The 72,089-nt window shown below is 32.6% G+C and overlaps 4 protein-coding genes and 1 long non-coding RNA gene across 6 annotated transcripts in view; 1 reads left to right on the top strand and 4 right to left on the bottom strand.

Moving 5' to 3' along the window:
• Positions 1 to 7,816: 7,816 nt before the first annotated feature.
• LOC129903949 (uncharacterized) lies at positions 7,817 to 10,008 on the bottom strand. The gene is made up of 3 exons (XR_008770322.1): positions 9,836 to 10,008; positions 8,930 to 8,971; positions 7,817 to 8,090 (listed from the first exon to the last, which is right to left on the bottom strand). It is a non-coding gene; the product is annotated as an uncharacterized LOC129903949 (long non-coding RNA).
• Positions 10,009 to 26,113: 16,105 nt separating this feature from the next.
• Positions 26,114 to 29,704, bottom strand: LOC129904095 (protein TIC 20-I, chloroplastic-like). The gene is made up of 3 exons (XM_055979625.1): positions 29,597 to 29,704; positions 27,918 to 28,116; positions 26,114 to 26,965 (listed from the first exon to the last, which is right to left on the bottom strand). Exons 2-3 carry the CDS (start codon positions 28,093 to 28,095, stop codon positions 26,328 to 26,330), a joined length of 816 nt encoding a protein of 271 aa, XP_055835600.1. The 5' UTR covers positions 28,096 to 28,116; positions 29,597 to 29,704; the 3' UTR covers positions 26,114 to 26,327.
• Positions 29,705 to 39,089: 9,385 nt separating this feature from the next.
• On the bottom strand, positions 39,090 to 42,030 carry LOC129903268 (peroxidase 9-like). The gene is made up of 4 exons (XM_055978777.1): positions 41,753 to 42,030; positions 40,897 to 41,088; positions 40,155 to 40,320; positions 39,090 to 39,584 (listed from the first exon to the last, which is right to left on the bottom strand). The coding sequence occupies exons 1-4, from the start codon at positions 41,975 to 41,977 to the stop codon at positions 39,172 to 39,174; spliced, it is 996 nt and encodes a 331-aa protein (XP_055834752.1). The 5' UTR covers positions 41,978 to 42,030; the 3' UTR covers positions 39,090 to 39,171.
• A 2,510-nt stretch (positions 42,031 to 44,540) lies between these two features.
• LOC129902746 (oligopeptide transporter 4-like) lies at positions 44,541 to 49,690 on the bottom strand. The gene is made up of 6 exons (XM_055978130.1): positions 49,061 to 49,690; positions 48,117 to 48,214; positions 46,560 to 47,162; positions 46,172 to 46,424; positions 45,890 to 46,072; positions 44,541 to 45,437 (listed from the first exon to the last, which is right to left on the bottom strand). Exons 1-6 carry the CDS (start codon positions 49,574 to 49,576, stop codon positions 44,823 to 44,825), a joined length of 2,268 nt encoding a protein of 755 aa, XP_055834105.1. The 5' UTR covers positions 49,577 to 49,690; the 3' UTR covers positions 44,541 to 44,822.
• Positions 49,691 to 67,621: 17,931 nt separating this feature from the next.
• Positions 67,622 to 72,089, top strand: part of LOC129903162 (serine hydroxymethyltransferase, mitochondrial-like) — a 5,807-nt gene continuing 1,339 nt past the window's right edge. For both annotated transcript variants that reach the window (XM_055978666.1, XM_055978665.1), the window contains exons 1-12: positions 67,622 to 67,844; positions 67,926 to 67,970; positions 68,100 to 68,186; positions 68,894 to 69,015; positions 69,248 to 69,324; positions 69,458 to 69,582; positions 69,674 to 69,766; positions 70,436 to 70,528; positions 70,616 to 70,813; positions 71,223 to 71,327; positions 71,420 to 71,485; positions 71,606 to 71,683. In XM_055978666.1, the coding sequence (XP_055834641.1) occupies positions 67,758 to 67,844; positions 67,926 to 67,970; positions 68,100 to 68,186; positions 68,894 to 69,015; positions 69,248 to 69,324; positions 69,458 to 69,582; positions 69,674 to 69,766; positions 70,436 to 70,528; positions 70,616 to 70,813; positions 71,223 to 71,327; positions 71,420 to 71,485; positions 71,606 to 71,683 (1,176 nt within the window). In that variant the 5' untranslated portion in view covers positions 67,622 to 67,757. The remainder of the gene's footprint in view (positions 67,845 to 67,925; positions 67,971 to 68,099; positions 68,187 to 68,893; positions 69,016 to 69,247; positions 69,325 to 69,457; positions 69,583 to 69,673; positions 69,767 to 70,435; positions 70,529 to 70,615; positions 70,814 to 71,222; positions 71,328 to 71,419; positions 71,486 to 71,605; positions 71,684 to 72,089) is intronic.

Genomic DNA, 72,089 nt, shown 5'->3' with positions numbered 1-72,089 from the left:
ATAAGGTGCGAGTCTTAAAAAATTTCACTATATAAGAGAGAAGATGGGATAAGTCTTTTATGAGATTGTGTTTGCAATAGTCAAAAGTTAGAATTATATGGAGAATAAATTGACTACAATGGTGAAGGCGTACATAATGAGAATGTTGAAATTGTCAAGAAAGATCGAAGAATCTAAAGACATTTAAGTTTAAAGGGGAATGTTGAAAATAGTAAACTTTAAATGTTTAAGTGTCTAGTTTTATATGACTATTAGAAAATCTAGATACATGCATTTAATGATTTCAATACTGCAATAGTTTGTGTGAAAGTATTTAGTACTATGACTATATGAGTCTAGAATTGTTTATGTGTGAAAGTATTTAGCACTATGACTATATGAGTCTAGAATTATTTATGGACACCTGTATAAATCTTTTATGTGATTTTGTAATGTAAGATTGGAGTTTTTCTAATGATATGATAAATCGTTGTCTCTCTGAGCGCGCGCGCTCACCCTATGATATTATCAAAGGCCATCTTTATATTTCCAACAGAGTAATATTAAAATGTTGGTACGATCTGAAAGGCGAAAATTTTGGCAATTTTCTTTGAAGGTATGTATGCAGGGTTTGAGGACTTGTTAAAAATCTAGCTATTTGTAAAGAGAAGAGTAGATTTCTTTGAGTTTGTGGAGAAAGAGCAACCTATCAAAAGGTGTGAGTCTTGGAATATTTCAAAACATAAGAAAGAAGAGAAAAGTCTTTCAAGAGATTGTATTAGCAATAGCCAAAAGCTAAAAAGACATGGGAATGAATTGCCTATAGTTGTGAAGGCAGATACAAAGAGGATATTGAAAATGAAATTGAAATTGTCAAGAAAGATCAAAGAACATAAAATGACATCTAAGTTTAAGATGGAATATTGAAAATAGTAAAGTTAAAATGTTTAAATGTCTAGTTTTATATGACTATTAGAAAATCTAGGTGCATGCATTTGATGATTTCAATATGGCAATAGTTCATGTGTGAAATTAAGCATTTAATAGAATGAATTTGGAATTATCTATTGGCATCTATAAAAACCTCTTTTGTAATTTTGTAATGTAAGAAAAAAAAAATCTAATGATCTTGAGCTTTATGTCGCTCTCTTCCATCCTCTTTGTGTCATGTGATTTTATCAAGAGTCCGCCTTATATTTTCGATAGTATATCAGATTAAATCCTTAAGAACTATAATTTGTATATCAAACAAGGTATGTTTTGATTTATCTCTAACATTCACAGACAGTTACTGAAGAAGCGATAAGTTACTATAGATTAAGAGCCTGTTTGGATTAATTTTTTGCTTATAATTTATAAGCCAAAAGTCATAAGTTAGAAATTTAACTAATGATTTTAGGTCTATTTTTATAGTTTTTGGCTTAAAAACAAGTATTTTTAAGCACTTTTTTATTTTAGTCAGACACTACATAACTTTAAAGCACCTAAAACAAATCAAATAGCCTTAATATTGATTTCTCTATGTCTCAACAATACAAGCACAAAAAAACCATATCACAGCATTACAAGGTTGTAGGATGTATTAGAGAAAATAATATATGTATTAGTCTTTGTATTATATATTTAATATCTTATTTGGTAGTATATTCAACGTATGTATAATTAATAGTCTAATACATAGCAATACATGGTATTAGTAATATCATAATCATTAATACATGAATAAGCATGATTAAAAATAAAATTACACTTCAATATATAAAGCCAAGCCAAACAGTAAAGAAGAAACAATTGTATCTTTACTAATACATCCTATTTAATATCATTTTTTACACAATCTACCAAACGATCCCTCAAAATTTAACCATACAGACACTCGAAGCTTGTTTTTATTAAACTCATGATATTAAAATACACTACATATGCATTATTGGGTTGGTCCTATAAGAAAATATGGAGCCACCACAGATCCGACTAAGCAAAAAATAATTAACAAATTAAATGCTACTTAAAAGTTTAATATAAGAAGCTTCTAGTGTTCATCAGTATAGCGTACCTGAGAAAATAAGCGACGGCTTTTCCACAATGCTGAGTCGTGATTGCAAAAACTTTTGATCTGAAAATTCCAGTAGAAAAACAAAACAAAACAAAAAAGAAGCAATTAAAATATGATTACGATAAACAAGTTGTACTAGATTACGCGATGGAAGAAAATCAAATATGACGCAAAAGTATCGAAAACCAAAATCCGCACAGAAGAAAAGGTGAAAATTGCATTTGGCTGTCGAGTTAGACAGAGAAAAACTGAGAATCAAGCAAAAAAGGAAAAGCATATGACACAAACAGAAAATCGATGTATGAATCAACGTCATCAAAAACGCGAGAACAGACACTGAAATTTCGGAGAAGAACAACCTATAGCATCGGAAAAAACTAATCGGATACTTCGATTCGAGGAGGATCGGAAAGATGAATGAACTATCGAAGAACAGTAAGTGATTATTGTGGCATTTGATGCAAAAATGGAGATGGGAGAATTGAATACGTACCCTCAACACAAGTTCGATTGTATAGATGGAGAGGGAGAGAAGGGGGGGGGGGGGGGGGAGAGGAATGGTGTAGAGAGAGAAAGGGCATGAAAAATATCTGTGTGGTGAATTGAGGACCTTATATAGTGGGGTTGTGAAATTGGGGCTACCACCCCAACAAGATTGAGACGTATATGGGTTTGACGAGTTCTGTGATTCTCTTGGGCCTGGTGCTGTTTCAATGTTGCCAACTGGTCATTATATTACGGAAAATAACACGCAAACATATATTAGTCAACTAAAATATATAGCTTGTTATAATATAAATTATACTTACCAAATTAATAAGAAGAAATAGTAAGAAAAAAAGAAAGAGTTGAGAATTCTTTTTTGTATTTGTGTGTGCCATTTTCATTGTCAAAATATGGCAATTTATAGCCAAGAAAAGGGAAAAGATGGTGGGGAACTTGCCCAGTGGAACATCCACTTTCAGAACACTCTCTCTTGGATGTCCACGTATAATAAAAAAAATTAGAAGAAATAATAGACATAATTATCTTGAATACCCATAGATATTGTGCCTCGTTAAAATTTTATTAAGAAAAACTCAGTAGGAAAAAGTCTAGTAAAGAAAAAAGAGTACATACATCTGGTAATACGTCTTGATTGTTGCTTCATTAAAAATCTTACCAGGAAAACTCAAAGGAAAAAAACCTTGATTAAGGAAACAGAGTACAAAGCGTATTTTACTCCCCCTGATGAGAACATCACTTAATATCTCGAAGACGACGCATTCCAATTTTTATCTCATTTTCTAAAAGATTGAAGCCGCCAATGCCTTGGTAAACATATCTGCTAAATTGTCATTTAAACGAACTTATTGGACATCTATTTCACCCTTCTTTAGAAGATCATGAGTAAAAACGAATTTTGATGAAATATGTTTTATTCTATCTCTTTTGATATGTATCCTCCCTTCAATTTAGCTATACATGCAACATTATCTTCATACAATATTGTTGGACGTCTCTTTTCAAAAAGAGGTCACATGTTTCTTGAATGTGTTGAGTTATTGATTTTAACCAAATACATTCTCGACTTGCTTCATGAATGACTATTATCTCTGCATGATTTAAAGAAGTGGCAACCATAGTTTACTTTGTTGAACGTCATGATATAGTTATGTCACCACATGTAAATAAGTAGCCTGTCTGCAATTGATCTTTATGAGATTAGACAAATATCCAGTATCTACATAACCAATCAATTCTGACGTGGATTCATTTGACTAAACCAACCCCATATTGGTGGTCCCTCAGATGTATTTGAATATATATTTAATTCCGTTCCAGTGTCTTCGCGTTGGGGAAGAACTAAATCTTGCTAACAAGTTTACACAGAAAACTATATCTGATCTAGAATTATTGTCAAGATACATTAATGTACCAATTGCACTAAGATATGATATTTCAGCACCAACAAGCTCTTCATCATTATCATAAGGTCGAAATGGTCCTTAATAATATCAAGAGATCTCACAACCATTGGGGTACTCAATGGATGTGTTTTATCCATGTAAAATCTCTTTAAAATATTTTCTATATATGTTGATTGATGGATGAATATCCCATTTGTAAGATGTTCAATTTGTAGACCAAGACAAAATTATCTTTTTGAGATCTTTCATTTCAGATTCCTTTTTAAGATATTTTACTCCCTTTGAAAGTTCTTCACGAGTTCCGATAATATTCAAATCATCAATATATACAGCTATTATGAATAATTCAGATCCAGATATTTTCATAAATACACAAGGGCAAATTGGATCATTTTTATAACCTTCTTTTAGCAAATATTTGCTAAGACGATTGTATCACATTCGCTTTGATTGTTTCAGCCCATATAAAAAATTTTGAAGTTTTATTGAACAAGTTTCCTCAGATTCTTTATATGTTTCAGGTATTTTAAATTCTTTAGGAATTTTCACAAAAATATCATTATCTAGAGAGCCATATAAGTAGACTGTAATGACATCCATCAGATGCATGCCAAGTTTTTCATGAACTGCCAAATTTATTAGTTAAAAGTGATTGCATTCACCACAAGAGAATATGTTTTCATATAATCAATGCCAGATCTTTGCAAAATTCTTGTGCCACAAGTCATGTTTTATATCTTACGACTTAATTTTTCTCATTTCGTTTTCGCATAAAGACCCATTTGTACCCTACTGGTTTTATACCTTCAGGTGTTTGGACTATCGGTCTAAAAACTTTGCATTTTTCAAACTAAGCTAATTCAACTTGAATTGAATCTTTCCATTTTGGCCAATTATTCTTCTGTCTACATTTATCGACAGATTTTGGTTGAAGATCCCCATTTTGTTGCATTATTTCAACATCAACATTATAAGTAAAACTATTGTCGATAATTACATTATTTCGGTTCCATATTTTTCGTGGTGAGACATAATTTATTGAAATTTCTTCTTCATTTTCAGGTGCCTTAATCTCTCCCAAGGTCTTATCAATTGTTATATCTCCTCACTCTTCTTGAGTAGGTTCTTTTATATCATAATCACCTTGATTGTTCGCTCTTTTTTTTCAAAGGATTTTTATCTTTGGAACCGATCGGTCTACCATATTTTATGCATAATTTAGACTTATTTATATTAATTAATTGTCCTACTGGGACATCAACGCTCGAATTGGAGCATTAGCAGCTGAAATATGAGATTTAGTAATTCTTGATAGGTTAGTGAATGCATCTGACAGTTGATTTACAATATTTTGCAAATGAATTATCCTTTGAACTTCCAGTTCACATTTATTTGTACGAGGATCTAAATGAGATAGTGATAATGCATTCCAATCTATTTTCTTTTTCAGCTTCTTATTTCGTCCCCGTAATGTTGGGTATACTGATTCATTAAAATGACAATCAATAAATTTTGAAATAAATAAATCTTCAGTCATAGATTCCAAATATTTTATGATAGAAGGAAATTCATACCCAACATATATCCCAACCTTCTTTGGGGAATTATGAGAAAGTTACAGAAATGTAATGACCTGTTAGGTAATTTTGAGAACGAATCCTCCTCATTTCATAGAAGATCATTTTCGTAAATTTAAGTTGAAAATTTTGGACCTTTCGTTGACTTCGGTTAATTAGCTAAGGGATAATTTTAGAGAATTAATTTAATTATTGGCTACAGTGTTAATTTATTTAATACTCTATACTACTTTTCTTATATTTATTAGAATAGGTTAGTAGGGTTTGTAAATTTTAATACATAATTAGTTTGAGAAAGAAAAAAAATAGTGAGAAAGCGCAACAACAGAAATTAGATAAAAAAATACAGAGGAACAAGAAAAGAAAGGGGAAAAGAAAAATAAAAAAGAAGAGAAAAATAGGGATTTTCATTCCAAAACGTCAACATAATTATTCTCATACTTTCTATTAAATTTTTATGTGATTATGAACATATTTTTAAGGTATATTGGTGAAGAAATAACGCTGAAATAAGAAAATATGACTCTAGGGTTCATAAAATCTTAATATGAGGATCGAATAACGATCCATTTTAGCTGAAATTTGACATATGAGTTTACTTTATCATGAGTGAACATAATTGAAAAGAAAATTTCAGATTTGACTTCATTGACTCGAGATGACTTTTGACTCAATTTTTTATCTAAAAATAAATATAGCAATATGGGTGTCATTGAATTCATATTCTTATGAAAATTATGTATTTGAACAGATTTTAATTGTTTGAAAGCATTACGAAAGGCTCAAGTTTTAAAGTGATTATTCAATTTAACTGAGGCAAGTAAATTTCTAAAACTCAGTTTAAGCTTGTAGATGTCTATATTTCCGTGTTATGTGTACTGGGAGTAATGAGAATTAGACTGAGTTATTGACTATATGATTGTCCTTAAAATGGAGATGAAGGGTATAACATGGTGATCTAATGACATGTATTGGTGGAATTGATATGTTGTGATTATGGGTTTATTTTGGATATGTTATTATCGTGAATTATATGAACATAAATTGATTGCATTGGTTCTAACATACTGTGCTGAGACTAAAAATGATATAAAACAAAGGGGTCGGTCCACACGCTTCATGGCAAGTATTATGAAATAAAAGGGTCAAGCCACACGCTTCATGGCAGGATATGTATATTGAGAGGACGATCCATACGCTCTGTGATAGGTAACATGGACAGAAATGTCCCCCATGGATTCCGTACTGTAACTCAGCGGATGTGTACCGATAAGACAGACATGCATCATTTTATTGCATTGCATCGCATTTTGTTGATATTTGTGAATTCGTGTTTACCATATATTGCTCTGTATATGTTGAATTTGACTTGATATGATTTATTTGATAAGACTATCGATGAATATTTATGGACTGTATTGTTATTATTGTATAGAGTGTAGTGTAAGGCTGGTTCTATTCAGGTTGTAGTTAAGGAGGTTCGGTTGGGATGACAGGAGTACTTGTATCTATCGAGCTTTGCTTAGTTTTAGTTATCCACTTGCTGAGTACCGTGTTGTTTGTTACTTACCCCCTTGCTTCTACACTTGTGTAGGTTGTGAGCTCGGACCTGCTTGATCTCTTAGTGTTCTCTACCACGTCTGAGGCTATCATTTCGAGTGTTGAGGTAGCAGTTACATCCATTTAGCGGACATATCTTACTATTTAATATGTTTTAGCTCTATTCTAGAGACAAAGACATTATGACTTTATTTTCTTTCGTACTTTGATATTGTATTAGTGTCTTGTATACTTGACAATCAATCTTGGGGATTTTGAGTTTATTTTATGTATTTTTGGTTAAATTAAATTTTGATTCCTTTCTTTTTTTTCCGCATCTACTTTTCGTTGGATATTAGGCTGACTTATCTCGGTGGCTTAAGATGAGTGTCATCACATTCGGATTTGAATCGCGACAAGAAAACTGGCATAAGAAGGTGACCACGAAAGCCTTCACGGATCGTGATAAGCACCACAGACCATGGTGTGCCACTGTGGTAGAGATTCAAAGACTCAGTCTACGAAGGACGAACCACGATAGAGGATCATGAACTGTCACGACCTAGCCCCGTGACTAGTGTCCAAATTGGACCCTCGTATACACACATATTATCTATAGTCAATCGACAATTAAGCATGATAAAGGATTTATATGGGTAGCACGTTGTCTCAAACTGTTACTTATATATATACTAAAATCACCTATTTCTTGGGGAGTCTTAATTGTCAAAAATAAGATAACATAATATGTAAGCCGACAAGGCTTCCATTCTGAATGTAAACTTCCAAAAACATAAGTCATACTAGTACACCGGACAACATCTATATACAACCCACTCATATGTCTACAGACCTCTAAGAGAATTAACAATAGCATATGACGGGACAAGGCCCCGTCGTACCCCTAAATACACAAATATATACATTATAAGGATTAGTACCCAAAGTTTGGGCTCCGAGACAATGGAGCACTTCAAACCCGTTGAGTAGAATCCTAAGTTGGCGGCTCTCCAAAATGAGTATTTGTACCTGCAGGCATGAAATGCAGCCCCCCGAACAAAAGGGGGTCAGTACGAACTATGTACTGAGTATATAAAGCATAAAATACCGTAAAGGAGATCACATCTGAAATAAAGATTCAGGAGTCAAGTATTATAATCAATAAATCACTGTACCTATGTCTTATAAAATGAAGACATGCATATCATCATCATATATCGTACCTGGCCCGTTATGAGACTCGGTGTCACAATTATATCAATATATCGTCATATGTATATATATACCATACCCGGCCCTCTAGCAAGGGACTCGGTGAATAGAGTAGTGTACACTGATACCGTACCCGGCCCATTATGGGACTCGGTGCCATAATCATATCGTCATATCATCATAATATCATATTATCATATCACGTACCCGGCCCTCTAGTAAGGGACTCGGTGAATAATGTAGTGGAATCCATACATGATAACATACCCGGCCTATCGTAGGACTCGGTGAATAATACCATAACAATATGCACGAATAAGGTATCATTAGCAACCTTGCGAAATTTGATCATTATCGGAGACTTAATAGAATAAGCAAAATAGTCCATCATTTGAAAACCAAGACAATAGTCATTATGAATCACACCAATTATGGATTATACTAAAATATGAATTATACCACAACATGAGTTATACCAACTAGGATGGCTGGAATCATACACATGAGTCAAGACATAACAATATAAATTTTGAAAATCAAGAACGGTAGCCATCCGAGTATATCTACGAATACGAGTTTCTTTGGAATTTAAGCATACGTCATTCGTTCGTTTCATATGGATCATGCCAAAAGAAGAAAAAGTTAACTTTACATACCTTTAGCGTTTATACGTATATGTTGTCCAATATTGTCTCAACCTATATTAAAACGTTAAGCACTATGATTAAGCTATGGACAAAAATAAAACGTAGTCTATCGTTAGTAGGTTATTTCTAAAAAAAATTGGACAGCACCTTCCCTATACCGCTCACTTTTCCCACTTTCAAACCAGCCATATAATCATCAACCAACATCAACAATCCAAAATATTGACACAAAATAAGATTTATTATTCATGTTACCAAAGCAGTAAATTCGGAAAGTCAAGTACCTCACGTTGTATCTAAATTTTGAAAATGAAAACGGCAAAACTGGACTTTATAACCTTCATGAAACATTTGTATCTCTGTCTTAAGTTTCCAATGCAAAAGAAATCAACTCAAAATTCATTTTCTACAAAGAGATATCATCAAAATACGAACAGCTATACATGAAGGAATTTTCAATCCAGAATCTGGACAGAATTTGTCTTATGATTCATGCTCAGTTTTCGACATAATAACAGCAGATATAGACTAAGACATAAACATAAGAGTTGTAGGTACGTGTATTAGCTTTCCAAAACATGTTTAATATCTAAAATCTAAGGTCTACACAATGAGATATTCCAGAATTACTACCAGCTACTCAATTCCAAAAACGGGTTTGAACATTCACAATCTTCATACACCTTTTTCCTCCAAATTCAAGAACAACAACTCATCAACAACATCAAAACAATATCAACCATTATTATACATCATCACTAAGATAATTCCATCCATTTAATCTACCTAAAACAACCCTTTAACCCATAAATCTCAACAATTCACCAAACTAGTTTATAACACTATTTTCTCCGTTCTAATCCGTTAAAACTCTAACTAAACTTGTTAACAATGAAAAGGAGACTTTAATATTACCTTAAATTTGCAGCACCACATAAAATCTTCTCCTTATTGGCTGATTTCTAGCTCAAATTGAAGCCAACGCGACGTACAACAATTTTCTCTTCATGAGCTTCGGATTTTGGGACTCGAATTTTGGTCGGATTTGGTTTTTCTCTCAAGAACTTCTCCTCTCTCTCTCTCTAGAAATTTTCTGGATATTTTCTTAGTCTAAACTATGAAGGAAGACATAGAAATTGGATTAATTTCGTGGGTATTGGGCCTGACCCGAATTAGAATTGGGTTGGGCCGAATTCACTATTTAGTTTGGCCTGTCAGACTTAAAACGTTTATATCTTATTACTCCGATATCACATTTCGTCCCACGACCTATGGTTGGAAAGATATTTCAATTATCTACAACTTTCATGTTGAGAGTTTTCCCAAATTTTCAAATTATAAAGAGGTTATGGCCTCCCGAAGTCAGCTTACCCGAAACGTGACTTTAAGAAAAACATATTTGATGGCTTCTATTTTGATTTGGCTTAAGGGTCCTTCTTGAGATGTATTTTACTACACATAAATTATTCATATAACTTGACATCTACAACGAATCATGTCATTTTAAAATTCAAAATTAAAAGTCCTTGAATTTATAATCGTTAGCTTACGAATAATCCAAAATGCAAAAATACGGAATGTAACATGAACTGTGGTGAGAACCATGAGCCGTGAAGCCCTCCGTGGTGAGCCCTCAGGAATTCTTTCAAGGCAGAGTCCACGGACGACCACAGTCTCCACGAACCGTGGAGTGATCCGTAATGACCACTTCTGCAAGTCTCCTGCAGGACCTGCACCATGGCCACCCTTCACGGGTCGTGATGCATTTCACGGACCGTCAAGGTGTCCGCGAAGAAACTTCAGTACCCTACAAGTCTTTTTTCTGTTTTTCTCTAAGTCCCTTATCACGGGACCCCAACATGGACCGTGAAGGATCTCCATGAAGTCTCTTTCGGCCAAATTTTTAAAGGGGCATTCTATTCCTTTCTAACATTTTAATTCAAAATGATGTCGTTTTGGAGGCTGAAACCCTCTGTCTAAAGTCCCTAAACCCTTCCAAGGACACATTCAATACACTTAGACTTAATATACTAGATTTTCTTTTCTCTCAAACCCTCTTAAAAGCTTCAAGACAGAGTTAGGGTTTCCAGATTCAAGGCATTCTAGTCACCATTCTTTCTCAAGTTTTGTCTCCTACATGGTATGTGAGCTTTTTATTCACGGGTCCTTTCATCCATGAAATTAAAATGAATTTTCAATTTATTATTCCAACTTTCTTATGATGAATTCTTATGAGCTTTTACATAATGAGTTTAAATGCATAGACTATGATATATATTTGGAGTTTATATACCTATATTGATGTGCTTTGGCTCTCAATTGCATGAGTTGAAGGATTTAATAAAGTGCCTATACGAAAGCTGAAAAAGAGTTCTAATACATATATGGTGGGTTGCTTTAAGAATGTGTATTTTATGTATTTCCATCACTCTCATGCATGAAAGAAGTCTTTAAAGGCATTGAAAGGTTTTTATGAAATGAACCCATCTAATTTATTATGATAAAGCAAAGTTGAAATGAAGTCTGACTCCAAATGAATATTATGAAGTAAATGTTTATGAAAGGGAGTCTTTATGAAATAATTGATTGATAAAAGGGTTTCTTAGCCATAGTAAGGTTTCAATGTGAATGGACAATCCTCACATTGAATCAAACAAAATGTTTAAGATTATGATATGACATCTCTATACGCCGTCAATGCATTTTTTCAAAAGGTAGGTCCGATTAGCATGGTACCTGGAATACCATTACTAATTGTAGACATAATCTTCCTAAAAATTAAGGTTCATTAGTAGGATAGTAAATAGGGCATAACAGTCATGATGATATTATAAACCAAAGCTTTTAATGAGTTATTCCACCGATTGATATTTTAATGTTAAAGTTATATAGTGCTTACGCTATATTGATGTTCAAATGTTATTCCGTGGGATTTGACCTAGGACCGAATTTAGCATGTAGATGGAGACTCGATCGAAGGTGTTCTTAAGTAAAGTTTCATGTTGCATTAACTACGTGCCACCATAGGAGCCCTTGTTGGTTGGGCCTTTGTAGCCATCCAATATTAAAGTTAAAGTTAAAGAATATTTAAAGTTGATCAAAGTTCTATCCCGGCAAGATAGTCTCTCTTGTCTCGATGCAGGAGTCATCAGCCTACGCCGATGCAGGAGTTATTAGATTCCATATAATAGCTCGCATGGTCTCAAATGTCGGTTATGGTCATTTTCCCCTAATGTATACTTAAGGTTTCATATGATGATTTCTTAGGCATGCATCCACTTACGCGTATTGCCTATATATGTCTCTCTTATGCTCTTCATTTCATAGCATACTCACATACTTAATACATTTAAAGTACTAACGCATACTTTTGCCTACATAATATCACCATGTAAGGATCGGCGTCGCTCCACACTCTCCTCCCCATGGCTAAGTTGATCGTTGAAGGCTACTACTTTGGTGAGTTTCCATGTTCCGGGAACAACATTCCTATCTTATCTAGCTTATGTTATGTTTAGACATTTGAATTAAGTGTTTGGTATTTTTGACTTAATCTTGAGGATGAGTTAGGAACATGTCTTATCCCCCGTCAACTTTTAAGGTAGTAGGTATTATTGGACATAGAAAAGGATGTTATGTTGTCTTTGACTCTTATTAATGTGAAGCCCCTTATTCCCTATATCCCTTGTGTTTCTGCTTGTTTTTTTATCATTATCAATGAAATGCTTAATGAATGCTAAGAGGCTTAGGTGAGGTATCTCCGGGTGTCTCATTCACCGTGTCACGTCTAGGCCCTACGCTTGGATCGTGACAAACACCAAGAACACATGAAAAACACCCAAAATTCAAATTTTCAACTTATTCAATTTTTTACGAAATCACCTCAAATTTCAATAGTAACATCCCTCCGAGATAGATATCAAAACTCAATATCTTTTAAGTTCGAATTCAACCTAACTCAACAAGGCATACTTAAAATTTCTTGAAAGTTTTTAAAATTTTATCATCTATTAATGATAGAATTTTCTCCACAACTCCAAATTACTTGAAATTTTGAACATAGACATAGTGAACTTTAAAATAGTATTTTTTGGGTCTACATTCAAAATTTCAAATAATTTGGAATTGTGGCAAAAATTTCACCATTAAAGGAGATTAAAGTTTTGAAACTTTGAAGAAATTTTAAGAGTGTTTTTTGGATTAAGGTTGAATTCAAACTTAAAAGATATTGAATTTTGATATCTAGCTCGAAGGGGTGCTACTATTGAAATTTGAGGTGATTTCGTGAAAGATTGAAGAAGTTAGAAAAATGGATTTTTGGTGTTCTTCATGTATTCTTGGTGTTCTTAGAGAAAAAGAAGCAAAAAAATACATTTGATTCAAAACTCTATTAGAAAAGTGTAAAAGTTATTTAGGTAGTTTTGTAAAATCGGAGTTAAAAAGTAATGGCATAGATGAGCTTTTTCTCACACGACAATGACATAAATGAGCCAAAATTTTTAACGAATAACATAATAAATCTTTTCTTAAAGTTCAATGGCATATTTGAGTCTTTTTCCTTTCTTTTTTTAATATTTAAGTTATATAAAGTTTGATCAACATTTCAAAGTATGGTTTTTTATTCATATTGACATGAGAGAAACACACTTAATTATAATGCCTTTCGTATAAATTTTAATTATTTATTTTTAATTTTTAAATGTTGAATTATTTTAATTTGTTTCTTCTTTAAATTTGTTAAATTAACTCTCAAAAAATCAAAAAAAATATATAAATTGAAATGAAGAAAATAAAAAACACTCACTTGTCTTAATATCTATTTTGGATAACCAAAGTTAATGCGTGGCTTGAACCTGTTACATCTATATGTATAGTTTTAAATATACTGAACATACAAACATATGAACAGCGAATTCAGAATTTAAATTCTATTTAACTGGTTAGATTCTTAATATTGAACATACATAGACACATTAAGTTTTTACATATAAATTTATGCTTCGCAATGAAAATACTGAATTCAAATTAATGAACTTGATGTCAAACATTGCTTCCGCTTCTATGTATTCTTTGCTGTAATTTCACCCGCAATAATATTTAAATATCTTAAAATTAAATCTATTATATTTGAAAAATATGAATTTGTATTCTATTTATTGGAAGTCTAATAGATTTATAGAGTATACATAAATTTACACGGTGGTAAATTATTATGGTCAAATGAATGCGGTAACGAAAGGGGCTACATTCGTTTTGGACTGCCTTGGGAAATGAGCCAAACCGTTTAACACAGTCGCGCCATACTGATACGTCATACATGTAATTTTTCCTTCTAGAAGTCAAATTCTTAATTAAGAACTCCACGTGTAAATACAAGAAAGAACCACGCAGTTTCCTCTATATTCTACAAAAACCAAGCAGAAACATTGCATTTGAAACAAAAACACAAAGGTTTAAAAGGAAAGGGGGTCGCCAGCTAGTAGTAGTAATTATTAATTTATAATAATTATGCAAAAGTAGAGGTTCCCTGCCTACCTGTCATATGCGACGTGTCAATTTCATGGCCTTCCAACTAAATTTAAAAATGTACAAAGCAAGAAGATATTTTTTTCTCTTTCGTGTCGGTCTAGCGACAACAGAAAGTGAACTTTGAATCCCATTTGGTCTAAAGATTTATTTATTGGTATGAGGAAAATTAGAATCTGTACGATTAGTACATAATTAATACTATTTTTTATTGTGGTATAAGATCTTTGGTCACTTTATTTCTAGGAGACCAATAATAAAAACTAAAAAGTACTAAAGTTATAAGATGGTGAGGGGTATATTTAGATTATCAGAACGCAAAGTACCTACGAAGTCACTAATTCTACCTATCACAACTAGGCAGGTGAAGAAAGTAAACCAATGAGAAAAGGGTCACATGGATTTATTTGTTGACTGATAGAGAGTTTCATATTGACTAGTAATAAGTACGTATATAGATTAATTATAGGAATGGACTCGTGGAGATTAAGCCGAGATCGAGGCCAAAAGTGGGGAAATTGGTAAGTTGTTGCCAATGGATAATTGAAACGTATTAGTTTAAAGGAAGATTTGATTACGCTACGTGTTAAGGGAATAGGGCATTGTAAAGTGGATATGGAAACATTACGTGTAAGACAAAGATGCTTTTGCATGGGATGGAATAGAGTATGGTTGTGTGTGGGAGTAGCGGATCGAAAAGTAGTCGCGTTTGCTAATCTCTTTATATATATATATATATATATATATATAAATATTTGATAATAAATTCGATTTTTATTGTAATATTATTTTGAGAATTGTATAAACTTTAAATTATGAATCTACTTCTGCTATATGGGTGTATTTGGAATGGAGAAAAATATTTTTTAGAAAATATTTTTCAATTTTCCTATGTTTGGTTTGTTAGAATGTCTCAATGAAAACAACAACATGAACAAAAAAAAAATTTAGTATAATCTCAAAAATGGGGTCTGGAGAAAATATAATATACACATATCTTATATTTACCTTGAGAAAATAGAAAGGTCATTTTCGATTGAAACCTCGACTCAAAATAAAAAAAAATGACTTTTCTTATGAAATTAGATAAACAAGTTGCATAAGTAAGATTTCAAATTCATTGTCTCCTCCTCGGTCATCCAATGCCTCCTATTGACTATCTCCACCACTTGACCATCCCAATTCCCACCCCAACCCCCACCAACCCTGAACCCCCACACTCTCACCCTATGCCACTCCGATAATATTTTGTAATATTACCTAATATAAATATTTTAGGAATAATATTTATTTTTGTTTACTTATCAATTACACCAACAAAAACTCAAATGTTTCAAAAAAATAAAAGTAAATAAACTCTCGTACCAAATTTAAACTTTTGTGTTTATGTTTTTATTTCTTCTATTATTTTCTTTTCCTTATCTTATTTTATTAAATTTCTTTGGGTGAAAATGGGACCTAAACAGTGGCATTTGATAAACTGTAGTCCGTTTAAAAAATATGTAAGAAGATGGGGCAATTGAGAAGAAATACAAAATTGATCTGGCATACAAAAATTAAGGCACGATTAAAAATAAACTTGGGTGGTAGATATTACCACTAATTATCAGAAATCAATATTCTGAATTTGGACAAAAAAAATCAAACAGTGTTACTTTTTTTTTTACAGTATTAAAAGTTCAAACTTGCGTATTCTATCACATGTTTCTGATTTTATTGTTTTGAAAACGAAAGTTGGTATAATTAACTCATGCAGAAATTTTGAAATATCTAAATAAAAGATAAATAAGCTTTTAACTGAACCTAAAAATTAAAATTACCACCCCCTCCACTAGCAGCTGCTTCGTTGTCTGCGACCGAGCAGCAGCATACTCATACGTCATACGTGTAATCTTCTCTTCCATAAGCAAAAAATTTAATTAATAATTCCATGTATAACTATAAAAAAGAACCACGCATTCTCCTGTATATTCTACAAACAAGACTACAATAATGGGAGCTCCCAAAAGTCACAATTCAACACGTGTGACGTGTTATTATTCTCCTCTGCACCAACATATCTATGGACCATTTTAATTGTCACATTTTTTTACATGTCCCTTAATTAGGAAATTATGTGGTTTAACTATCATATTCTTGTTCTTCGCGATGACTCAGTTTATTTATAGATGATCATCCACATGAATAACTTGGAATCGATTTCTTTTCAATATCTTTTGAGTCGAATCTGTCACACAAGGCTTGCCTAATATTGTTCACATTCTTTGAGTGGTTTGCAGCCTGCAGGCTATTACACAGTTGTTGGTTGTGCGGGGGGGGGGGGGGGGGGGGGGTTACATAATGAACACAAAATATTCATGTGAATGGCAGAGGCAGTGACAAAAATTGTAGCGATCGTGGGTTATTCTTGAGTTTCCAAAAAAGAAAAACTATCAATACTCTTATTTATTGTCTTTGATCATTTGAAGTGCTATTCTATCTTCAATAAATATTTTGTCTTCAATAAATAAGAAGATAGTTAATTTAAACAATCACAATATTGAGATATGTTATATATGTTCTTCCGTTAGATTTTCTATACTGTTATAAAACAGATTAACTTAGCAAATTAAGAATAAAAAGAGAGACAGTAAAAGAAATAGTAAGAGAAACGGAGAGGGTTGTGACAATTGCGTGTATATTTGCATTACAAACGGTGCCTTTTTATAGGCAAATTAGAAAGGGGGAAAATGGCAAGCTATAGTGTAGAACGCGCAAGTCTGCAGTGAAAAGTGGGTCCCATAGACATTCACTTTTGACTTTTTTTTCAATAGTCCCCCTTGGATGTTCATGTACAAAAGAAAAAATATGTACACAATTATTTGTGATACACATTGCTTGCTCCCTCATCACTTTCATAACGAAGACCATAATTTCATCCTCTCTGCCTGATACTAGCAAAATGTCTTCTTGATTAGAGTCCATCAAAAGACAATGTGTCTCGTTAAAATCTTATTAGGAAAAACTCAATGGGAAAAAGCCTAATAAAGGAAAAAGAGTACACACATCTAATAATACGTCTTGAATGTTGCCTTATTAAAAATCTTACCAGGAAAATCTAGTGGGACAAAACCTTGGTTAAAGGAAAAGGAGTGCAGCGCGTATTTTACTCCCCCTGATGAAAACTTTATTTGATATTTAAGAGACGACGCATTCCAATCTTATATCTTAACTTCTCAAAAATTGATGTTGGTAATACCTTTGTGAATAAATCTGCAAGATTATCACTCGGATGAACTTGTTGTACATCAATATCACCATTCTTCTAGAGATCATGTGTGAAGAATAATTTTGGGGAAAGATGTTTCTTTCTGTCTCTTTTTATGAAGTCACCTTTCAATTGAGCTATGCACGCGACATTATTTTCGAATATAACTGTGGGTACATCATTTTCTAGGTCACATCTTTCTTTAATAAATTGTATCATCGATCTCAACCACACACATTCTCTACTTGCTTTATGAACTACTATTATTTTAGCATGATTTGAAGAAGTAGCAACAATAAACTGTTTTGTAGATCGTTATGATATTGCAGTTCCTCCGTGTGTAAATAGATAGCTTGTTTGAGATCGAGCTTTTTATGAGTTTGATAAATAATCTGCATAACCAATAAGGTCTGTACAACCTTTGTTAGTATAAAAGAAACTCATATCAATGGTATCAATGGTACCATTTAAGTACCACAAAATATATTTTATACTGTTTCAATGTCTTTGCATCGGGGATGAACTATACCTTGCCAGCAAATTAACAGAAAATGTTATATCAGGACTGGTTGCATTATCAATATACATAAGTACACCAATAGCACTGAGATATGGTAATTTAGAACCAAGAAATTCTTCATTCTCTTCTAGAGGTCTAAATTGATCTTTTTCCACTCAAGTGATCGAACAATCATTAGAGTACTTAATGGATGTGCTTAATCCATGTAAAATCATTTTGAGATTTTCTCAGTGTAGCCATATTGGTGGACAAACACCCCGTCTTCTAAATGTTCAATTTGCAGATCCATACAAAGTTTTGTCTTTCCAAGGTCTTTCATCTAAACTTTTCTTTAAATATTCAATTGCCTGTTAAACCTCTTCAGGGGTTCCAATGAGGTTTATGTCATCAACATAAATGGCGAGTATAACAAATTTTGATTCTATTTTCTTAATAAAAACACATGGACAAATGACATCATTTATATAACCTTCATTTATCAAGCACTCAATAAGGCGATTATACCACATACGCCCTGATTGTTTCAGACTATATAATGATCTTTGAAAGTTGATTGAGTACATCTCCTGAGACTTAGTACATGCTTTGGACAATTTTAATCCTTCTGAAATTTTCATTTAATTTCATTATCAAGTGAACCATAAAGGTAAGCTGTAACTACATCTATTAGATGTATTTCAAGATTTTTATGTACAGCTAAACTGATGAGCTAATCCATAACAGGTGAATAGGTTTCTTCGTAGTTGACTCCGATCTTTGAGAGAATCCTTTATAATAAGGCGTGTCTTGTATCTTACAATTTCATTTCTCTTATTTTATTTCCGCATAAAAACTCATTTATAGCCAACTAATTTTACACCTTCAGTGGTTTAGACTATAGATCCAAAAATCTCACATTTAGCAAGTGAGTCTAATTTTGATTGAATTGTCATTTGCCATTCTGGACAATCACATCTACGTCGACATTCATCAACGGATTTAGGCTCAAAACTTTCACTATCTTTCATGAGGTTAAGTGTAATATTATATGCAAAAACATTATCAATCGTGATTTTTGATCGATCTAAATTTATCTCATCACCAGTAGAACTTATTGAAAGTTCTTCATTCACTTGAGTCTCGGTTCACTGATTTCTTCTGAAATATCAGGAATACTCAAATTTTGACCTTCTTTAGGAAGTTCTTTTGTAGTATAATCTTTATTATTTCTCACACTTCTATTTCTAGAATTTTTATCCTTTGAACCCAATGACCTACTAAGCCAAACGACAAAATTGGTATTTTTTTCAAAATATATTTCTAGCTTGAGACACTCTTGGTTATACCAAGGTATTCAATATTCATTTCATTTAGTGTCTCAACATGATATTCATTTCTGCGGATATCTTTAAAACTTAACAAGTTTTTTGAGAATTTAGAAGATAATAGTGCATCTTCTATAACAATCTTTATCCCCTTAGGTAGAAATATAGTAGTTCTTCCGAAGCTTTCAACCATTTTTGATGCATATTCATATTTTTCTTCAAAAAGAAATAAGGTAAACATTATAATTAAAACATGTTTCATTATACAAATTTTATTTATTTACATTAATTAGAAAAATATAAATATATTATTTTGTACATAATAATATAAAAAAATTATTTAAATATTATCAGGTTTATCGATATTCATATTTCTTTTTGGAAAATTGAAGAAAATAGCTACATCCAGATGCATAGGCTCAATATTATCTTCAGAGATAAAGTGTGTCTCTCGATTATTTTTTGCCCTCTTTAAGGATGTCTAATATAGCTGAATCAGACGTTTTGATGACCGGTAGCTCCGTGACCAGTGCCCCATATCTCTACATCTATGACATATACTTTCTGAATTTTTCTTTGCTATAGCTTCTTGCTTTTCACCTTTTTTTTGTATTGCTGATCATTTCTCGGTGCCAGTCGAGCATCATGATTATAATTTTTTTTCTGACCACGACCACGACTAGGGCCATGGCCTTTTTCTCGTTGGTTATAGTTTGCTTGATTCACTCCAGAGAGTGACAAAGAACCAACGGGTCGACTATCGTGATATTTCATTAACAGTTTGTTATGGCGTTCAGCAATAAGAAGGTGAGAAAGTAATTGAGAATATTTTTTAAACCCTTTTCGTGATATTGCTGCAGGAGCATATTTGCGGGTGAAAATATGGAGTATGTTTTTTCAAGTTTGTCTTGCTCAGTGATTTCTTCTCTACATAAATTTAACTGTACTATAATTCTAAATAAGGCAGAATTATATTCAGTAATATTTTTAAAATCCATTATTTTCAAATTTAGCTAATCATGATGTGCTTGTGGAAGAATGATTAACTTCAGGTGGTTATATCTTTCTTTTAGATTCTTTCACAGTTTAAGGGAGTCTTTTAATATGAGGTATTGTAATTTTAACTCCTCGTTAAGATGGTGGCGGGGAAATATCAAGGCTTTGGCACGGTCTTGACTAGATGTCATATTGTCATCTTTGATGGTATCTGCTAGATCCATCGATTTTAGGTGTATTTCGACATTTAGTACCTATGATGATTAGCCTTTTTCAGATATATCAAGAGCAAAAATTCAAGTTTAGAGATATTCTACATTTTTAAAAAATAAAATTCTGACTCTTTTGTTATCTTTTTAAAATAGCTCAAAGTAATGGAGGCTCGTGCTGATAATGTATTATAAAATATACTAACTTAGCAAATTAGGAATAAATAGAGACAATGCAACATATATTTGTATTTGCAGTCGGTGCCTTTTTATAGGCAAATTTAAAGAGAAAAAACGGTAAGCTACGGTGCAACATATATACTAATTAATCAATGTTTATTATTTTCAATAATAGTTATTAATAAAGATAAAATGTGAAAAATCTATTTAATTATATTTTAGTTTTTTAAACTATCATTATTTTATGAAATCTATTTTATAATAAGGACGAGAAATGAATTGTCTTGAGAGAGAGAGAGAGAGACCACGGGTAAAAATGAAATAAAAACCCAACGGTCACTAAACTGGCTAGTAGGAATTAAAAATAATGTAAAAGACGAGGCTCCGTGCCTACCTGTCACGAGAGACGTGTCAAGTTTGTTGCCTTCCAAATCAACTTAAAAAACACATAAAAATATGAAGATATTTTTTTCTCTCTCATGTCAAGTTGTCAACACAATTGGAAAGTGAAATTCGAATCCCATTTGGTGTAAAGATCTGTTTATCTAAATTCTGTCCAATATATTAATTTTTTATTTATATAACATCTTTAGGTCACTTTATTTTCTTCTGGGGAAACCAATAATAAGAAGTTGTAGGGTTAGTGAGGGGATATGTCAGGGTTATTAGAACAGTAAATAAATTATAAAAACCTACGAAGTCATTGTACCTAATCACTATTTTGGCAGGTGAAAAAAAAATCACCAATGGGAAAAGGGTCACATGGATTTTGATTGATACTTGTAATAAATTAGGGCACTTCCAAATTGACTCAATATAAACTATATTCGTTCTATATTAGTTGCATATATTGTTATAAATAATTATTCTAAAGTCAATATATAAAATGAGAAAATTAATTAAAGTTTTGTTCTTACAATTACTCATTTCATTTCAAAATAGTTGTTATGTTTTATTTTTTCGAGAATCAATTTAACTAATTTATAAATTTAAATTAAATTAGATTAATTCGATACTTCAAAATTAAAATTTAGATATTAAAAAATTATATAGAAAGTACTCTAAGTTTATATAATATAATAACAAAAGTATATCTTAAAATTTTGGTCAAAGTTCATATCGTTTGATTCTAAAAAATATAAATTGTGCATATCTTGAAACGTAGGGAGTAATTATTACTTTTTTTTTAAGTATAAACAACTTTGTAAAGTTAAAAAAAATTCTACCTAAAAAGTAAATTACATAAAATTACTCTTCTTCTTCTTTTATATATATATATATATATATATATATATATTTATAAGGCGTCTAAATAGAAAAGTAGATAATTAATATGAAACGTACTTTATTCTATGAGAGAGGGAGAGGTATCTAGAAATGGACTCGTGGATATTAAGCCCGAAATCGAGGCCCAAGGTGAGGAATTTTGATTTTTTAAACCTATTATTCTTTCTTCTTCTATTTAAAAATAAATAAATTGAAACGTGTTGATTAAAAGGAGGATTTGACAACATTACGTGTTAAGGAAATAGGATTTCGTAAAGTGGATATGGGAACATTACGTGTGTTAGGGTTGCAAAGATTTGATGAGAATGTTTGGTATGGGATTAGAATAGAGTATGGACATGAACTTTTTTGTTTATATGTTTTTATTTACTCTATTTTATTTAAATTTCCTTATCTTATTTCATTAAATTCATTTGGACAAAAATGGCCCGATAAATATTTATTTGTATCAGATATTTACAGATTATACCAAATCAAGTCATATGTAGAATGCGTATAACTCAATCAAAATTAATTATGGATGATACCATTGATAAATGAGTTATGAAACACAATTCTTCATTTATTGATTGATACAAATCGTTCATAAAAACATGTAAAAGATGTGTCATTGACAAAAACAGTTTAAAATCGACATGGCATTAAACTATTAAGGCACGAATAAGAATAAAATTTACTGGTATCTTAATTGGTAGTATATATGAGTCTATAACCGCATGCACTGATTAAACCTTTTCCATTCGATTATAAATAGGTTAAAATTATGGAGAACTAACTTAGGGAATAACTGAATAAGGTGTTTTTTGAATAAGTTTTGCAAGATATGCAATCATAAGTTTAAACTATGGAGAATCAATTTATAGAATAATGGTTTATAATTTGAATTTTAAGGCAAGATATATGTATGCAAAACTTTGCCTGCATTTTAATTAATAAGAAGAATAAGGAAGTGTTTGGCCCAAGTAGTTTTTGAGAAAAAAATGAAAAATATTTGGAAATTTGTATTTGTCCATACAATTTGCCATTACTTGCAAATATTTTTGGCAAAATCCTCAAGTTCTCAAATTCTAAAAAAAAGTTTAAAAATTTAAAAATAACCTCAAACTTTTATATTTTATAAAAACATCAATCATTTATTAATTCCAACTAAATATTTATCTACTAATTTACTCCATTATTATGATCAACCAAGATTTTATAAAAGAATAGTTAAGATAATCTATTATTTTCGCCTTCAAATAAGTGACAAGATTTGAAAAAAAAATAATATTTTTTTAATTCGATTAATGTATTGGTCTTGCCTATAATGCTATTTTGTTGTTGTTGATTGTTATCAATTATGTTATAAGCTTTTTTTTAACGGAACATGTTCATTATAAAATGATAACACAAACTTATGGGTATTTTTAATAATTCTTAAAAATTACGGTATAAAATAATATTTTTTGAAATTTCACCAAAACTTGAAAAAACTTGGGGTCAAATGCATGGTGCAATTTCACCAAAATTTCTCCCAAGAATAACTTGCCAAGAATATTTTGGAATTTGGGGCCAAAAGGGACCTAAATTTGAAGTGAGATTGTACGGAGTTCTTTCTTTTTTAATACGTACAATGAAAAAAAAAACACTAAAAATCATAAGATCGCTCATGAGCAACACTGCTTAAATCCACTAAGAGAAGAAACTTCATGCCCTTAGATGCTTGACTCCAGACTCCAGAGTATCTATGGCTCTTCATGATTGTGGTCTTCATCTGTAAGAAATTGATCACTTTGATTTGTCTCTATCCAGATATATCTAATCGTGGCTTTGTTGGCCTACGCCCTACAACAAGTATCTGCAATCTTCAATAATAAATCTAAATGGATGATGTTACGTTGTACCTCCTCTTACATGAGCTTGATAATCATGAGTAATCGATTTCCACTTCTACAATTTCATAATTCATTTAGTTTGCGATATTTAGCCCTTGATTGATGCTCCAAGTTTGTAGTAAGGGTTTTTGAATAAATAAGACAAGATATATGTATGCGACGTTTTGCCTCAACAAGAAATAACAAAGTTTAGAATGCATATAATTCAAACATTTAAGTTTATTCCTTTTTAAATGATGGCGTGATGCATAAATATATAACATGATTTAGAATGATAACAATTGAATTGAAGATGAAAATGTTACAAAGATACTACAAGATGGGAAGATAACTAATACTGTAATAAAATTAGATTGAAAGACATTATTTATAAAAGAAACTAGTGACCACGATAGGCAGGTGACAAATGCACCAAGGGGAAAAGGGACACAATAGGTGTTTATTCATTTTCTTTTTACCTCTTTCCTTTTCTCCTTCCAGACCCCCAATTAATTAATTGTAGAAAAGTATTTAATTTCTTTTGAAAAAAAATCCTTTCCTATGTTTTGTAATATATTTACACAATTGCGTAATTTATTATAGGTAAGTGATATATTAAGATAAAAATATTAAACTTAATTAACTATAATTAATGACATACGTTTTTGTCCTAAAGGGCCAACTCGGTGCACTAAAACTCCCGCTATGCGTAGGATCCCAAAACAGCTAGTTGGAACCATACTTGGTGGTACAATCAATATGGGCGTCGCGTGGTGGCTACTTAATAGCATTGAACACATATGCCAACCTAACTTGCTTCCTCCCAACAGTCCATGGACCTGTCAGAGTGATAAGAGTCTTTTTTGATGCATCAGTTATCTGGGGATTAGTAGGACCTAGAAGAATAATTCTAGGCCTTGGAGAATATAGTGCCCTCAATTGGTGCTTTCTTGGAGGTCTTGTGGCACTATTTTTGGTGTGGTTGCTACACAAATCATTCCCAAGACAAAGTTGGATTAAATTGACCAACGTTCCGGTACTTCTTGCAGCTACAGCCAGTATGCCTCCAGCAACATCATTGAATTTCAACAGCTGGATTATCGTTGGAACAGTGTTCAATTTCTTCATTTTCAGATACAGAAAGAAATGGTGGCAGAGGTACAATTACGTCCTATCGGCAGCACTAAATGCTGGAGTGGCTGTAATGGGTGTGGTTCTGTTTTTCTGCATTACTCTTTGGAACGTTAACTTCTCTTGGTGGGGAACTGGTGGAGAGTATTGTGATTTGGCTTCTTGTCCCACAGGCAAAGGCATTTTTGTTGATGGATGTCCTTTGACTTGATTCTATTAAGTTTTTATTTTCATTAGTATAGTTAGTCTCCATACTGACATGTCCTTTTTTGTATGTTTAGTTTTAGTTAGCAATTAGCTGATAGTTTTTTTGTAAATACAAACATTCTAAAAGTAATACTAGTAGTTTTTCACAAGCACAAAAAAATGATCTTGTGCAATCCACGTACTTTACTTTCTTCTACTATTGAATTGATTTAATCGAAGTACTCATAAATCAACTGAAATAAATCGAATCTATAGGCCTTTACAAAATTTTGTTTCGAACTATGTAGTTTGAAATAATTAGTTATGAATTATGGTGTATGTTCGCACTCTTTTTCGCTTTCTGGAAGAAAAATATATTATAATTATATGGGCGTTTGTAAAAGTTCCAATTGTAGATGCACAAACCTCACACCCAATGACCTTGAAAATGAGTAGTCTTGAACTTTTGACCCGTCACTCTATGTAAATTAATAACCTACAAAATTGGATTACGAAGCCCTTTCCTCTTGTTGGTTTTGCTTTCTCAACTCTGCAATCTACATAGTGATAACAAAAGTAAAATTCTACATATCAATATAATTCTGGTCCAGAATTATAAAGATATATAAATCTGTTGCTGCCTCTAGTCAAGGGAAATGCTTTACCGGCTTGATATACTGGCAAGTTGAGTAATTAAACCGAATGAAGCGAAGTCACAGAAGCCCTAAACTGACAATTGAAACTAAGAACAAACTGAAAACCAATGAGAACTTAATCAATACCTTCGGAGAATGGGAGAGGAAAAAACAGCAATGGTATAAAGTGAGTGTTACAGACCATAAGGCAATCCCCAAGAGATTGTGATCATTGAATGTTAAAAATTCAGCACCACCCAGCCTCGATGTTCTCTACCAAAACGGCATAAGAAACGTAATTTCATCTGTTTAAACCCTATATGTTGGCTTTCATTAATCATAGGGTATTTGAATATAAGCTGCATCACACACAAATGGTATGTCAGCATACATCCCAGCAAGTGCGCATCTTATGGACTCTAAAACTGTGAACAGATAGGCAAATGCGACGGCAGCCCAAAAGTGCATGCCAACCTTGCCCCAGTATACCGCAAGTGGCATCCAACGGCTTATAGTCCCAATAACCTGTAGAGCAATCTCCAGTAGCATCCCCATCACCACATGAAACCTAAAGAAATGAGGCCATTCCTTTCTCCTCACTATACCAAGATAAGCAACAAAGAAGTATGCCATTAAAAACCAGCTCGGTAATCTCCCAATAGCTCCAAGGAAAGGGTATGTTAGGAACTCAAAATCTTCCAAGAAGGGGTGGAGATGATATGCAGTCTCAGCATACATCCAAGTCTCATGAAGAGGCATCAAGTAAGGGAGGCATGCTAAGGTTCTCCACCACCACCTTGGCTTTTTGGTCATCGGAGGGAATCTGTAACTATAGGGTACATCCTTCGATGCTCTAGGGGAAAAGGAATATTGGCTTCGCCTTGGTAACCGGGGTATAGCATTCGAAAGACCACCATATCCACCGCTTAAAAGAAGTGATGATGCAGAAGAAAGATCAAGGAAGCTGAATCCTGCACTGACAATTCAACTTCAATAGGGAAACTAGCTTTAAATCTTTCAACTAATAGAGCCACATAAAACAATTATGCCATAAGCTTGTAGAGATGAGCTATATTAGCTTAATGATCAGTTGACCACTTTGTTCCCTCTATCATCCTTCTTATAATACCGAATCATCTAAAAGAACCACATATGACTTACTGTACTCCCTTAAACCTCTATTTTTGCAGTAGCTGCCTTTGCACATTTATCTATTTGAAGTGTGTGAGAAAGTAGCAACAAAAGGAATGGAACAACTCCAATCAACAACATCCACCAGATATGGGTGCATAAGGAATTCGATCCATTTCAGTTTGTAGTTTAAGTTTTTGAGAAAAGAAGAAATATATTTCTCCTTAAAGACAAGGAAAAGACCTATAAGTTAATCCACTCACTAACTTCCTTACAAGCATTATTAGAACTTCATGAAGAGCTCAAATGATGATTAGGTCCCCCAACCAACAATCACAAAGATGCATATTTGTGATAAAATGTCATCTTCACAGGAATCTTAATTGAACAGCAGTTTAATGATTTCAAAACTATGTAGAAGATCAAAATGAATAAGACCTATTAAGACCAAATAAGCTTTTATAAAAGAAAAAAAAAGCAATTATACACTTAGTGGACTGAAACCTGAAATTTTCAAAATCAAACCTGCATTAGCTGAAAACAAACGGGGCTAAGCAGAACTAACATAAGAATCAGATCTATACTCCGGTAAAAATCAGCTTTCTCAAGCTAAAGAACAATAGCTTGCTGACCTCATTAAGAAATCAAATACTGTATCAATCTATTTAAGTTGCAGTCATGCATATGATGCAACAACAAACACCATTTCAATAATGCATTTATTTTTAACTCAGAAGTGCAAAATGAAAATAATGACATGCATAAAGATCACCATCAAGAATTCACACACACCTTTGGAGCAGGATGTTGGATACTGATGAGGTGCCAGTGAATGTCTAACACATGTGACAATAACCTTGGAAGGTAGCAGAGGGGGGCATGAAGATGCAGATCGATAGGACTTGGAGCTACATGCCTTGTAAGGTTTACAAATAACCCCAGAACTCAAGGAGCATCCATTTAGGATCATATTCAAGCCCTTCGAGAAGATCTACAAAGAAAAAAAGCACATAGCACCGTAAATGCACCGGAATGCGGGTTAAAGACCAAGCGAATGAAAATAGAAGGATCTCCATAAACTCTGCAAAGAACTATCTTCAATGTAAATTTTAAACGAAGAAAATACATATAAACATGATCGACTATCAAATCCAAAAGCTGGAATTATTACCATCAATAATTACATAATATGGAGAGTTCCTAATACAATAAGAAGTTTGTTGTTATTCATAAGACGAAATTTATGTATCAGGTTAGCGAGGCAGAATTCTTTTTCTCTTTCATAGCGCCACACAATGGAGACATTGTAGTGCCAGACCAGATTTACCAGCGCACAGTTGAAAAACAATACGACCCAGGACCAATCCTGGTTCTTCTTTCTATCAAAACAAATCGAATTCGAAAGCACACCACCCTTCTTTACTTTACAACCAGCCTCCGATCCAAGGTGCTTTTAGAAAAGGTTAGAGGGGCAATCAAAAAGACTTGCTTTTGACGCCCCGCTGTGCCGATCAACACCCAGTAGTACAACTTTATGAACTGATGACCAAGACAAGCCTTTCATAATGTTTTCACTAACAGAAGCCTCGGGGTTTTCAAAATGTATAAACTACAGTCATTTGCAAGTTTGAATAAACATACTAGTATTGTTCCAATTATTGTACCAATGCTACTTATTTTCGAGATGGTTTTACATTCAAACTTGTCCCTATGATCTCATAAAAAAAAAGTGAAATTGTCCTAGGCCTTTGGGCCAGAAGCAAGAAGTGGTGCACGCTCTTCATCAAAGTTAAGGAAAGAATCATTTTAAGAAACGCAGGATTTGACAATAATGTCCTAATAATTGATCCATATCACGTATGGTCTAAAAGGGGACAACTAATGTTTGCTTTGAGCTGTGATGGGAATAAATGTTTATGTTAATGTCGCTGAGGTAGTATTGTTTCTACAGCATTGGTGGAAGAATTGAAGAATGGCGCAAGAAACACTCAGTTTATTTGTCAAATGTAGAAAAAAAAGGTACTTGAATAACTGTATGGTTTGGACACTACTACAGAAGAAAAAGACATTAAATTAGGGTGCACAATATCAACAACCAGATCCAATTGAATCAAAATAGCCATTTATAATCAACTGTGAAATCAAAATGTGAACTTTTCTTATTCAAATCAAGAAGAAACTTAAATTTGACCCCATAAATGTTCAAATGACAGATTCAACTAAACATTACTTTACAACTATCAGTTTTTTCTAAAACCCCTATATACAAAAGTTACAAGATAGTACCTAAATACTTTCTGGGAGCCGACAAATAATTGTAAAGGCGAAAACTATAAAATCAGCACAGAATTCAACAATAACCTAGTGTTGATAATGCACCAATTTATGCTTCAAAAAAGCCTTATTTCCACAAAAGCAAACAAATGCAAAATTTTACTTAAAAAAGGAAGGAAAAGATGACATTTAGATACCTAATTGAAGGGCATATCGAATGTAAAAAATGTGGAGTGAGTACTGAGGTTTGAGTAGAGAAGTTCTTATCTGCTCGGCTAAGGATTTGACGAGGCCTCCAAGGCGTAAAGGTTCAACAAGAGCAAAACGAGCGTCATGGGCCGTCCCTTATCGTGTATGGGCTTGTGGGCTTGTAAAAAATTGAAAAAACAAACATCAATATATATTTTTTATAAATGACTATAGTTTATTTTTTTTTATATATATATATATATATATATTATAAGGATACAATTATATATTTAATACCAAAGTTAAATATATATAATATAATCAATTTATTTTTAATTTTATATATTAATAATCAAATATTAAAAGCTAAATAATTTTTACACGCATACTAAATTTGTCAGACGATATTTACGACATGTGTTTCATTCAATGCTCTCTCTTTTAATATCTTTTTGCTGAACCTTTCTCTTCTTTTTTAAAAATAAAATAAAATTTGGGCCTCTTTCTCTTTCAATATCACTATAGAAATCATCTATATTTTTTCAATCTCCATCTCAAATGCGATTCTATTGCACAATTTCAAGAGTGATTTAGGTGATTCATCTTTAATAGGTATATCTCAATTGTATTTTTTTTTATTTTATGAAGATTAATTTTGTATACATATATATGTCTCATCCTTTCAGGTTTTTTGATTGAAGAATTGTTGTATCCATTATAATGGCGAAAATCAATTATTCTAAGAGGGTTATAAGAGGTGTACAATTATTTGATGAGTTATTGGATAAAATTTCTTTCTTTGATTTGTGTAAAACTCAAGAGCTCGCCAAAATTTCAAGCTCTCTTACTGCAATGGAAAAGGAGAGAGGACGAAGAAGGCTAATGATCATATACCTCTGAATCTAGTTAATAGAGTATTAGTTTAAATGGCAATCCGGTGCACTAAAGCTCCTGCTATGCGCAGGGTCCGGGGAAGGGCCTGACCACAAGGATCTATTGTACGCAGTCTTACCTTGCATTTCTGCCAGAGACTATTTTCAAGGCTTGAACCCGTGACCTCCTGATCACATCGCAGTAACTTTACGATTACCAGTTAATAGAGTATTAGTTTATGTATTCATAAGGTTCATAAATTGTCGTGTTCATATTTCCAAACTGATATACATATACTTTACATGTTTAATATATTAATACATTAATTTTTATAATTGTTTGTGTTGGTGAAATTATAAGATTACAAATTACAATTGAAAAATAAAAAGAAGAAATTAAATTCTCTTCTTGGCTGAGTCGCGGATATCTCGCTCTCTTTAAGGAGATTCAAGTCCACTGCAGCATATCTTTTCACCGGTCCAGCAGTAGTCCTCTTGATTTGTCTCCTCCAGGATACAACAGCCTTATCACAAAATGTAACTCAACAAATTCTGGACAAGAGTTGAGTTTAAAGCTTCACAAAAAGAACACCTCCCTTCAACTAATAAGAACTCTCTTTTTAGACAAACTTAACTCACTCAATGTTTTCTTACATTTCAAGACAAAGAAGACCTCTCTATTTATAGGAGAGGAAATCATTCAAAGATGAAAAAATAATGGAATGCCATCATTATCATCATTATCATTTAGTGCACCATTATGATTTAGTGCACCACTTATTAGTGATAATTAGGTTTAAAAATACATAATGAAATGAATAATCTTGCTCTAACTAAAGATGATAATGAAAGGCATTTTTATGCACTAATGAAAAAATAGAATAAAGATGACATTAAATGCCATCAATGGACAATTATTAAAATTACAATTTAATAAAATGTTAAAATGTACACTAACAATTTGTATCCTTGATGAATACATTGAGATATATAAATACTTATGTTCATTTTGAAATCAAAGTATTCATATGAGAATACACTTAGATACTATACTATATTGTGTTATGTTTCCATATGAGAGTATATTTGAATCCACTTAGATACATTAAGTCATATATAAATACTTGTATACTTTTGAAACCAAAGTTTCCACATGATAAATTATATACTTCACACTGTTTGATATATTAATACACTAAGGGGCCATTTGGTAGAGTGTGTTATCAAGAATAATGCATGCATTAATTAGGTGTATTAGTAGTATCTTGTTTGATACACTTTTTCATGGCATGCATTAATTATACACTCTATTGTGTATTAAGGTTTGCATTACTAATATCATTGATTTCTAGGTATTAGTAATGCAAAGGGATTTAGTGCTTGCATTATTATGGTTAAAGACCCAATTACCCCTCAAAACTCCTTTTACATCTTCTCCATCATAATTGTTGAGGATATTTTTGTAAATAAATATTTTTATGCAATGCATGTTATTTTTTAATACACTAAACCAAACAGTGCATAAGAAATATTATATGTATAATTAATGTAAGAATAACTAATACAAACATTATTAATACAATCATTACTAATACACTCTATTTAGCATTATATTAATACAATCTACTAAACGATGCCTAACTTTTATATATATACTTCACACTGCTTGATAGTTTAATACATTATGTTTTTATATACTGCACACTGGTGCAGGACATACCTCAGCAGCGTTCTGGCACAATGTTCGTAATACTGTCATACTCTCTCAACTTTTTAAATAGATACACGAATTATATTATTCCAACAAATTATAGATACATGGATTGTAATTGTATTTGCTTGTTTTTGCGGAGTACTTGAGCGATAACAAAGGTATTTTAGTTGAAACTATTGATGCGGAGTTACTACGTATTAGATATCGCGCACTACTATAAAAATATGCTGCCAAAAAAATTGACATGAACTTGTTAGCGACAACGAGGCACCGCAAAAATGAGCAGGAGGGCATGCATTGGAACTGACGGTAGTGAACTTGTCATAATAATCAACTAGTAGCATGTCTAAGTTGTTTTTGAAACCAATATTTTGTTTTGGATAATACTTTGAGCCGTTTTTGGTTTAAGGCGTGGAAGCCATCTTACTTTATCTTTTTGTTGAAATACTTATCAATAAAATTTTCAATTGCATAAAAGTTTGATAATAAAATTTTAGGTGACTTTAAAAAAGAGATGATACAGGATTTTCTGATTTTTTTAGACAGAAACATATTAATGTATATTAGTATGCACACGAAATAATGTGTGCTAATATATGTTAGTAAATTGTATTGGAAAATATTAAACAGTAATAATAACTTCTGAAAGTAATAAAAGACAGAATCTGGAATGAATCAGAAAATAATAACAGTATATGAAAAATTATTGTAAGAAAAAAAAATCGAGCCGACTGAATACACAGTGTGTCCTTAAGGAAATTATTCTCCTCAAAGTATCCGAGGTTTTGGAATCTTTTCTACCAGGATAGAACGATTTACTCACCAAAGTAGAGGTACTGCAAATTTTGGTGACTGCGAACCACTTGAAGGCTGTATATCACACGATTTTTAGGAAGTGCAGAAAGAAGAAGAAGAAGATGTTATTTCAGAAATTTCGTATGGAACATTCTTAGGATTAACAGATATATATAGACTATTTGCATCTTTTAAGAAAATGCACTTGTTGGAAAAATGTTTGACTGTTGAGAAAAAGGTTTGCAACTTTTCGGTCAAAGTTGCAACCTTTCAAAAATCCGTTGGAAAAACGGAGGAAAATATTTTTAAATTAATCCGGGAAAGAAACGGATCGCGGGTCACGGGTCAGGATTTTTTCACTTAATTAATTAAATAAATAAATAATATTAATTAATTAAAATTTAAAGAAAATTTGGTCCAAAAAGATTATCAATCAATCATATCAATTGACCAAATCCAAATCCAAATATAAATTCGAAGCCGAAGCCGTAGCCGAAGCCGAAGCCGAGCGAGCGACGACGACGACAGCTCGAGGGGAGACCCTCTTCTTGAACCTTTAGCAACATGAAGGAGTGCTTCTACTTTTAAGTAGGAGACTTTTCTTTTCCACCACTTATGTGGACCAAAGCTTATTTCATAAACAAGAGAGAACAGATCATTTTTCCCTCCACTTCTTTTTCCCTCAATTTTCCATTCAAACTATCTATTAAACCCAACAATATATAAACTATTAATGTCTTTTAATATGTTAAAGAACTTAGTATAAAAATGAATAAAATACGACAATATTTTTTAGATACATAAACGTATTAAGGTATAGTTTTTAGTTTGGTTTTTGCTCTACAGAATGTTTGTCAAAATGAGTGACCAAGTATTAAAATTAGTAAAATTTTGATAAGAGAACTTTTGTTGAATTCAAAACGCTATCTAACTTTGCAGAGTAGTCACGAATATATTAATGTATTTTAATATCTAAGTATAATATTGATTAGTCACGTTGTATGTAAATAAAAAAACTTTAGTATTCAAGCATTAACATCGAGAATATTTGTTAGAATGAGTATCCAAGCATTAACATTGAAAATATTTGTTAGAATGAGTGTGCAGGTATTTAAATGAATAACACTTTGATTACCTATACGGATCTTGAATAACAATAATGGAGACAAAATAGAAAAATATATGTATCCCAAAATTTACCTATAGTGGTTGGAATCTAATGGGATCTGCCTTTTTAATAGATAAATTAGTGGTTGTTAATTAAATAATGGTAAGTTGAGGGTTTTATGGATATAATTAAAGGATTGGCTTTTATAGTAATTGATTTTATCTTATTTAATGGATTACAATTAAAATTGTATTAGTGTATAAATAAAGAAAAAAATACAAGCATAAAGCAAAAATTTGTTATAAAATGTAGTCATTTTTAGTAAATATCATACTTATAGCTATTCAAATTCAATAACCCTATAACTATAACTATTTAGGTAAGTTTCTTTAATTTTTTTACCTAATTTACAACTAAGCACATTGTTGACAGGAAATTACATCTAATAACCTTAGCAATGATGGGCTTGAACTTACGACTCAAGTTTGCCCATGGACAAACGCTCGACGTCAAAAATCAAAATTTATTAAATTTAAAGCCTTACACATGAGTTGAGTGAGGTCAAAAGTTCAAAACAATCCACCTCCAAATCATTTCGGTAAGTCATCATCCATTATTGAAGTGGAAAAACATAGCATGGCATGACCACTTTTTGAACCTATATATAATTGCAAGAATAGTCATTTTTATTAAGTTGTTCAAATTTCTATTTTTTGTTAATGTGAAAATTATTATGTATGGATGTCCTCTTCCATGTGGGACCCACCCATTTGGAAGATAAGTGGACAAACCACTTGAGGAGAAAAATGTTACATACTTTCCCTTATCCCTTCATTTCTTAGGCTATAAATAGCCTTTATTTACATAAACGAAAACAGAACAACAAGCAGCAAAATATACTCTCCAGTTCTCTCTTTTCTCTTACTCTATTTTCTTACATAAATTGTTAAGTTAATCTCATTTTATAACAAAAATAACATTTTTTTAAAAAGATACCTTTAGTTAAATTACGGGGTGGGGGATCATCACAAAAAAAACTCTTCTCCTTAACTTAATAAAGGAACTTAATAATTAAACTTTTTTCTTGTCTTTTATCTTCTTGTTCTGAACCTGCCATCGATCAAGCCGGACAGAGCTTTTCGCCTTAAACTCTTAATCCGTATTATCTGAAAAAAGCGTAAAAACACTATCTTGAATGATTATAGGTGAAATTTGAACTTTATAGAGTTTTGGAATTCAACATCACATTCACTTCTTGAATTTGTGTACAATTAAATTTCAACACTAGTAAATATATTTGAGCTTCATGCGATTGTGAAAAATTAGTAAATCCTTGAAAAGATAGCAATCCAATAATGAAATTGTTTAGGATAGACAACAAGACACAAAAATTAGTTCTCATATAAGGTCTTGTTTGGCGTATAAAATTCTCAGTGTTTCGTAAGGTACGAATTCAAGCTTTAATCAACATCGATTGTTTATTCTTTTCCCCCCCTTATTCTAGTAGTTACTGAGTACTCACGTCAAATACATTTTCTGATTTTTGAAAGGATATTTAGATGTTCTACATCTCTTTTATACCATTCATTAATTTAAGGTGGGTGAATTTCAACTTGGAAGAAAACATTATTAATTTATACTCCCTCCGTTTGAATTTATATGCAATTCTTTTATTTTTAGTCAATTAAAAAAATAATGATATCTTTTTATATAGTAGCAATAATTTAACGTCAAAAAATGCATTTTACTTATAGTCACAAATATCTATGACTTATTTTAAATCACAAATTCTAAATTTCTTTTCTTTATTTCGCAAAATGTGTGTCAAATCAAATACTATCACATAAATTGGCACGATGGGGGTAATAGTTTGCTCTTAAACACTCGTATAAACTTAAGCATAGCAAGAAAGTGAGGTAAACCATATAGTAAAAAGAAAAAGAATATTTTCATTTCACTAACAGTTGAATCTTACAAGAACACCGTCCATTTGATCTTTCACCAAAAAAAGAAAAAAGAACAAGAAAGATGAATTAATAAATGAGGTATATAACAATTTTTTTTTAAAAAAAGGAAATATCTTGTGTTTGCTATATCTAGTCAGAAAAGGAAAAAAAAAAAAGAGGTTATAAGCTATGCAAATCTACTACTCCTTTCAGCCATATTTAAAAACTTGTGGTTCCTTGGCTTAATGACCAGGTCCTCTAGGGCTAGGTCCTGAAGGTAGTCTCTCAAGCAAAAATGACAAATTGTTCTTCGCCTTCTCATATATCGATGGTAATGTTGCGAGATGAATTGTTTCACCAGAAATATCTTGTGACAATAGTACTCTAGCTGCCTCGACATGGTTTTGAGTACTCGTTATAGCAATAAAGATGACAAAAATCATCAATAAAGTAATTATTCTTCGACAAGTCATCCTCGAACAAATCAGAGATTAGAGCAAAACTATAGGAGAATCAAAGTAAGGTTACAACTCGAAATATTCCAACAATTTCTCTCTTCTTCTTTCGCGATTTCTTCTCTAGTTAGCTATGAGATATGTACTCTAGTTTTTGCAAATGAATGTGGATGAATAATGTTATTGATAGGGTTTGGTATTTATAGCAATTTGAATGAGGTGTCTTTTGTTTAACTTTGAATATAGAGGATAGTATTTGTTGAATTGAAATTCATGTATCTCGTGTTGAATAAGTACACAAGAAAATGTCATGCATGTAACAATGTTCGAATTCCAAAAGTGCCCCTGATGTGTATGTGCTTAATGCTTCAGAATGAGGGGTAAGATAGGGATTTGACTTTGAAGGATGATATGGGAACAAAGCAAGAAGTTCAAAAGAGTCCACAGGTTTGAAAGTCTTGTAATTTGACCAACTGGCTTTATTGACGGAGTAATTAATGAGCCTGAAATACTGGTATTACAAAAGGGGTTGGTGTTATTAAGAAAACTCAAAAAACATTACCGTGAATAGTTGAAATATGACACATGGCTTAAAAGAAAAATATTTAAAAACATATCATTAACGAAAAATTTCTTATGGTTTACCATTTCATCATTCTTCTTCATAGCTAATTGAGTAATTGTAGACTCTTGGAATAATTTAATTGGCAATTCCAACTCTTATAATTATTCATCACAAATTATATTTAATAAACACATTATATAGAAATTATATTCATGCATATGTCAGAATTTGCATATCATGATATTCATGCCTATAAAGATGTTTAATACTGAGTTCAACTAAAGATGTCAACCAATTTGAAATTATTTATCTGCCTGAACAGTTTAAATAAAGAAAAAATTATTTAAGTAAACAACCTATTTACCATATTCTCTAAAAATTCCTATTGTTTGAAAGTATTTCAAAAATTCATATTTTCTACTTTCTCTCTCCAATTTTCAGATACATAACTCTTCAATTTTCCATTTCATTTTTAACTGTCCTAAATTCACGTCTAAATTACAGCCTCCATTTTAGTCATTTTGATTTTCAACCGCCTTCTTCAAAGTTTTCATGATGAATTTCAAATTCTAAGAAAATAGGAAGAAGTTCTTCATCCTCCCTGTTGGCATTTTGTACGCCAATTTATGGGGAAAAAAATGTTTCAAATCACTGTTCTTCATCTTAACGTCCTGATACATATGGATTCTCGTCCATGTTTTAGAATTGGTCTTATCCAGTTAGTTTCTCAAAATCAAAATCAAAATCTTCCTCAAACTGAAAATGTTCCAAAAATTGACGATTTTTCTCAAAATCAAGATGCTCCTCAAACCGAAGATGCTGATACTCGTGAGTTTGATTCAGATGATGATGGTTTTCATGAAATCATGAAGAAATTGCATGAGAAAAAGCGAAGAAGATTGTAGGTTCAAGTTTGAAATCCCCAGTTGAAAAAGTTTCTAAAAAGAGGGGGGAAGGGGGAGGGGGGGAGTTGAACCTATTACTGCACACCCTTCTTTTACTAAAGGTTTTGAATTCTAATGTATCTAGTGATTTTTTACTTTTTAAATTAGGTATAATCCTTAATTATCCAAGTCAAAAAGCGTTTCAACATAATAATTAACATTTTTTTTATTGGCACTGAAAATCATACCTTAAATTAAACCAAATTAAGTTTAATTATTTTCCCTGTGAATTAATTCTGTCTACACCAAATAATTATTGTTATTATTTTTCAAAATTATAAAAGTGATGATCGTGAATATATGCATATGAAAGTGATGATCAACTAACTACAAGTACTATCAATAAGGATCGTAATTGATAGATATTCGTTCATTCTTAATTAGAGGTACGAACTCAATACTAAAAGACAATATCCATTTGACCTAAAATTGGTAGGTAAACAATGAGAATAATTGTGCTCATTCCTTCCACTTTTATTTAATGTGTTCACATTAATTGGGCATGTTTTTAAGGATCAATAAGTAGAATGACAATTTTATCATTATCTTTGAATATAATAAATTCAATGCTTTAGAAAATACATTGCGATCTAGTTAATAATAAGAATAAATTAATGTGAACTCATCATTTTAATGGTTTTCAATTTATTAGGCCAGCAGGTAAATTAGTATCTTTTCTCCAAGATTTTAAGCTTGGTCATTATATGAAGATTCCTTCGAGATCAATGTTTGTAGTTCAGGTAAATTATAGTAAAAACAAATCCAAATTTAGCGTGCTCTTGTTATGTGACATCTAATATTGCATTTTCAGCTAGTTGGAACGTTGATAGCTTCAACAATCAACATGTCAACGGTGTGGTATATGCTAACACACGTTCCGTACATTTGTCAATTGGACTCACTTCCTATAGGCAGTCCATGGACTTGTAGAGGTGAGCATGTTTTCTATGATGCATCAGTGATTTGGGATTTAGTAGGACCAAATCGATACAGAAACAAGTCGTGGCAGAGGTACAATTATGTTCTTTCTGCAGCATTGGCTTTTATGGCTGTTTTTATTTATCTGGTTTTTGGACTTACAAATCAAGATAACAACAATAAATAGTTTAACTCTGCAACAATTCTTTCTTATTTCACCCTTCAACTCATAAAATACATACTTACTAGTTGCATACTTGGTACTTTTAGTTAACTCTGCGACAATTCTTCCTAATTTCACCCTTCAACTCAGTTAGAGGACTAATATTCCCCATTTTCACCATAGACTTAGAAAATTGATGGTAAAAAATTGCCTCATTTTCAGCATAGGTCTTCACCAATTCCTTAGTCTTTTTTACATTTCCAGTAAGAAGCACTTCATCTGAGTTCAAAAGACCTTTGCCCCATAGCAATAACTTGAAATATGTGTTGTCAAATCTTACTGGTGATGCAACATCTAGAGGAGAAATATTATTATCTCCACCACTTGTTGGACAAATTGATTTTAAGCCATTGTAATAAGTTTTCTCTAGAGTTGCATCTGGTAAATTGTCACCTTTTTGATTGTATAGCCTTTGCTTAAATGACACACATCTTGCCATCCCTATGGTGTGCCCTCCTGTTTAACATATGGGGTTAAAATAAAAACTAGCAAATATGAGTGTGTTCAGTAGGAACAAAGTCATTTTTCATGTAAAATAAAAAGGGACAATTACTGGTCATTCGGTCAAAGTAATTATCAAAAAAAATGTTCATTCGCTGTATAGGCATGTATAGTCAGTGTATATTTTATGTATAGTCAAGCTATATTTCGTTTTTGAGTGTATTATAATATATATTCAGTGTATAGCTCAGGTATAAGTAATCCATATTGTATAGTCAATTTATACTTTCTATGACTTTTGACAAACTATATTGTATAGTCACCGTATATTTTATATGATTTTGGCTATTTTTTTATGTAAATAAAATATGTCTGTATTTGTTGTAAACTAATTAGTTTATTGTCTATATTTGAAATTGTCCCAAATAAAAATTCAAAAAAAATATGTTTTGAAGATTAATAATACTATTACCAATAATGAGTAAGATAAGACATAGCTCCCTTGCTTGATTAATAATATGCTTGATTAATAATACACCCTATAAGATGATCAAAGAAAGAAGTCTTTTAATTAAAGTTGCTTACCAGAAAGAGCAACAAGGTCTTCTTGGTTAAGGCCTTGTCTATTGAAGAGGCTTATGAGATTTTGGATTGTTGAGTTTGGTGCTGGAATATTTACATTTGCTTTCTTGAAATTTGCTGTCTTTGAGTCCCTTCTTCCTAGTGGCACTTCCCAATATGGTCCACCACTCTACTCCACCATATTCAGTATAACATTTTTATTAGCAAAAATTTTGAATTGACTAGTACTTTTCAATGTAATGCCAATGCATGTTACTAGTATATTACTTTAGGTTATAGCTGTCAAATTCAGTTACTTTAATGTAATGATTTTTACTTTTCATTGTTATAATGAGTAAAGTTCAGTTACAATTCGTAAGATTAGGCAGACATGAGATGGAAATTCGAATGAAAATTGAAAAAAAAAATAGTATTTGACGTTGAAGTCATGTTTGAACATGTATTTCACTAGAAAAAGTTATAGATTTTTGTGAGTAGAAAAGAATTTCATTTAGAAAAACTCATCTTCGAAAAAATTGAGAAAAAGGAGAGTAAAAAAACTCATGTCCATAAAAATCGTTGCAGTCTATGTTGCTAAAACTCTCCAAAAATGTTATTGTATCCATATAAATCTTCCAAAAAATGTACTAACTTTGAAGAATCTAACATGCGTCCGTCAACATTTTAAGAAAGTTCGATCAATATAAGTTATTGTCATTTTCATGCATCAATTTTCAAAAAGAAATATTGGGATTTAGATGCTTACTAGAACAACAGAGTCACGAGCAGCGAGGGCTAGAATGTCAGCACAAGAAACAGTGTGAGGACAAACTTGTTCTAATTTAGCTTTGATTTCATCAATCACTTCATATCCCCTTAAAGAATTCTTGTTTGGTCCAGCACCCTTTTCACTTTTGAATGCACTACTATTATCTAATAATATGGATGCATCACACCCCTATAACAAAAGAGAAAAGAAGAAATTATTGGAGTTGTTGTCAAATTAATTAAGCACCTGATTTAATTTATTGAGGGAAAAAGTCCAAAATTACCATCTTAAACATCAAGTTTTTGCACGAATTGTCCCTATTTCAAGGTGGTATTTAATTTTTTCCCATCAAAAAGATAATCTTTAATTTTGTATCGACCGCATGCTCATTTAATGAAAATATGTTATCTAAAATATTTTTAATTATGACTTAAATTTGCAAGGCAAACTTTTATAAAAAAAATTTGTGTTGTGTTAAAAGTTCAGTGTTGTCTAATTCACAAATTTTTACCCTTAATATTAAAATATAATAATTGCCAAGTATGGGTTATGCCTTATAAGGCACACGTTCATACTACTGAACGCATGCCTCAAGGCACAAGTTATGACTAAGGCATAAGTTCAATGTATGAATTTCTTAAGGTATAATATTTTGAAATTGAACTAATGTCACAAGTTATGGTTTAGCATCAAGGGCGAAGCTAGCAAGGGTCGAGAGGGGTCATCCGAATCCTCTTTGACGGAAAATTACATTGTTTGTACATGGTTAACATTATTATTTATGTATATATAATAGATCTTGAACTCCTTTTTTACGGGATATATGAAAATGTGTACAAAAGTTTATACATACCTGGACAAAACAGTCATGGAAGTGAAGTCTTAGCAAAGAAGCAGCCATTCTTGGATCTTTTGCAATGGCCTCTTCCAAAACAGACATTATAATTTCATTTGCTTGAGGACATGAGAATTGGTACAACTCTGGGAAAAGACCACCATAATTGGAACTGGAGATTGAAAAGGCTTGGAATATTGCACAAGATAAAAATAAAATTACTAGTCCAAGAGAAGAAGCCATATTAATTAATTGGTCACTTGAGAAATTAAAAATCAAATTCTTGTATGATGAATTCAATTACAAATGCATGGAAATATTTATAGAGAGTTTCTAGTACTCTTACCAAATCCTCTAATAATAGTAAATTAGATTAATTTTCATAGTAGTCAACTCAATTTTTTATATACCTTATAGGAAATTAATCTCTTTATATTAAGTGTTTTTGGTTTTTGAGTTGTAGTTCTACCTGCTCCAATTAACAAAAATAAGAAATAATAATACGTCAACCACGTTAAGAGTTTAAACAACTTTTGAACTTTTCTTGTTTTGGTTATATCTTTAAAATGTTGCAGTTGCAATATAATTGATTGCTTAATTAAACTGCCTTGTTAAATTGAAGTTTAGTTCGATCTTGTGATTAAGAGTAAACGAATTTGGATAAATTTGTAGGATCTTGCTAATCCACTCACATCACAGGATTCTTCATAAAATAAGTAATTACTCCCTCCGTTCTCTTTTACTTCTCACATTTCGCTTTACGAGAATTAATTTGATTAGACTTCAAAGGTAATTGAGTTAGATCAATTCAATATTTAAAAGAGATAGATGGTCGAAAATTATAGAAATGAAGTATAATCCTTCTTATATTACTATATTGAAAAAATATATCTTATAATATTGATCAAAGTTCATCCACTAGCTTGACTCTCGAAAGCAAAACCTGACAAGTAAAAGAGAACGGATGGAGTAGTTACTAATGCTTTTGGCCTATTTCGATTTAAGAGAATGGAGTAGTTACTACTAATGCTTTTGGTCTATTTCGAAATCTCAATTCCTAATCACAAATACATAAATTGGGTTATCACATGAAGTAACGACTTGTTCACTGTTTCGAATACTTCTCCTCAACCCTATTTGGAAGTTGATTTTGATAAAGAAAGAAATTTCATCTTCAAACGTATTCAGGGGTCGACTTGTAACTTCTAAAGTTACGATTTGATAAAATTCAATAATTTTTTCTCATTTTATATTTGTGTTAAATAAATTCATTTATGTATAAATAATTTATTCAGAAGTCAGAACCATTAAGCAAAACAAATTGTGATTTAGAACTTGTAAAAGATTATTGCAAACACATTAAAGTCAAATTACAACAATAAGATAATTGGAAGTCTTAAATAAGAATGTTATTACTCTCTAAACACTTCATATGTAAATAAAAATAAACAGGAGTAGCAAATATGCCATTAGATACTTTAGGTGGCTGTGAACATGCAAGTGGGTTTTCAAAAGGCAACTAACAGTAGAAGGAAAAAAGGAAACTAGGGGATTATGTCCGTCACAATCTCTCTCTACCGCTTTTCCTTTGGATCGAGTCTAGCTTTATATTGTCGAGGATATGACTTTAGATAGAAATGAGTGGAGGTCGCATAGTAAGATAGAGAAGGTTAGTAGGGGTAGAGTATTGTCTTGCCTTGTGAGGGTTTAGGATTGTTTGTGTATGTCATAGTATTATTCTTACCCTTGTAGTTCTGGTCATATGTTGTATATTGTGTTCCGAATATCATACTATTTTGTGGTAGTTATTGTTCTTTCTTGTAGACTTTACACTGTTTTTCTTATTAGCAGTTATGTTTCCTTCATTATTTTCTCCTTCTTTTACTTGGGTTGATGCACTTGAGCCAAGGGTCTTTCGGAAACAACATTTCTACCTCCATGATGTAATGATAAGGTCTGTTTGCATACACTCTACTTCCCCCAAACTCCACTTAGTCAGATTTCACTAGATATGTTGTTGTTGATGAGCTCTTTCGGTTCGCCGAAGCTACAGATCATCCACTATGAAAAGAGTTTACTTTGAGAGGAACTCAGGATTGTTGTGATTTTTGAACCGCAAAACAGAATATTTTTAATTCGCCTAAGCTACAGATCATCCACTACGAAAAGAGTTTACTTTGTGAGGAACTGGGGATTATTGTGATTTTTGAACCGCAGGACAAAATATTTTTTATTTTCTAGCAAGCTAGGGTCGACTATATCATTTTCATTATTATGTCTGCTTTATTAAAGCTCATTTCATCTTTGATAAAACTAGGTCAAACTGCACATTTCACGCGGAATATTTAGTCAATTTGTAGAATGGGGAGAAGGAAACAGTCTTTCAAAGTAGTTACATGTGCCCACTAGAGTACAGAAGCATTAGTTAGTGAGAACAGAAATACAAACAATGTACACTAGTCCTTTGAACAAACATGCAGCTTTTTTCTTCAGTCAATAAAATTGCTGATTTGAGGAGATAGATGACTTGTAATATTTCGTGTTTAGTTATGTTATATGAATAATTGTCAAAAACCAATCTGATACCACTTGTTAGGATCAAAATCATGCCAAAAATTATAGGTCATAGCATAAAAACAACTTTTATGTCTTAACTAAGTCACTGAGCAAGTGTCATATTTGATCATAACTCTGATACATGCTATCCCTAGCCCCTCATGGGTCTTGGTATAGGCAAGATGTTGCGTTAGCCAATATTTGGTTAATCAGTTACTAGAAGACAAAATCACATTGGAAGAAACAATCGCAGTTAAGTTATTCAATTCACTCAATTATCATCAAGAAATCAGACAACAGTCCAGCAATCAAAGAGTAGTAGCACACTATGACTTTACTTCCCAATCTGTATTACTTTAGATTGATTAATTTGCCATACAAGAATGAAAAGTTATATACAAGTTCATACGTGAGAATTCAACAATTAAGCTATATGGCTTTGCTTTTTGTCTGTTTCGATTTCACAGGGGAATTTCCCTACATGCATGGTGTAAACCAAAATAGGTAGAAGAGAGAAAAAAACATTAAGAAACTAAAAAGTTGGACAACCATCTATAGATATGCCCTTTGCTGTAGGACAAGTTGCTAAATCACAATGCTCAGGATCATTATTTCCCCACCAATTTATGCTTCTATTCTCCATCCCCACAGTAAAGTAGAGCAACACAGCCATAAAGGCAACTCCAGCATCTAAAGCTGCTGAAAGGATATAGTTGTACCTCTGCCACCATTTCTTCCTGTACCTGAAAACGAAAAAGTTGAAAATTGTCCCGACCAAAATCCAAGAATTGTAGTTAAGTGCAGTTGCTGGTGGCATGTAAGCTGTTGCTCCAAGAAGCACAGGGAGGTTAATGAGGGGTATCCACGTTTGTTTCGGAAATGACTTATGTAGTAACCACACTAAAACTGGTCCAAGCATTCCGCCAAGAAAGAACCAGTTCAGTGCTGAGTAATTTCCAAGATGGCCAAAAATCCGCCTAGGACTCACGAGACCCCAAATGACTGACGCATCAAAGAAGACGTGATCACCGGGGCAAGTCCAAGGGCTGTTAGAAAATTTATCCTGGTGACATATGTTGTCAATAGAACCCAAGAGCCACCATGCAACGCTCAGGTTAACGGTTCCTGCAATTATGGTTCCAAGGAACTGGAACAGAGAGAATGTCATGAGGTGATTCTAAGAGCAAAGAACCAAACTAGACAAAACGCATAAGTTAAAATACATCTTGATATCCAATTACATGTTCTGGTTCTGATTGTATTTTTGTTTCATCCAAAATTTTGAAGTAAAAAAAAAAAGGCAGCCCGGTGCACTAAACAACCATTATGTGTGGGGTCCGAGGAAGGGCATCAGCACAAGAGTCTATTATATGTAGTCTTATCTTGCATATTTGCAAGAGGTCGTTTCCACAGCTCGAATCCGTGACCTTTTGGTCATATGACAGCAACTTAACTAGTTATTTGAGTTTTTGCCCTCTCTATTATGGAATTATAACATTAAAACTCTTGAATTTGGATGGTCATTGTAGACTTGCTAGATAGGTTGAAGTATTTAGCATGTGTAGAACTCTGCATAACCGATTACTGATAAAAGTGTACCTGAACTAAAAACATTGAACGTGGAGGTATCTTCATATAATGACCAAGCTTGAAATCACTGAGAAAGGAGATTGCTTGAGTCATGCTCATATAGCCATAGGTCTTGAAGCACACATTAGCAATAGGTCTTCCAGGATATATCGTCCCCATAATGTACTCGGTGATTATGTTTAGTCCTGGAGTCTGATATAAACAACGAATATACACAAAACAATCAGTCGTATGGAACCTTTTGTTCTTATCAGGCATCCAAAGAGAAGGCTAGATCAGCATTACAGTTACCTGATTTGTGGTTGCAGTAATGATGCTGATGGGAAGTGTGAATATGAAAGCAAGTGCAGCTGCGAGAAGGAGTCCCCAGAAAGGCAGCTGAACTTGGTTCTTCAGGAAGATGCAAAGGGCAAGCGACACCAGAGTAGTCAAGAGGAGAAGCAAGTAAAACCACCACGAAGGTATGTCTTTGTATCTTCTCATCAGCCTCGTGTGGACATCAACCTTTCCCTCTGAGGAAGCTTGATAGCGTTGGTAAATCTCTCTTCATGAAATAAAAGTTCAGAAATACAACAAATGCATCAGTTGGATTCAAATAGGAGGCAAAATACTTTCCGATTCCAAGAAAACTACCAAGACAAGACTAATGCAATGGAAAGGAAAACGAGGAGAATATTACCTTCCATAAAATAAGGCGACGTGAGTAAGAGTAGAAGCAATGGTGGCAAATCCAAAACCATAAGTAAGAGTAAAGAAAAGGCTCAGGTTTATTCTCCCTTGCTTATCATACTCAGCTTTATCCAGCTGAAACTGGTTATTCACAATCAGTGATATGTTATACTCCTGACCCTGTGCAGTGAACAAGTCGGAGGAATATAGAGGAAAATTTTTGGCATTGTAGACATTGAACCCCCAATAGGATATAGGAATCACAACATACATTATCAAGGCATAGCCAACAAAGACATTGGCTATTGCAAAGAATGGACAGATAAGAGGACTGAACAAGAATGAAGCTACAGTAGCCCAGTCTAACGTGAACGCCCCAACTCCAAGGCCATTCAGACCTGATCCAATCTGCTGAGCTGTGACAGAGTTTGGATATGCCCAGCACACCCATGAAATACTTGATAAAGCTTGGAAGAAATAACCGGGGAATATGTACCACGAAAAGCTGCATACAAGTGCTATCACAAAGAACTTTGCACGCGACATTGGCCGTTTGTTTCCATTGCCACTTAAAATTTCATTGTCATCATCATCCTCTTTTTCATGCAATGCACTATAAAATTAATGACTTCGTCAGAGTGCTTGTTAGCTAAAGAAGAATAACTACTCCAAAAATATGATATAAATTGCACATCCTTTGATACATTGATTGACTTGCTTATTATTTTTATTTTTCAAATTTGAAACAGAGATTTTAACCATATGTTGACAGGTGATGCAAAATCAGCACGAATTTCATTTACTTATGAATAGACATGGCGGTAACATTGTAACATTTGACATAGAAACTAAATCACTATCTAGATTCTTGTACGTGTATTATTTTTATGTATATAATACATTGTTTCATTTGATATATGTAATGTGTCCTTACAATCTTTTATCGAATAAAACAACTAATACGACAACTTATTAGTTATCATAGCCCAGTTAGTGGAAATAAAAGATGAATGATTGTCACATCTTCTTCTTTTTTTTTTATTCTTTTCAAGAAATTGTCAATAACTATGTAAGGAGATGGTTTACCATAAAGACACAGACAACATTGAAGACTAAGTTTTGTATTACTATAAAATTAATGTACAAATTTATTTCATTGAAAGCTATGAAATTAAATTAATGTACAATTTTTTATTATTTTTTTGGTGGCAATTCTTAAATTAAAACAACATACTCAAGTGAAATTTCACAAATGGGATCTGGAAAGAGTAAAATATACGCACACCTTACCACTACCTCATGAGGCAATTCTTAAGTTCTGCTAAGATATTCGAGTCGAGTCCGAACCAAAGACTATTGGCTTACTTTTTTCGAATAATAATTTTAGAAAACAACGATTATAAGAACAAGGTTCGAGAACAAGATTCTCAATCCAGAGTAATTTTAAACTAAGCAGAAACAAAAGTGTGATATTATCATATTCCAATTTGCAGGTAGTAATAGTTAGAGATTGGATAAGAATAAATTATTAAAAAATTAAAAGTATGTAAAGAGAAGAAAAATGCACCGGAAAAGGGAGATCTGAACAAGTGTACTGGGCCACCACATATGTGCCGGCTCAACTACGTATTTCCTTAAAAGCCCAGCCCAACCGTATCCCAAAACCTGTCCAAATACACAATGACATGTGTACATTCCATTAGATTCGACTCATCAAATATTTAGTAAAGGAATAAGAAATCCAAGTTTATCAAATATAGAAATTCTTATTTTTTAGCCGACAAATATAGAAATAATAATTATTGCGTATATACCTTCCTCAATTCGATATGTAGAACTACACTTATTTCATCATTGACAATTTTTCCACTCAGTAATCAAGGAAATCAAAACAGAGAAAAATTAATGTTTCACGTACATATAATATGTTACATGACTGTATAAAAATCAATTACTATAATCAAAACATTAGTTAATCAAGCTTTACAAGATAAAACCAATCAAAATCCAATTAAGTTATAATCAATATATATATATATAAATATTCCTTTAAGAAAACGACGACAACTTACACATGCCAGAGTAGTGCCAGTGTCTCCAAAACAAAGTTCATGGTAGCTGTCATAAGCCAAATTACCTAATTAAATTTTCATCTTTACTACTCTTCTTCTTAGTGTAATTCCACACTTAGAGTGGTGTATACTAGCCTTATCTCCTGGAGCGGATTTAAAGGGTATTGAGAGGTTTATTCAAATTTTTTTCATAAAAAATTATATGGTATATATTCAATATTAGATATTTTTTATGAGTATATATGGATTTTGAACCTTCTAAACATAAAGTTGGTTTAGTGGTTAGGAAAATTTAATAATCAGCTTCAGATTGTAATTTTACTTTTATCTCAAGAAGAAAGATGAAAAAGTTATTTAGATAGATTCTCGATTAAAAATAGAGTGCTCGTGATTAAATAAAAATAGATGTAATACATAGAGAAAAATAAAACTATAAAACCTGTGTAGTAATGATGAGCAGCCAACTAGCACCAAAAGAAATATTCCTGCGATAGAAAGCCTTAATAATATTCACAATTCCAACAGCATAAGCAGATCCATTTCCAAAAGCAAACCCAGCATTTGCAAAAATTGTGATAAGCACATGTTCCTTCATGTTAAACGGACCCGGGTTAAGTGAGAACTCTCTCAACCCGAACCCGAGGATCCGAAATTTAGTAGTGGGTAATACAGCTGCCATGAACCGTCCAATAGGGAGAGTAGCAACTTGAACTGTAATTTGGGTAATAATGAGCGGTTCTTTTCTGTAAGAGAAAAATTGATTGAGAAAAGAGAGGAGAACGCAAGAGAGTACACCCAGGATCCACATTCGGAAGGTCCATACGGGTAGGGTCGGGTCATCGGTGTTGGGTACGGTTAATCGGACTTCTTCAATTGGAGAAAGCTCATCTTCGTTTACATCTTCTTCTTTTTGTTGTAATTTGGTTATGGGAGCTTCTATTTCCATTGTTCCCATTTTGGGGGGGGAAATGGAGAAAAATAGATGAAAAGAAAAAAGAGTGTATGGAGGGAATTGGAAGTAGGCAAGAAAGGGGGTAAATAGGGTGTTACTTTATACACAAATTTTGATATTGGTAATGTTTCAATTTGCAAAATTTGTAATATTGGTTAATGATTAAATGGTGCTAGTTGACTGATGACCTTTCAGCTCCAACTGTAACGTGTCACTTTTTTACTTCTAATTTATGTGATATTTTTTAAAATGTGAAATGTATACTTCGGCCATCTAATTTATTGATATGATTGAAATGTACATTATTAATACACTTTAATTATATGTGTTGTATATAAATATGTAAACAAGATGTCTCAAATGCATTGAGATGTAAATAAAAAATAATATAGTTTTAATATTAAAAAAAAAACAGAAAATATCATTAAAAAATGAAAGAGTACCTTGTTGGGTGCGTAATTCAAAGAAAGAAACGTATACAACTTCGCCCAATATTGTATATTTTTACATTTCTCTTGGGAGTTGGCTGAGAATATAATAGACAAAGTTATTCTATGAATTAAAATATCTTATGAAGTTAATTATCTCATAACAATAAATGATTAGATAAATAACTTTAAAATTTTAATCTGAAATTATTATCATTTATCCTTGATATCAAATGATCACTTAAGAGTTTGGGAGAAAGTTGAAATATGATTAATTTATAGGAAATTTACATAACTATACTATATTAAAAAAATAATTATCATTTATAACAATAATATTTTTTTTACTGGACACTTATAATCCAGTTTTAATACAATTTTAATATATATTAGCAAAAATAATTTATAAAACTCATATAATACAAATTTCAGTCACGAATAATATATTTATCACACATTTTAATACACTTATAATGCATTGTGTCAATTTTTTACCAAACAAATATAATATATTTTAAAATACTTATAATACATTTATATTGTATGCATAATCATTTTTAATACATGACAGATATATCATAATATTGTTATATATTGCATGCATAATTATTTTTTAATACATTAAAGATATATAAGAATAATGTGATTATTTTAAGCAGTTTATAAATTGAAAATTGTTTATAAGTTAAAAAAAAGATATTGGTGCAACCCAACTTTTTTTTTGATTTATAAATTGTTTTCAACTTATAAGCTGCTTAAAATAAGTTCATACAAACAAACTCAATTATTTATTGGGCTTACTTTAAACACAAAATAATTTTAAATTGATCAGCCAAACACTCCAAAAAAACTGAAAATAGCTTATAAGCTGCTTATAAGTTAATTCAAATGAGCTCTAAATTATATTTTTTGGAATAAAACAACACTTATTTATCCAACCATTTATATTTTATCGTGTAGAAACTGATTATAAAATTGTGCATTGAACCTTTTCATTAAAAGTAAAGGTAAAATAAGAATTTTGAATTTATAAATTTCAGCTTATAAAATAAAGTATAACTTACATAAATCACATAGTGTTAAGAGTTAACTATATCATATCCCTATTTTATTTCAAATTACAAAAATTTCTTATTTTTTGAGAAAATCAAATACATAAGTTATCTTTCCTGATACATAGTGATGCATTTAATGTTGTTGCGGTAAAAAAGTAAAATTAATGAAAGATTTGTTAATTAAATATTTTGTTACGTTTTAAAAGGAAAAAAGTAAATAAAAAAAGTATAAATTATGAAAAAACTTTTTTGGCAATGGGATTCAATCCGTGACAAATTAAAACATGCTAATACAATTCAAAATTCAAAATTTTTCTTTCAATTCTTCCAAAAAAATCTCAATTTTTGAATCAAAATTATCGACAAATTATAATGATACAATATGAACCTGTCGATCTTGTCGAAATATTCCAAAATCTAAAAAAGTAAGGTGTGCTATGAACGATACCAAAGTGATGGAATTGTTGTTGGTTAAAATACGGGAGTTGGTGGTGACTCGTGTGAGGGCTTTGAGTCAATATCCACGGATGGGTCCATTGTTGAAAGTGAAAAAAAGTTACGGTAGTTGATACAAAGCAAAGAAGAATGTGTAGAAGGATTTCGTCATCACATTTTTTTCTTTTCAACAAATCAGATTGTTGATTATTTTTTTAAGATTTTTTTTGTTCATCTTTTTGTGATACATATGGGTTCAGATTTTTAATGTATCTAGTTATTTTTCTTTCTTAAATTAATGTATCACGCCTTCGTTTCAATATTATGGTACATTACATTTTTTTCATGCACAATATATTGTGTTCAAATATTAATTTTGATACATAACATTAATTTATTAAAACACAAATTAGTATGTATCATGTTCATAGTTATTTATTTGATACATAACTGATATAAATTTTGTTATTTTTTACTACCAGATACATACATCTTAACTTATTCAACTAGAAAGTTATATATCTATAGACATTATCAAATATAATTGGTGATATATAAACACTAATGTTTTATAACAATATCAGTTTGTATCATATTCATAGTTATGTACATGACACAACATTGATAGAACAATTGGTTGATTTTTATTTTATTTTGTGTTGTTAATCTTTTTCTGATACATATGAGTTCTGGACATGATATATAAATTTGAATTTATAATAAATGTATTTGATACATAACGACTACCAGTAATGTATCTATCTCAAATATAACATCTTATGGACAATAATTACCTATTTAATGTATCTAGTAGAAATATTGTAGTTAACAATTCAAACAAGGTACACAAATAGTAATGCATCATGATAAGTCTATCCATCTCGAAAATACAATTGAAATGTAATGTATCATAATGTTGAAACAAAGGCATTATACATTAATTTAAGAAACAAAAATAATTAGATACATTAAAAAGGTGAACCTATATGTATCACAAAATGATGAACAACAAAAATCGACCTTCATCCATATGTATCAGTAATTTTTTAAGATAAAAAAGCTAAAAAAAAAAAAAAAAAAAAACTTAAGTGATGAAAAGAAATCTTTCTCTTGAATAACTTGAAATCATTAATTGAAAAGAGAAAATATTTGAAATTCAAAATAGATCAATGTATATAACTGTGGAGAGATTTGTGGAGTGAAAAAAATGAAGGAAATCATGGTATGGTATTTTGAATTGATATATCCAAAAAATGAGATGATGGGAGCAAAAGAAGAGATTTTTGAAACGGTAATTTTTTTTAGAAAATATGGTAAAAAGGGGTGTGTAGTAGGGGTGACAATTGGGCGAGTTGGGTCTAAGTTTGAATGAGTCATAATGAGTTAAGACAACAATTGGGTCAAGACCCAACCCAACCCAAATTAATTTGGGACAAAACGGATTGAGCAAAATGGGTTAGGTAATGGGTTATATAACGGGTCAAGACTCAATTCAACCCAATTTTTACGAAGCTTAATCATTTTATTTGTTCTTTTAAACTATTTTAGTACATAATAATTTTATTATTATTATGGCTATATATAACTTATCAAATTTTTAAAAAGAAGTTTTTTAAAAATATTTTAACAAGATTTATCATGAGCCAATTCGGATTACATATCAACCCAATTTTTTATAGGTTGAAATGGATTAAGCTAATGAATAATTGAGTCAATAACCAACCCAAACTTAAACGGATTAGATTGAATTGGACGGGTTGGGTTGATTTTGTCACCCCTAATGTGTAGTTAAGTAATTTTTTCCTAAAATAAAATAGTTATTATATTTTGATATATTATTTATTCATATTAAATGAATTTGTTATTATAAATATAAAATTTATGATAAAATTAGTGATTAAAGGAGGGGGGAGGGGGGGGGGGGGGAATGATGCCGATTGCTGGGCTTGTGCATTATTTTTCATGACTAGATGTCAATTGTCTTGTCATAAATCGTTATCCAACTTAGTGAACTCCGATTTGCAGCCTCCTTGTGTCGTATGATATTTCCTAGGCGAAATATTAATTACTCCTTCGACGACTAAAATTATTGATCATTTTTTTTTATATTTATCTGAATAAAAATTAATTAGAAAAAGTTATTAATTATGTTATTTTTATTTATATCTTAAGATATACTTTCCATAATTCAATATAAATGATTATTGAAACTTCTTTTATGATCCAACATAAATAAAATTTTGAACTTCAAGAATGTATTCATTTTTTTAAAAATAATTTTTTTAACTACTTTAAAATCTCAAATAGCGTAATAATTATCGCTATTTTTAAGAAGGGTGTGCGAAGAACTCAGAATGTGGTAAAATATACAGTACTAACTGTGTAACTGTTTTATATTTCAAAATCGAATGAACAGTTGGTTCAACAAAATATGTGGAATATATGCATTTTCTTATTATGATATAATATAATATAATATGTGAATGTCATTTTTCAACAAAATATGTGGAATATATATGCATCTTCTTATTATGATATAATATAATAAGTGAATTTCATTTTCATGTGGAGTCCATTCAAAGTAGTCAAGTTGTCCACTAGTTTTTCTCTTTTTTTTTTACTATAAAATACTATATTTTGGCAATGAAAAATATATACGAATTCTGATCTCTCTTTCTCGTCTTCTTTTTTCTCTCTTTCTCTTACTATCTCTTCTCTTTAATTTGCTAAATTTAGCTTGTTTTATAACACGTTATCAGCACGAGTCTCTATCGCTTTGAGCTATTTTCAGAAGATAACAAAAGGGTAAAAATTTTATTTTCTTAAAATGTCGAATATCTCTAAACTTGAATTTGTTGCTCTTGATATATCTGGAAAGGGTTACTCATCATGTGCAATAGATGCCGAAATATACCTAGAATCGATGGGTCTGACAGACACCATCAAAGATGACAATATGACATTTAATCAAAGACCGTGCCAAAGCCATGATATTCCTTCTCCACCATCTTGATAAGGGGTTAAAATTACCTCACATTAAAAGACCCCCTTAAACTGTGGAAGAATCTAAAAGAAATATATGACCACCTAAGATTAGTCATCCTTCCACAGGCACGTCATGATTGACTTAATATGAGATTAATAGATTTTAAAAATATAACTGAATACAATTCTGCTTTGTTTATAATTATAGCTCAGTTAAATTTATGCGGAGAAGAAATCACTGAGCAAGACAAACTTGAAAAAATATACTCCACATTTTCACCCACGAATATACTCTTGCAGCAGCAATATCGCGAAAAGGGGTTTAAAAAATATTCTAAATTACTTTTTTGGTAATTATTCACAAGTTCGTTCGAGTGATAATCTTGCAAATTTATTTACAAATGCATTATCAACATCAAATTTTGAGAAACTAAGATATAAAATTGAAATGCGACGTCTCCAAAATATCAAATAAAATTTTCATTAAGGGGAGTAAAATACACGATGTACTCTTTTTTCCTTAACCAAGGTTTTGTCCCACTAGATTTTTCTGGTAAGGTTTTTAATAAGGCAACAACCAAGGCGTATTACCAGATGTGTGTACTCTTTTTCCTTCAATAGGTTTTTTTTCCGAATGAATTTTTTCTATTAAGGTTTTAACGAGACACAACATCTATAAAGGGGAAGCCCGATGCACTAAAGCTCCCGCTATGCGCGGGGTTCGGGGAAGGGCCTGACCACAAGGATCTATTGTACGCAGCCTTACCTTGCATTTCTGCCAGAGGCTGCCAGAGACACAACATCTATGGATATTAAAAATAACTATATATATATATTTGTTCTTTCACTAAAAATTTTAGTTTATATAAAAGAGGGTTGGGGATGATCGACCTAAGATCAGATGGAGGAGTTTGACCACGGCTAATGCCCTGGAGATGGGAGAGAAATTGAAGGTCATGGGGGCCTGGGATAGTAGTGGGGATGCGACCAGTATGTGGGATAGAACGGCTAGTTGTATTAGGATTATAGCAAGGGAAGTATTGGGAGTCTCGACAGGTAGTCGTAGTCGGCACTGCAGAGACTGGTGGTGGAATGGATTGCAAGGAAAGATGGAAGCAAAGAGGATGGCGTATGCGAAGTTGATAGAAAGCACAGATGAGGTGGAGAAGTGAACGAATAAGGAACTTTATAAGATAGCGAGGAAGGAGACGAAGTCGGCGGTTTCAACGATAAAAACGACAACTTTTGAATACCTTTATGCTGAACTAGAAGAGAAAGGTGGAGATAAAAAATTATTCAGGCTAGCCAGGGAGCGGGAGAAAAGGGCACGCGATGTGGATCAAGTGAAGTGCATTAAGGACGAGCATGAAAAAGTATTGGTAGAGGAGACCCTCATTAAATAGAGATGGCATTCATATTTCCATAAACTCTTGAATGACGAAGGGGACAGAGAGTTTGTGTTGGGAGATTTGGAACATACAGGGAGGCATCGCGATTAAGGTCAAGGAGGTTAAGCGTGTTGTTCGTAGGATGCGTTGGGGAAAAGCAACTGGACCTGACGAGATTCTTGGGAAATTTTGGAAGAGCACGAGCTCGGTAGGTTTGGAGTGGTTTACTAGGTTATTTAATGTCATCTTTAAAACAACAACGATACCCGAAGAATGGAGGTCGAGCATAATGATTTCTCTATACAAAAACAAATGGGATATGCAGAGTTGCAACAACTATAGAGGTACCAAGCTACTAAGCCATACTATGAAAGTGTGGGAAAGAGTGGTGGAGATGAGGGTGAGGAGAGATGTATCTATTTCAGAGAACCAGTTTGGATTTATGCTGGGATGCTCAACTAGAGAAACCATCCATCTTATGAGAAGACTGGTGGAATAGCATAGGGAGAGGAAAATGGACTTGCATATGGTATTCATCGGCTTAGAAAAGGCTTACGATAAAGTTCTAAGAGAAATACTATGGAAGTGTTCTGAGGCTAAAGGTGTAACGACCCATTAGATCGTTTTGAGAATTAGAGGTTTTTACTTCATTAAAGACTCATTCCGTAAATTTTTAATGGGTATTTTGGACTATTCAATAACTATGCTTAATTAGTTGAGGGGTGAATTTAAATAACTAATTAAATTAATGGATTAAAGTGGTAATTTATTTAATACCCTATACCACATGTTCCTATTTTTATTAAAATAAATAAAGACCTAGGTTTTGAGGCATAACTCAAAAACCAGTGCAGCTCAAACCAGTGCAGCACCTGACGAGAACAAAAGAAAAAAAAAAGAAGGAACAAAGGGAATCAAATAAAGGTACCAAGCTTGTCCTTATGATTCTATATTTATAAGTGATTATGTAGTCATTAATATACTAATAATTTAAATGAGTGAGAAATTGAAAGTGCAAAGCACTGTACGTGATGTTGGTTAGATGTTGAGGTTCTGGAATGCTCGTTTCCAGCGATGGGTCTTCGTTGTTTTTTTAGATTTTCTTATTATTATCACATTATAATTCAAGTTTTGATATATTGAGATATGTAATTAAATGGAAAGTGTGTTATATGATATGAATACCATTAGAGTTATGATATTGGAGGAATCAAAATTTAACCCTAGGCTTGAGTTTTAGGGAATTGATTATAGAGTTGAGTTTATTGGGGCTAGGTTAAACATATATATATAATATTGGTGTTTACGGATTAGTTTACTTATAAATATTGTATATTTGATAGATTGAGATTGGTCTGAGGCATTGAAGAAGGGAAAAGACATTGGTGGATTAGCTTGCTTTACTTCAGTTCTTCGATTGAGGTAGGTTATGGTTTTTATTCTATATCATAGATAGACTCTTAATAGTGATTGATATTCATTGAGTAATGTGTGAAGTTTTACTACGCATTTAATTGTTGTGGTTTGGATGGTTGATATATTGTTGTGATTGGTCTGAAATCCCGAGGCCATTAAATCCATAATCTTGAACTTGCCCTATCAAAAATGGTGCCTTGAATAAAGAAGGCTTGATAAAATATTGTTAATGAAGGGGAATGTAATCATGAAGAATGATAAATTAATTTGGATCGGGTGTCACGTTCCGACACGGTATATTTGGATCGGGTGTCACGTTCCGGCACGATATATTTGGGTCGGGTGTCACGTTCCGACACGATATATTTGGATCGGGTGTCACGTTCCGATACGGTATTATTGGATCGGGTGTCACGTTCCAGCACGGTAATATAAAAGGAGAACAATTTAAAATGACTTAATGCTACCCAATCTCCAATAACTCATTTTCCAAAAGAGTGTGATGTGGAGGCATGAGTCCTCCTGTGTGATCTTGATATTGTTGATTGGTTATGAAATTGTTCATTGTGTTGTCACTTGATCTTGATCTTGTTGGTTGCCACATATTAAGTGCTACAGTTGATTTCCCGCTATTACTTATTGCATATTGATTCCTATTTTGAGTCGGCCGATGATACCTACTCAGTACATGTTGTCCTGTACTGACCCCTACTTGTATCTTTCTTTGTTTTATTTGTGGAGTGCAGCGAGTCTTCCATCAGCTTCGACTTGACTTCAGCTCTAGTCAATCTTCAGTTCATAAGATTTCAGGGTGAGCTATCCTTCTAGCTGACGATAAATTCTCTTAGTCACGACATGATGTCCTTAGTGTTCGGACACGAACTATGTAACTTATTTTATTTTAGTGTTTGACATTCTAGACTTAGTATTTTAGAAGTTAGATGTCCTTAATGTGATGACTTTCATGTTTTGGGGAAATGTATTTATTTGAGCTTCCGCGTTATGGTTATATTTATTAGTTGGGGTTTGTATCGTTGGTTCTCCCACCTAGGAGGTTAAGTGTAGGTGCCACTCACGGCCCATTTGGGTCGTGACAAAAGGTGTACCTGTGGCATACATTAGGGTGATCAAGGACATGTACGAGGGAGCAAAAATTAGGGTAAGGACAATAGGAGGGGACTCAGAGCACTTTCCAGTGGTGATGGAGTTGCATCAAGGATCAGCTCTTAGTCTGTTTTTATTTGTCTTGGTTATGGATGGATTGACGCGACAAATTCAAGGTGAGGTGCCATGGTGTATGCTTTTTGCGGATGACATAGTCCTGATCGATGAGACTCGTAGCAGAGTTAACGCTAAGTTGGAGAATTAGAGACAGACTTTGGAATCTAAAGGGTTTAAGCTGAGTAGCATCAAGACGGAGTACTTAGAGTGCAAGTTCAGTGAGACACCTCAGGAGGTTGACGCGGAAGTTAGGCTTTGTGCCCAGGCCATCCAAAAGAGAAGTAGTTGCAAGTATCTTGGGTCTCTCATGCAATGCAGCAGGGAGATTGACGATAATGTAACACATCATATTGCGGTAGGGTGGATGAAATAGAGGCTCATTTCTGGAGTGCTATGTGACAAGAAGGTGCCACCAAAACTTAAGGGCAAGTTCTACAAAGTGGTGGTTAGACCGGCTATGTTGTATGGGTCGGAGTGTTGACCGGTTAAGACTTCTCATGTTCAAAAGATGAAAGTTGCCGAGATGAGAATGTTGAGATGGATGTGTGGGCACACCAGGAGTGACAGGATTAGAAACGAGGCTATTCGAAATAATGTGGGAGTGGCCTCAGTGGAAAACAAGATGCGGAAAATGTGACTGAGATGGTTTGGGCATGTGAAGAGAAGAGACACAGATGCCCTAGTGCGGAGGTGTGAGAGGCTGACCATGGATGATTACAGAAGAGGTAGGGGTAGGCCGAAGAAGTACTGGGGAGAGGTGATTAGACAAGACATGGCGCAGTTACAGCTTACCGAGGACATGACCTTAGATAGAAGGGTGTGGAGGACCCACATTAGGGTAGAAGGATAGTACATAGTCTCATTATTCTTTCCTATTCGTAGGTGTATTAGCGCATTACAACTTCGTGTGCTCTAATTTCTATTATTTCTGTTATTTCTATTTCTGTTATTTCTGTTATTATTTATTACTTTCTGATTACTCTATTTTATGTGTGACACTTTTTTTATTTGTTTTTCGCATAACGCTTTTAATTTCTTAGCCTTATCTGACATATATATGCTTTTATTGAGTCGGGGGTCTCTAGGAAACAGCCGTCCTACCTTAGTAGGAGTAAGATTTGCGTACACTCTATCCTCTCCAAACCTACACTGTGAAATTTTACTAGGTTGTTGTTGTATAGAAATCCAAGTGTGAGTATTATGATATAATATAATAAGTGAATGTCATTTTTATGTGGAGCCCATTCAAAGTAGCAAGTTGTCTACTGGTCTTTCTCTTTCTTTTTTGGCTATAAAATGGTATACTTTGGCAATAAAAAATATGTACGAATTGTGATTTTTCTTTTTCATCTGCTTTTTTCTCTTTTTTTAATTTATTATTTTTTTCCCTTAATTTGCTAAATTTAATTTATTTTATAACATGGATCGTATTTTCCACGGTCATTTGTGCGATGCGCGGAAATCCATTTTTCTCTATGAATAAATTAATATCCCTAGCCATTTTCCATTTAATCATGACTTTTCGGTGTCCTACATTATCAAGATGTGGATATTTCTTTTTTCTAATATGTATAGATTCCAGATTGGGTGGCTTCAATTATTATAAGTACTATTTGATGAGTTTGACTTGTGTAGTTATGTTTGTGAAAGACTTTAGGAATACAGACAGCATGAAATTATTTTATTTTTAATTAAAGATTTTAAATTTGAGTTTTAAAATTCTGTTAGTTATAACCTGGGAGTGCTATTTCTAAATAGATTATGTAGTGAGTAATTCAAATTTAATCGAAATTTTATGAACTTCGAACATATTTTTAGATTGAATTAGACTATATACATTTTTTAAATTATTATAATATCAAAATCAAATTTATTTCTATGCCTTTTTTATAATATTATGCACGCTTTCACTGTCTGTCAACTTATGAACCTTCATTCAAGATTTTTTGGAGTCCCACATCAATTGAATTAATGATCTCCTTATAAAAACAATTCCCAATTGCAGAATGAATGATTGTGCCCAACTTGTCTCCTAATTATGTCAATGCTGAAAAGGGGCGACCGTCTTTTCTTTTGTTCTTTTTCACTTTTCTTGATCAATGAACCCAATATACATTCGTCCTCCCTTCTGTTTCTATTTAATTGTCGAAAATATTTTATAATTTAATTTTCCTTTTTATTTGTTATTTTTGATAATCAAGATTTTTTTTAATTATATTTTTAATTTATTAACATTAAATTAATATTTTTAAAAAATATAGTGAATAAATATGTTTAAAACTCTATCAATTAATAAAGATAAAATAGTAAACTCACTATATCAATAATTATTTTCTTAATTGATGTGTCAAATCAAAATTTGACAAGTAAAAAAGAATGAAGATAGTATATAATTCATGTGGTACTTCATTATAATTACTCTCATTGTTTTAATTTGATTCATTGATTTTGATTCAGCATGCATAGTATTTAAAAACTAAATAAGATTTTTAAATATTATAGTATAAAATTAAAAATATGTAAAATATATCAAAATTTACTTGTTTGTTTTGAACTTTACATATCCCTTAAAAAATACAAATAATTAATATAATTATTTTATCATAATATTTATATTACTTATAATTTTTAGATTTTGAAAAATTAATTTGGGTAATAACTAATTCTGATTGACCCGGCTTTCACGGGTACACATTTTGACATAGACAAGTCATGCTACTTTCTCTAAATTTACCTCAATCATCTTTGACTGTCGTGCTCTTCTTGTTATGTGTGTTTTCAGAATCCATTTGTTTGACCCATGAAACCTAACATGCATGGTGGTTTAATTTGCCCTTAAAATTAGATGTATACCTCTTATTTTCCCTCATCAAATCTTTATGTATTTATATATTATGAGATTTGAGTGTGAATAAGTTTTTTCCGCATTACCAGCAAATTGCAATTGGGTTTTCATGTTTTTACTCCCCACATAATAAAAAAAGGAAAATAAGGTCTATGTGTACGTCAAAATAAATTACATTCAAATGTGTACTATGTAGCATTTACAACTTTAATTTTGAAACTTTTGACTAATGAATCGTTTCCATTGCAATTGGTTTCACACATATGTTTGTGTCGTTATTGATCATCTTACCGTAAATTTCACTTAATTAGTTGAATAATGAATCAATGATTTGTTAATGTATTAGTACAATTGTTTTAGGACATGTTAATTCTAATTTCAACAGACAGCAAATTAAATAGTATCATATTTGTTGTAAATCGTACGTACTCGATGGAATATATTGATGTTGAAAGTTGTGAGAGTGTAAATACAGTTTTTTAGGGGGGGGGGAATTCCATACTGTCATTTAAACAAATTTGTCAAATATTTTTTCTTCGTGGACGCATGAGGGACACAATTTGATGAACAAATGAACTTTAGATCTAATTCAATTTTTAAAAGTTATCTCGTCAGGTGTATGTCCAAGAATTTATAAGGAAGACCAAATCCTTATATAGGGGTCCAAAAAGGACGATAATATCAATTCAAAGTTGTTTAGGGGGTAATAGGGCATTCGCAAAGTTCAAGTGTATTCTTCAAAAACGAGTCTTACTTCAAGGAGGTAATGATTATTTTCTCATTTATGTAATAGATACATATTTATATATCATCACTATACAATTTATATTTGTATATATTGATAAGGTTTATTTGACACATTTCATTTCTATACACATATTATACCAAATTCTATTAATAAAATATACAGTAGGAATTATAAATCATTGGAAAAAGATGGGTGAATCAAGGGATAGTTTCAAATATAAACATTAAAGCAATTAGTTTATAATAAATATAGCTATGTTTTATTTATATAAAAAATAGTCAAAAGTCATAGAAAATATAATCTGATTATACATTACAGTACACTCGAAAAGCTAAATATAGTTTACTTATATGTTATAATATACTCAAAGGCTGAATATTATTTAACTATATAAGTATATACTGACTATATATAATTTGCTTGAAATGATTCACATTTGCAATATATTAAATTTTAACGGTGAAGAAAGAGGAGGATGAAGAAGAAGATAAAGAAGGAGGAGGCCACATTAGGAGAAAGTGACAAGGAGGAAGACAGCATACAGTGAGGTCATTTTTCTAGGGAAAAATAAGGTCGAACGGCCATTTGAGGTAATTTTAATAAATTGGGATAAAAATATGATAAGTAAATTTAATGGGATGATATTTTGCATGATTTGTCCATGAATTGATAATTTTTTCGCATGATAAAAATTTCAATGGAAACTTACAGAAATATCACTAATTTAGAAGCTAAATATGTAGATACACCTTAGTTTGTAATATTACGAATTTTACCAGATTTCGGTGGGTCCAGATACGGGGTCAAAATTAGGTATAATTTGCTCTAGATACACTGTATCCAAGTGAATTCATGTGTATATGGGATACATAGAGAAATCTCACTCACTTCTTCCGCTTCTTTTCCATCTCGCTCGTCACTCTCCTATGTATATAGCATTCTAGATACATGAGAATCACACTAGATACATGTTCACATGTATATGAGATACATGATTATCTCGCTCACCTCTCTCCCTATTTTTAGTGTATCTAGATATATCTTCCTCAATATATGGTATAAACCTTTTAATTAATAGTAAGATATGTAATTATTTAATATATATATATATATATATATATATATGTGTGTGTGTATGTTTAATAAGGTAGTTTCTCTTCCCCGGTGAGATCCAAACAAACCAATTGGGCTACGATGCAAACAAATGAAATCAAGATATGGGCCTGAAATACGAGTGTTGATTGGACCCAAGTTGAATGATTTGAAGCTCACCATCACTATTCACTAGCATTTAAGTCAGAAATTTTCGCTGGTTGGTGATTGACCCTTTTTGAGATAACTATTTAATAAGGACTACTTTTTCACTTATAATTTATGAATTATAAATCTTTTAGATCATAATTTAAATATTCCTTTTCAATAAACTGAAAATTTTATGAGAAAAGTTGGATCACAACCTAAATTTTATAAATGTTAGATGACAATATAATGTTTTATACCATTTTTAAGAACTATATTTGTATAGCTTTTTAAAAACAAAAACAAAACTTGAATATAATTTTTGAAAAATATTTGCTTAAATCAGCCCATTTAAATGCTATGTAGGAGGCCTTATTACAATTTAATCCTTGAGCTTTCTTTTCTAGTTCCGCCATCTTTTCTCCCATCTTTTTATACACTCTTAGGTTGTTTTTTTCGTAGTTTTTTGTTTTTCAATATTGATTATCACAAGAGTTGTTGAAATGGGCTTGATCCGTGAGGTCGATCCAATTCAACTCTTGAATTAAGTGGATTGAGTTAAAAAAATTTAGTCCTTTTAGGAACAAGGTTTTTACCCTAGTCTCATTTGGTCCAAGTTCAATCTGCGAGCTTCAGAGGCCAATCTGTGGGTCATGAATTTTAAAAATACTTAATACATAAAATATATTTTAAGTAGTGTTTTATTTTGCCAAATTTCAGCAACTAGGCAATTGAAATTATTATAACTATGAATTTTTGACTTTTTTTTAATTTTGTATTTATGCCTAATTTTTCATTTCTCTTTTCTTGTCTAGTTTATGAAAAAAATGATCATGTAACGTATGCTATTCTGATGAATCCCATGAATGTTGATTGTATCTTGTCCATTTTGTTGTTTTGTAAGAATTTCACTAAAGTGTGCAACTCATAGACGTGTGAATTTTTGACGTATTGGGGTTGTGTTCATCAATTTTCGATAGTCTTTCTAAGAGGCCAATTGTCACGCCTTGGGAGGGTACCCTAGACGTAATCGGCACCCGAAGGCCATTTCTGACCTTCGAGCGAACCACCTGGTCCAGTCACACATTCATTCAATCACTTTCTCTTAACGGAAACTCAATTAATGAAATATTATTCGCAATATGAGGGCCGAAGGCCAAGCATTCATCAACTCAACAACAAATATAATAAGACTCCTCGAATTAACCGTTTTACCTCCCCACCCTCCAGTCTATGAAGCCTCTATCCAAGTTTAAAAGGTGCCAATGACAAGTCCATGGCTACCAACAATCAAAATAAAAGAAATGACAACAAAACTGTACAAGAAGGCTCAATATCCTCCGGAAACTAGGAGGACTCACCAACTAGCTGGAAGTGTATGTGGATCTTCAACGGAGCGCCGGTTGATGATCTCTAGTACTTGTCTCTGCATCATGAAACGATGCAAGCCAAATGGCGTCAGTACATAGAATGTACGAGTATGTAAAATGGCCGGATGAAACCACATTAAGAAAACATCAATATCAACTCAGGATCTCAACTCATTAATATATACATGACAACTCACTCAAAATGTCCTAAGTCTAACAAGAATAGTTTAGACAAGACTAACTCATAAGCCTCTTAACTCAACTGACTCGGAGCACTATCAAGGCCTAAATGGGAGTTTCTCTTAACCGACAACCATCACCTATGAGCCAGTGATGGTACAACAATCAGACGTTGTTGCCACGTCCGTCCATACCTTGCCAGGGCATGAACGCCTCCCTAATCATGGATACCATTGATTAGTAAAGTCCTATCATTTCAGGACAATAAAATGGGAAACATCCGACTTTAACGGTTTGATCCCGTGGGAAGCATCCGACTTTAACGGTTCCATCCCTACCTACGTTGGCGGCGTAGTTTCTGGGGTTCGAGTATGGACCATACTCTTACCCGCTTCGGTGCTCGATACTCCTCCCATGACTCTATGCTCATAATACTCCCTCCAATCATCTCAAACAAGCCCTCACGGCTAGTTTCATGTGGAACATTTCCCACTCATCAACTCTATCCTCATTCTTAACTCAATTTAAGTCATAATGGCAAGTCTCATTTAGGACCTTGTCCACTCGTCAATTCTATCCTCCAATTAACTCAATCAAGCCTCATTTAGGTAAGCATTTATGACATCTCCTCAAGACTCATCACAACTCTATGACTTTAGCTCAACAATTCGAGTAGAATAACACATTTAAGGAAAATGACTTAAGCAACATAATCACTTGGCTAAAGAGATCAACAAAACATAATAACAAGTCATCTCCATCAACTCATACTAACATGAAGGTTTTAGGAATTTCTTAGCTCAACAACATCAACACATATGGCATTAAATAAACAGGGGACAAAACTCATTCAAACATGAACCATACCAAGAAACTACATTTTTCATGGACATCTAACCTCAAAGCAAGAGTAGGGCACATGGGTGAACTTAGCCCATGTTTTGGATAGCCTTACATACCTTAGTGAAGACTTGAAGAAAACCTTGTGGTTGAGTCTTCAATCGAGGACTCAAATCTTGAAGCTCTTAGACTCTTTTGTTGGAAATGGAGGAGAAGAAGAAGAGAAGCTCCTAGGGCTTTTTAGAGAGAGAGAGTGAGGGCTGAACATTTGTTCCCAAAATGTTCAAGGCTTGTGTATATATAATTTGGGACAATTCCCAAATTGTCCTCCCTCCAAAATTCTGAAAATTAGGCAAAAACGCCCTTGGCGCGATAGTGGCGCGTCGCGCCCTTACAGCGCCAAGGCCAATTTCGCCTAAAAACTTGCACACCTCGCAGTAGCGCGCCGCGTCAGAGACCAAACTACTGAGGCATGTTTCTGGCGTGATAGTGGTGCGTCGCGCCCTTATAGCGCCAAGGCCAAAGTTTCTGGATATTGGAAATTTGGCCTAAAAAACCCTGCACAACTTTTAGTGGCGCGTCGCGCCAAGGACCAAACTACTGAGGCATATTTCTGGCGCGATAGTGACGCGTCGCGCCCTTACAGCGCCAAGGTCATTTCCCCAGCAGTTGTAACCCGGGCCAAAAATGGAATTCCTGCCGTGCTAGTTCACCTTAGGATCATCATATCTTTCGACTCCGAACTCCAAAACTCATATTCTTGGTGGCGTTGGAAAGAAGACTCGACAACCTTTGATTTAATAGATCGTGGGCCACCTAGATTGACGTCTTTCAAAAGATAGGGTCGTTAGAAGTCAACCCCTTGAACAATTCATCCTAAAACTTAGCCGTGATGAATCTTTTGGACTTAGCTCGGTCCTAGGGGTCCTTGGTGATCCCACATCACCTCTAACACTGCTCAATCCCTCAGAGACTCATCTGAATTCATGAACATATTTCAAAATACTCGGGTTCGACCCCACCCGAATACAAGAAGGGTCTGAATCTTAGGGAAAAAATTTGAGGGGTGTTACACCAATGTTGTCCATTGTTTGATTGAAGGGCCAACCTGTCCCACCCTGTAGCCCGCTTAGGACTGCTATTTTATAGGCCATTTAGTTAAAAGGAACAATCCGTCCTAACCTATTTAATTCGCTAGCCGTCTAGGGTTGGATTTGGTTGGGTTGGACCAACTTATTCTGACAACGCTAATTATCACTTGTATCTTTTGTACTTTAGTTATTGCATTATTTGACTATTGTTATTATTTTTACTTTTATTGTTATAATTTGCTTTTTATTTTGAATTATTTTGTTGTTATTTTTTTTCTATATTTCCTTTTTCAAATTGCTTTAAAATGCTATATTTAAGTCAATGACTTATCAAAAACAACTTTTATATCTCTCTAAAGTAAGAGTAAAATTTGCATACACTATATTTTCTTTAAATTCACTTATAAAATTATACTAAATATATTATTATTAACCTATTATATATTTTTATAGTTCATTTTTACTTGTATATAATAAACTTTACACGTCTTTTAATAAATAATAAATGCAATATATATTTGACTATAACATCCATATCAATTGATATATAATCTCAATGGATCAGTAAAATGATTAAAAACAAAAAATAGTAGCCAGGGGGAGTGGTGTGTGTGATTCCGATCTGATCAGTTCACCAACTTCCATGCACCTCGAAATTATTAACTATTGACACGTTATTCCCAGAACAATTTCTTCCATTTTTTATTTTTTTTAATTATTATTATTAATAGCAAAATTCCTAAATTTAAAAATTAATTTGCTAAGTTTTATTGTTTTACAACAACCAAAAATTGAAATGACACAAAGCAAACGCACCAAACCACTAAGCTCTGTCACCATCTTCAACCACCTCTTTCCTCCAAATCCCTTAACAGGGGCCAAATAACACCAACCCAAAAGCTCATTTCTCAATTGCCATTACACAAACAAAAATAAAATTAAAATGGCAATGGCTCTTCGTAAAATTTCTTACGCTTCCTCCATTAAGCTTCTCCGTCCTCTCTCTAATGGCTCTTCCTTCTATTACATGGTAAACAAATAATTTGTTCATAAAAAAAATATTAATTTCCAAAGCTGTTGATATTCAATTTGTTGATTTTTTTTTTGGCAGTCGTCTTTGCCTAATCAAGCAGAAAGGGAGGATCCGCGCGTTACGGTTAGTAGTAAATCGAATCAGAATACATATCGGCCTTTTCATTTTTACTTTTGGATCTTTGTTTTTTTTATGAGTTTCCTATGCTAGGATCAATAATTTTAATGTTGCTTCTGGTTATTTGGTTAATAGTGGATTAAGCAGTTGAATGCGTCACTTGAAGAAATCGATCCTGAGATTGCCGACATTATTGAGCTTGAGAAAGCTAGGCAATGGAAGGTTTGTAATTGTTTAGTGTTTACTATTCTATGATTTAATAAGAAAATGTTGTTTTGGTTTGTTGGTAAAGTATTTTCCAAAATCTGCTTTTGATATGACCTGGTAATTAAAACACCTGTTTGCTTAATAGTTAGTTCCTCACTTTCATTTTATTTGGCCCTTATACCAAAAAATATATGTCTCATTTTACTTGTTCATTTTAGCAAATCAAGAGAATTTTGTGACTTTTTTTCCGTATTATCATTAGTGTTAAATAACTACGTAAAGTAGTAGCAGTAGTAATCAAATTTAGAATTCCAAAACATCATTAATACCTTTCTTAAAGGGTGTGCCATGTCAACATAAGCCAAGTAATATGAAGCGGAGGGAGTAGTTAGTCCCACATTTTCATTTTATATCATGATATTTGATTGGAAATAGAAGATATATAGGAATATTAAGGCGACCTATATATTATCACAAATTGTATATAATGGAAGGGAAATTAGATTAATTCAACTAGTTGTTAAAAGAGTAATTTTAGGAGAGAAAACATCAAATCAAAGTTTAGAAAAAGTTATATAGTAACAGAACTGTGTTAAGATTCTAGTAACAATCCAAAACGGAAACGGTGTCTTATAAATTGGAATGAAGAGAGTACATTTTACTAGCATCTGGTATGTTACAAGATTGTTTATGTATGAACGATGAATTTGACGAATTTGTAGGGTCTTGAGCTTATCCCTTCAGAGAATTTTACATCACTGTCAGTGATGCAAGCAGTTGGATCAGTAATGACCAACAAATACAGTGAAGGGTATCCTGGTGCTCGATACTATGGAGGAAATGAGTACGTTCATTGCTTTCGTTCTCTGATTGATTTGAAGTTCATACTATCTTTCTCTGAATACTGAATTACTGATCACCAAGAGTTTGAACTAAAAGTGGTAATCTAAGCTGGTGTGACATTGATATACTTGCTTTCTGGCTGATCAGCAAGAGTCCGTCATTCTGGCTATCTTTTGTTGCTAACTGAATACTGTTGGAAACATTTACCATGTCTTTTTAAATGTTTTATATAGGTATATTGATATGGCAGAGAGATTGTGTCAAAAACGTGCACTGGAAGTTTTTAAATTGGATCCTGCCAAATGGGGAGGTAATTACATCAGGCAGAAAACTTCATTCTGAGTGGATCTTTAGATGTGAACAGACCTTATTCAACTCTATTCTTGATCTCTAGGCTTTTGAGAATAGTCTTTATGCTAAATATTCATTAAACTTTGTTGCAGTCAATGTTCAGTCATTGTCTGGATCTCCTTCAAACTTTCAAGTGTACACTGCCTTATTAAAGCCTCATGAGAGAATTATGGCCCTAGATCTTCCTCATGGTGGACATCTTTCACATGGTTATCAGGTTCTGTTTTCTTGAACTAATATATCTGAGGTGTATTTTGCTGTAATCTTTATTTCCCAGCAATGCCCTTAGTTCTGTCTATGCTATGCAGACTGACACAAAGAAGATTTCTGCTGTGTCTATCTTTTTCGAGACCATGCCTTACAGATTAGATGAGAGCACAGGTTATATTGACTATGAACAGGTAATCTTTTGTAATTGGGAATGGTTTAGGTTTTACAAGCCATTTTGTTTTTCTTCTTCCTTGCACCTTTTGGTCACTTCTAAATTACTAATTTCAGCAGTCATTGACTCAAATTATCTAAAGAAAAAGTCAAAATTATCTTTTTTCATCTCCTTTCCTATAGTTTGCATGCACTGATTTCTTGGTTGCAACATCATATAATTTGCAATCAGTATAATATCAGATCCAGAATTCCCCTCAACTGAACCTGTGCCTTGCTTCACATTTTATTTTGAATTTTTCCTAGTTCCTATGCTTTGACATGTTTGCAATGTCTCTTTCCACATGGAACACACTCTTGAAGCTTCTAACCATGCTGAGTAAACGATAATGAGGAAGTAAGACAGACAAGTCTCTGCTGCTTCCTCTTTCCAAGGCCTTCAGCTGCTTCGACACAAAAATTGTAGGCTGTTGAGCTAGAGTTACTTTTGAAGCAAGTGTGTTTGTACACCATAATTTACAGATGCTTATGCTAGTCTTTCCTGGGGGAAAACATCCATTATTGTTTACAAATCTAAGCTGCGACACGGACTCCTATCCCTCTTTGTTGGCTTTCTCACATTCTTTTAGTCTAGTTAATATGTGATTTCTTCAACTCATTCTTCAGTTGTTGAATTTCCATTTGCACAGCTGGAGAAAAGTGCAACGCTCTTCCGACCGAAGTTGATTGTTGCTGGTGCAAGTGCTTATGCTCGCCTATATGATTATGCATGTATCCGTAAGGTAAACTAATAAAATCTTTTTATGCTTGTTCTCACTACTTTGTTTTCCAAAGTTTTTAAAGTAGTGCTGTTTTTGAGCAATTATCAGGTATGTGACAAGCAAAAAGCTGTTCTATTGGCAGACATGGCACATATAAGTGGCTTGGTTGCTGCTGGAGTCATCCCTTCTCCTTTTGAGTATGCAGATGTTGTTACCACCACAACTCACAAGTCACTACGTGGACCACGTGGAGCGATGATCTTCTTCAGAAAAGGAGTGAAGGAGATAAACAAAAAAGGAGAAGAAGTGAGTATGTCCTGCATTGGAAATTTTTGGCTTATGTTAGACAAGCCAATTTACTCTTTCACTCTGAGCCAACCAAATTGAATAATTTTATGGATTCCATCAACTTCTGCTTGCCTCAACCCAATTTCTCTGCTTATTCCTTGCACAAGTCCTCAGATCTTCCTTCGACCTAGTAAACTTGCCTCCCGGACACACCATAAAAGCATGTACCTCACCTTCTTAAACGAATCAAAGGTTAAATGCCTTAATCCCTATAATTTAGCATAAAATCAGAATTAACACAAAAGGCTTGATGAGAAGCACAAAAATCTCATTGTTGGAATATGGGTGCCACTTATATCTCCTTTCTTTGAATGAATAATACAGAAACTGTAATGTGATAAGTAATAGTGCGAATGTCATCCTACAGGTGATGTATGACTATGAAGATAAAATCAACCAAGCTGTTTTCCCTGGACTTCAAGGTGGCCCCCACAATCACACAATTTCTGGATTAGCTGTTGCACTGAAACAAGTACGTAGTTCATCTTCTGTGTTTGTTTCCATTGTTCACAGGTTTTCCTTTATAAGGTGTAACTGTATAAAATGTCTCTGCCTGTTATCTAGGTCATGACACCAGAATACAAGGCATACCAAGAGCAAGTTCTTAGCAATTGCTCTAAGTTTGCTGAGGTACTACATGTAGTTTAACTTCCTTCTCCTATAGCATAGTCTATGATCCTTACTCCCGCAGAGGGAGATAACTTGATGGTTTTGTTGCATGTGTTAATTTCTGATCGCAATATTTTGCAGAGTTTGCTGGCAGCGGGATATGATCTTGTATCTGGTGGAACTGAGAATCATCTGGTGCTGGTAAACTTAAGAAATAAGGTACATAACAGGTTCATTTTAAAATGACTGGAGAGCTTCTTATTGTCCTGTAATTTGAATTGCTGATCATTTTGCCATCAGACATCTAAAAGAACAGAATATTTTTAATTTTGATAGCAGTGTTTACTTATATTTGCAAAATATTCAGAAAGAACGGAGCCTTGGAGTAACTGGTAAAGTTGCTGCCATGTGACCAGGAGGTCACGGGTTCAAGCCTTGGAAACAGCCTCTGGCAGAAATGCAAGGTAAGGCTGCGTACAACAGACCCTTGTGGTCGGGCCCTTCCCCGGACCCTGCGCATAGCGGGAGCTTAAGTGCACCGGGCTGCCCTTTTATTCAGAAAAGAAATCAGGCGCAGAATGTCTTATCTTTTGTGTATTGGATGTATTTAATCGATCAAATATGA

This window comes from Solanum dulcamara, chromosome 9, assembly GCF_947179165.1.
Source record: "Solanum dulcamara chromosome 9, daSolDulc1.2, whole genome shotgun sequence".
In the NCBI taxonomy this organism is placed as follows: Eukaryota; Viridiplantae; Streptophyta; class Magnoliopsida; order Solanales; family Solanaceae; genus Solanum; species Solanum dulcamara.
The sequence above is the reverse complement of the archived record's forward strand: the minus strand, read 5'-3'. Positions and strand labels throughout refer to the sequence as shown.

Bases quoted from the DNA above. Each gene is read 5' to 3' on its own strand.
- LOC129904095 (XM_055979625.1), bottom strand. From the start codon at position 28,095: ATGATCCTAAATGGATGCTCCTTGAGTTCTGGGGTTATTTGTAAACCT. The intron at 26,966-27,917 runs GTGTGTGTGAAT...TTGTCAGTGCAG, and splicing joins TCCAACATCCTGCTCCAAAG to GATTCAGCTTCCTTGATCTT.
- LOC129903268 (XM_055978777.1), bottom strand. From the start codon at position 41,977: ATGGCTTCTTCTCTTGGACTAGTAATTTTATTTTTATCTTGTGCAATA. The intron at 41,089-41,752 runs GTATGTATAAAC...CTTTTGTTATAG, and splicing joins TCCATGACTGTTTTGTCCAG to GGGTGTGATGCATCCATATT. The intron at 40,321-40,896 runs GTAAGCATCTAA...ATGGTGGAGTAG, and splicing joins CTCGTGACTCTGTTGTTCTA to AGTGGTGGACCATATTGGGA.
- LOC129902746 (XM_055978130.1), bottom strand. From the start codon at position 49,576: ATGGGAACAATGGAAATAGAAGCTCCCATAACCAAATTACAACAAAAA. The intron at 48,215-49,060 runs GTTTTATAGTTT...GTATTTGGACAG, and splicing joins TGCTCATCATTACTACACAG to GTTTTGGGATACGGTTGGGC. The intron at 46,425-46,559 runs GTAATATTCTCC...TATTTCATGAAG, and splicing joins GTCGCCTTATTTTATGGAAG to AGAGATTTACCAACGCTATC.